We start from the raw sequence: 72,089 nt of genomic DNA, 5'->3' as shown, positions 1-72,089 counted from the left end.
CTCGATATGGGTTGTAGTCGATCGTTTGACGAAGGTAGCTCATTTCATTCCAGTGAAGACTACCTATACCCGTGCAAAGTTGGCAAAGATATACATGACCAGAATCTTATGTCTGCATGGAGTTCCAAGGAGCATTGTATCAGATAGAGGAACTCAATTTACCTCAAAGTTCTGGAATCAGTTGCATGAAACTTTGGGTACCAGACTGGAGTACAGTACAACTTTCCATCCACAGACAGATTGACAGACTGAGAGAGTTAATCAGATTTTGGAGGATATGCTGAGAGCTTGTGCGTTAGATTACGGATCTAGTTGGGACGAGAATTTGCCATATGCAGAGTTCTCTTACAACAACAGTTATCAATCCAGTTTGAAGATGGCCCCTTTCGAAGCCTTGTACGGAAGGAGGTGCAGGACCCCATTGTCTTGGGATGAAGTTGGAGGCCGCCAGTTATTTGGACCAGATCAGAATAAGGAGTCGGAACTGAAAGTAAAATTGATTCACGATAGGCTCAAGGTAGCCCAGTCCAGGCAGAAGAGCTACGCATATTCAAAACGCAAGGAGACAGTTTACAAAGTCGGAGACCGAGTTTATCTTCGAGTATCACCACTTCGAGGAGTTAAGTGCTTTGGAGTTAAGGGAAAGTTAGCGGCATGTTTTGTAGGCCCATACAAAGTTATGGAGCGTATGAGAGAAGTAGCCTATAAGTTGGAATTTCCCGAAGGATTGTCAGGAGTTCACAACGTATTCCACGTTTCCCAGTTGAAGAAGTGCCACGCAGAGATGGATGACATACCGCTGAGAGATACAGTGCCTCTGGAAGCGATTCAGTTGGACAGTGATTTGACCTATGAGGAGAAACCAGTTAAGATTCTAGAGTATGCTAGTCGAGTCACCCGCACCAAGGTTATCAAGTTTTGCAAAGTTCAGTGGAGCCACCACACGGAGGATGAAGCCACCTGGGAGCGAGAGGAAGAATTGCTGAAGGACCACCCTCACCTATTCTCTAGCCAACCCGAATCTCGAGGGCGAGATTCATCTTAAGGGGGGTAGGTTTGTAACATCCCAAATTTTCAATTTGGAATGTTATACACTAGATCATCATTGCATATCATATTTTATTGCATTTTGGTTGATCCTAGAAAATTCTACGCAACTCAAGGACCCTTGGAGAGAGTTGGGGATTTCGTTATTTTCATAATTGAGGTTTTCTCAAATTTTGAAAATAGGATCATTTGATTTTATTTATTTTATCTTCAATTACTTCTATTACAAAATATGAGAGAGGGAATAAAATGACGTTCCCAAAATAAAGAAATATTGAGGATTTAATAAAAAAATCAAATAAGATTTTATTTTGGTTTTATTTGCTATTTTATTTGAATTTAGGAAAAATGCGCGTTTTTCAAAATTGCATTTAGGCCCCAAATAAATGTTCATCCTATGCGGCTTGATTTTAGAAGCCAGGGAAAATTTATTTCGGAATTTTTGGAGTCCGTTTAGTATTCCTTTTGTTTTTTTCTGAGCGCGTCTCTGGGCCGTAACCGGCCAGGACTCCGCCTGGCCGGGCCTTTTTATAGCGCCGCCGAGGCCCGAGGCCAGCCCAGCCGCCCCGCCCCAAACCCTAACCCTAGAGCGCCGCCGCCGCCGCCGCACCGCCCCACCGCCGGACTGCCGCCGCCGGATCCGCCATCGCCGGAGGTAGCTTTTCTCGCCGCTAGTTTTTTTTAGAAAACCGATCGGTTTTCCGTCGGTTTGTTCGGTCTTTTTTAGTTTGTTTTTTTAAATAGATCAGTTTATCCAGTTTATTTAATTAGCGAGCGTTCGCCTGTTCGTTCGTTTTAACGAACTTCGTCGTTTTTCTTTTTCTCGGATTAAATCCGCGATTTTTCTGATCGCGATTCCTGATCCGATTTTCGTTTTAGTCTAACTTTTCGCTCGTTTATCGGAATCAGGCGATTCAAGCGCCTGGAGTTTCGTCTCGAAACCCTCTTTCCGTTTAACCAACTCAAACAAGTTTTTGCCACTGTAAAAATTTCCCTAGATCCAGAATAGTAAACGAAGCTTGTTTCTTTTGCCGTTTGTCTTTCGTTGTTTCGTTCGATTTGATTCTTTTTGCCAACCGGAGTTCTTAAGTTAAACTTTCTGGTTAGATATATTATTCGAGTTTTACCTTTGCATTAGTTTAGTACTTATTGTATGCTTGTTTGTTTGCGATAGAGTGCCCGGAGTGCGCCGCTTGCTACTTCGAATCGCTAGGTTTTGCGGATCATCAGCAAGGCAAGTAACACTTTGATCATACTTCCAACTACCCAGTTTTTATTGCATTAGATCAACCCTCACACATTGCATGATTAGGATCTAATTAAATTGTGGGTTTGGGAAGTAGTTGAGGTAGAACCTATTACCTGTTTATTATCAAACCTTTGGGAGTTACTTCTACATTTGCTTTATGCCATGCTATGCTAGTAGACGTGGATTGGGTGAGTGTATCCATGAAAGATGTGAGATTGTTAATTTAATGGTTTATCTAAGGTGGCAACTTAAACACACATCTGGGTGGATTGAGGCACCTGGGTATTCCAGCGATTGCCTGTTTTTCTTTTGGACCGCCACCTAGGCTCAAAGGGATCATGAGATTATTCATACTAGAAACTTCCGTGTGCAGCCACAAGCTACTATGGGCTCTAGCATAGTTGAGTAGGTTGTGCGAACTCTTACAGTGGTAGACTAGCATATGTAGGGGAAATTAGGTGTAACGGTGTACCCGATCGTAAGGTGCTAGCACTTTTGAAAGACTATGTCTCGGCCATCCGTTTCTCAAACACCATGTAGTGCGAGAAATCAAACGGAGGCGATCGAGTCTTGTGGGGAAAAGTGCGCAAACCTCTGCTGAGTGTATAAACTAATCATGGTTAGCCGTGTCCCCGGTTATGGACATCTTGAGTATCTAGTACCTGGATTATCATGTGAATCTCAACATGTTACTCTAAAATTAATTTTGTTGGGTTTTGTTTAATGATTATCAAGTAAACCGACTCCAAAACAGTTCTAATGGCAATTTTTCTCTGTTTTGGAATATTTAAGAAAATAGGAAACTAAGAAGCAGACCGGAAAGGACACGAGGCTTCCACGAGGGTGGAGGGCGCGCCCCCCTGCCTCGTGGGCACCTCGTGTGCTCTCCGGACTCCGTTTTCTTGCACGATACTTCTTTTGGTCGGTAAAACTTCATTATATAATCTCTCGAAGGTTTTGACCACCGTACCACACAAAAGTCCTCTGTCTTTGTTTCAAGTTGTTTCTGCTGCAGATTAGAGAAATATGTCATCCCAAGATTCGGAGGGAAAAAGCTATGTGGCTGATTACCTTGCAGATCATAAAGTCTATGGGGACTTGGAGCATTGTGGTTGGACCACAGAGGAAGAAGAAGACTATGAGCCTAAGGGAAAGGAGGAGACGAGCTCAGATGAAGATGAAGTCCCATGACCTTAACCTGTGGACATGCATGTGGAGCTCAAAAAGTCAAGCCTCCCCAATAGAGCAAAGAAACCTAAGATCGAATTTATCCCTTTTCGTCTCTTGCAGGAGAACAAACAAGAACTATGCAAAAAGGTACTAAGCCTTAAGCGGGAGATCGAGGACCTAAAGGAGCATAATTCTGTTCTCAAGCGCAAATTAAGGAAGAAGCGCACATCATCAACAACTCCTTCATCACCACCTCCGAGGAAGGAAACATAAACACATGGGTATGGGCACTCCCCTTAGCAACTGCCAAGCTTGGGGGAGTGCCCCGGTATCGTATCACCATCGCTTTTACCTTTACCGTTTTTCTTAGTTCGATCCTTTTGATAATATCTTGATCTAGTAGAATAAAGTTTTAGTATGATCTAGTTGTGAGTTTTGCTTTATGATCTTCCTATGTAATCGAGTCCGTGAGCTATATATAATAAAGATTAGTGTTGAGCCAAGGGCTTGATTATTTTGCTATGATTTTGAGGGAATAAAATAAAAAAGAGAAGAAATAAAAAGAAATAAAGAGATCATATGGATCTTATGGAGAGTAATGAGCTCACATATAAGGGTATGATGAATAAAAGTTCTTGAGAGTTGACAAACATAGTTTTGGTCATCGTTGCAATTAATAGGAAGTAATAAAGAAAGAGAAGTTCACATATAAATATACTATCTTAGACATATTTTATGATTGTGAGCACTCATTAAAGTATGACATGTTAAAGAGTTGACGTTGGACAAGGAAGACGACGTAATGGGTTATGTTTTCTTACATCTGAGATAATTATATTGTCATGGATCATCCAACATGTTGATCTTGCCTTTCCCTCTCATGCTAGCCAATTTCTTTGCACCAAGTAGAGATACTACTTGTGCTTCCAAATATCCCTAAACCGGTTTTTGCCATGGGAGTCCACTATATCTACCTATGGATTGAGTAAGATCCTTCAAGTAACTTGTCATCGGTGCAAGCAATAAAAATTGCTCTCTAAACATGTATGACTTATTAATGTGGAGAAAATAAGATTTATACGATCTTCTGATGTGGAAGAAATAAAAGCGATGGACTACATAATAAAGGTCCATATCGCAAGTGGCAATATAAAGTGACGTTCTTTTGCATTAAGATTTTGTGCATCCAACCATAAAAGCGCATGAAAACCTCTGGTTCCCTCTGCAAAGGGCCTATCTTTTACTTTTATCTTCTACCTTACATAAGAGTCATGGTGATCTTCACCTTTCCTTTTTACATTTTTTCCTTTGGCAAGCACAATGTGTTGGAAAGATCCAGATACATATGGCTAATTGGATGTGAGTCTGCATGAGCTATTATTGTTGACATTACCCTTGAGGTAAAACGTTGGGAGGCAAAACTATAAGCCCCTATCTTTCTCTGTGTCCGATTAAAACTCCATACCCATAAATATTGCGTGAGTGTTTGCAATTGTGAAAGACTAAATGATAGTTGAGTATGTGGACTTGCTGAAAAGCTCTTATATTGACTCTTTCCTATGTTATGATAAATTGCAATTGCCTCAATGAATGAGATTAGATTTTGTTAGCTTTCAATCAAGTTTATAATTCATACCTAAAATTGTGATTGAATTGTTACTTTAGCATAAGAGATCATATGACAATATATATATGTGTGTGTGTGTGTTGCTGTTCTAAGAATGATCATGATGCCCTCATGTCCGTATTTTATTTTTATCGACACCTCTATCTCTAAACATGTGGACATATTTTTCGATTTCGGCTTTCGCTTGAGGACAAGCGAGGCCTAAGCTTGGGGGAGTTGATACGTCCATTTTGCATCATGCTTATATATCGATATTTATTGCATTATGGGCGGTTATTACACATTATGTCACAATACTTATGCCTATTCTCTCTTATTTTACAAGGTTTACATGAAGAGGGAGAATGCCGGCAGCTGGGATTCTGGGCTGGAAAAGGAGAAAATATTAGAGACCTATTCTGCACAGCTCCAAAAGTCCTGAAACTTCATGGAAGTTATTTCCAGAATATATAAAAAATATTGAGCGAAGAAAGTACCAGAGGGGGGCCACACCCTGGCCCCTACCTCGTGGGTCCCCTGGTGGCCCTCCGATGCCTATCTTCTGCTATACGAGGTCTTTCATCGAGGAAAAAATTTGAAGCAAGCTTTGGGGAAGAAACGCCGCCGCCATGAGGAGAAAACTTGGAGGAACCAATCTAGGGCTTCGACAGAGCTGTTCTGTCAGGGAAACTTCCCTCCGGGAGGGGGAAATCATCACCATTGTCATAACCAACGATCCTCTCAACGGGAGGGGTCAATCTCCATCAACATCTTCACCAGCACCATCTCATCTCAAACCCTAGTTCATCTCTTGTATCCAATCTTTGTATCCAAACCTCAGATTGGTACCTGTGGGTTGCTAGTAGTGTTGATTACTCCTTGTAGTTGATTCTAGTTGGTTTACTTGGTGGAAGATCATATGTTCAGATCCATTATGCATATTAATACCCCTCTGATTATGAACATGAATATGCTTTGTGAGTAGTTACGTTTGTTCCTGAGGACATGGGAGAAGTCTTGCTATTAGTAGTCATGTGGATTTGGTATTCGTTCGATATTTTGATGAGATGTATGTTGTCATCCCTCTAGTGGTGTCATGTGAACGTCGACTACATGACACTTCACCATTGTTTGGGCCTAGTGGGAGGCATTGGGAAGTAATAAGTAGATGATGGGTGGCTAGAGTGACAGAAGCTTAAACCCTAGTTTATGCGTTGCTTCGTAAGGGGCTGATTTGGATCCATATGTTTCATGCTATGGTTAGGTTTACCTTAATACTTATGTTGTAATTGTGGATGCTTGCAATGGGGGTTAATCCTAAGTGGGATGCTTTTCCAAGCAAGGACAGCACCCAAGCACCGGTCCACCCACATATCAGATTATCAAAGTACCGAACGTGAATCATATGAAAGTGATGAAAACTAGCTTGACGATAATTCCCATGTGTCCTTGGGAGCGCTTTAATTCATATAAGAGTTTGTCCCAGCTTGTCCTTTGCTACAAAAAGGATTGGGCCATCTTGCTTCACCTTATTTACTTTTACTACTTGCTACTCGTTACAAATTACCTTATCACAAAACTATCTGTTACCGATAATTTCAGTGCTTGCAGAGAATACCTTACTGAAAACTGCTTATCATTTCCCTCTGCTCCTTGTTGGGTTCGACACTCTTACTTATCGAAAAGCTACGATAGATCACCTACACTTGTGGGTCATCAACAACCTTCTTCTTGTAGACGTTGTTGGGTCTCCAAGTGCAGAGGTTTGTAGGACAGTAGCAAATTTCCCTCAAGTGGATGACCTGAGGTTATCAATCCGTGGGAGGCATAGGATGAAGATGGTCCCTCTCAAACAACCCTGCAACCAAATAACAAAGAGTCTCTCGTGTCCCCAACACACCAAATACAATGGTAAATTGTATAGGTGCACTAGTTAGGCGAAGAGATGGTGATACAAGTGCAATATGGATGGTAGATATAGGTTTTTGTAATCTGAAAATATAAAAACAGCAAGGTACCTAATGATAAAAGTAAGCATAAACGGTATTGCAATGTGTTGAAACAAGGCCTGGGGTTCATACTTTCACTAGTGCAAGTTCTCTCAACAATAATAACATAATTGGATCATATAACTATCCCTTGATGTCTACTACACAACCTTCTTCTTGTAGACGTTGTTGGGCCTCCAAGTGCGGAGGTTTGTAGGACATTAGCAAACTTCCCTCAAGTGGATCACCTAAGGTTTATCAATCCATAGGAGGCATAGGATGAAGATGGTCTCTCTCAAGCAACCCTGCAACCAAATAACAAAGAGTCTCTTGTGTCCCAAACACACCCAATACAATGGTAATTTGTATAGGTGCACTAGTTCGGCGAAGAGATGGTGATACAAGTGGTATATGCATGGTAGATAAAGCTTTTTGTAATCTGAAAATATAAAAACAGCAAGGTAACTAATGATAAAAGTGAGCGTAAACGGTATTGCAATGATAGGAAACAAGGCCTAGGGTTCATACTTTCACTAGTGCAAGTTCTCTCAACAATAGTAACATAATTGGATCATATAACTATCCCTCAACATGCAACAAAGAGTCACTCCAAAGTCACTAATAGCGGAGAACAAACGAAGAGATTATGGTAGGGTACAAAACACCTCAAAGTTATTGTTTCCAATCAATCGTTGGGCTACCCTATAAGTGTCACAAACAGCCCTAGAGTCCGTACTAGAATAACACCTTAAGGCACAAATCAACAAAAACCCTAATGTCACCTAGATACTCCAATGTCACCTCAAGTATCTGTGGGCATGATTATACGATATGCATCACACAATCTCAGATTCATCTATTCAACCAACACATAGGACCTCAAAGAGTGCCCCAAAGTTTCTACCGGAGAATCACGACAAACATGTGTCAACCCCTATGCATAGGTTCATGGGCGGAACCCGCAAGTTGATCACCAAAACATACATCAAGTGAATCACGTGATATCCCATTGTCACCATAGATACGCACGGCAAGACATACATCAAGTGTTCTCAAATCATTAAAGACTCAATCTGATAAGATAACTTCAAAGGGAAAACTCAATCCATTACAAGAGAGTAGAGGGGGAGAAGAAACATAAGATCCAACTATAATAGCAAAGCTCGCGATACATCAAGATCGTGCCAAATAAAGAACAGAGAGTGAGAGAGAGAGAGAGAGATCAAACACATAGCTACTGGTACATACCCTCAGCCCCGAGGGAGAACTACTCCCTCCTCGTCATGGAGAGCGCCGGGATGATGAAGATGGCCACCGGAGAAGGAGTCCCCCTCCGGCAGGGTGCCGGAATGGGTCTAGATTGGTTTTTGGTGGCTACAGAGGCTTCTAGTGGTGAAACTCCCGATCTATTGTGCTCCCTGGTCGTTTTAGGGTATATGGACATATATAGGAGGAAGAAGTACGTCAGGGGAGCCACGAGGGGCCCACGAGGGTGGAGGGAGCGCCCAGGGGGTGGGCGCCCCCTACCTCGTAGCTTCCTCAAAGCTTCCTTGACGTGGACTCCAAGTCTCCCGGGTTGCTTTCCTTCCAAAAATAACTTCTCCAGAAGGTTTCATTCCGTTTCGACTCCGTTTGATATTCCTTTTCTTCGAAACACTAAAACAAGAGAAAAACAGGAACTGGCACTGGGCTCTGGGTCAATAGGTTAGTCCCAAAAATAATGTAGAAGTGTTTAATAAAGCCCATAAACATCCAAAACACATAATATAATAGCATGGAACAATAAAAAATTATAGATACGTTGGAGACGTATCAGCATCCGCAAGCTTAATTCCTGCTCGTCCTCGAGTAGGTAAATGATAAAAACAGAAATTTTTGATGTGGAATGCTACTTGGCATAATTTCAATGTAATTCTTCTTAATTCTGGTATGAATATTCAGATCCGAAAGATTCAAGATAAAAGTTTAATATTGACATAAAATAATAATAATTCAAGCATACTAACAAAGTAATCATGTCTTCTCAAAATAACATGGCCAAAGAAAGCTATCCCTACAAAATCATATAGTCTGGCTATGCTCCATCTTCACCACACAAAATGTTTAAATCATGCACAACCCCGATGACAAGCCAAGCAATTGTTTCATACTTTTGATGCTCTCAAACTTTTTCAATCTTCACGCAATACATGAGCGTGAGCCATGGACATAGCACTATAAAGTGGAATAGAATGGTGGTTGTGGAGAAGACAAAAAGGAGAAAGTCTTACATCAACGAGGCTAATCAATGAGCTATGGATATGCCCATTGATTGATGTTAATGCAAGGAGTAGGGATTGCCATGCAACGGATGCACTAGAGCTATAAATGTATGAAAGCTCAACAAAAGAAACTAAGTAGGTCTGCATCCAACTTGCTTGCTCACGAAGACCTAGGGCACTTGAGGAGGCCCATTGTTGGAATACACAATCCAAGTTCTATAATGAAAAATTCCCACTAATATATGAAAGTGAAAAAACAAGAGACTCTCTATCATGAGGATTATGGTGCTACTTTGAAGCACAAGTGTGGCAAAGGATAGTAGCATTGTCCCTTCTCTCTTTTTCTCTCATTTTTTGGACTTCTCTTTTTTATGGCCTTTCTCTTTTTTTGGGGGGGGCTTCTCTTTTTTTTATTCCTCACTTGGTACAATGCTCTAGAAAATGATGATCATCACACTTCTATTTATTTACAACTCAATGATTACAACTCGATACTAGAACAAAGTATGACTCTATATGAATGCCTCCGGCGGTGTACCGGGATTGCAATGAATCAAGAGTGACATGTATGAAAAATTATGAACGGTGGCTTTGCCACAAATACGATGTAAACTACATGATCATGCAAAGCAATATGACAATGATGATGTGTGTCATGATGAACAGAACGGTGAAAAGTTGCATGGCAATATATCTCGGAATGGCTATGGAAATGCCATAATAGGTAGGTATGGTGGCTGTTTTGAGGAAGATATAAGGAGGTTTATGTGTGAAAGAGCGTATCATATCACGGGGTTTGGATGCACCAGCGAAGGTTGCGCGGTACTAGAGAGGCTGGCATGGTGGAAGGGTGAGAGTGCGTATAATCCATGGACTCAACATTAGTCATAAAGAACTCACATACTTATTGCAAAAATCTATTAATTATCGAAACAAAGTACTACGCGCATGCTCCTAGGGGGATAGATTGGTAGGAAAAGACCATCGCTCGTCCCCGACCGCCACTCATAAGGAAGGCAATCAATAAATAAATCATGCTCCGACTTCATCACATAACGGTTCACCATACGTGCATGCTACGGGAATCACAAACTTCAACACAAGTATTTCTCAAATTCACAACTACTCAACTAGCATGACTCTAATATCACCATCTTCATATCTCAAATAAATCGTCAAGTATCAAACTTCTCATAGTATTCAATGCACTTTATATGAAAGTTTTTATTATATCCCTCTTGGATGCCCATCATATTAGGACTAGTTTCATAACGAAAGCAAACTACCATGCTGTTTAGGACTCTCAAAATAATATAAGTGAAGCATGAGAGTTCAACAATTTCTACAAAATAAATCCACCGCCGTGCTCTAAAAAGATATAAGTGAAGTACTAGAGCAACAATAAACTACTCCGAAAGATATAAGTGAAGCTCAATGAGTAGTCGAATAATTATGCAACTGTGTGAAGACTCTCTAACATTTAAGAATTTCAGATCTTGGTACTTTATTTAAATAGCAAGCAAAACAAAATAAAATAAAATGACGCTCCAAGAAAAACACATATCATGTGGTGAATAAAAATATAGCTCCAAGTAAAGTTACCGATGAGCAAAGACGAAGGAGGGGATGCCTTCCGGGGCATCCCCAATCTTAGGCTCTTGGTTGTCCTTGAATATTACCTTGGGGTGCCTTGAGCATCCCCAAGCTTAGGCTCTTGCCACTCCTTATTCCATAGTCCATCGAATCTTTACCCAAAACTTGAAAACTTCACAACACAAAACTTCACAGAAAACTCGTAAGCTCCGTTAGTATAAGAAAGAAAATCACCGTAATAAGGTACTGTAATGAACTCATTATAAATTCATATTGGTGTAACATCTACTGTATTCCAACTTCTCTATGGTTCATACCCTTCGATACTACTCATAGATTCATCAAAATAAGCAAACAACACATAGAAAACAAAATCTGTCAAAAATAGAACAGTCTGTCGTAATCTGTATCAAACTTATACTTATGGAACTCATAAAATTCTAAACTAAATTGGTGGATGAGGGAGTCCTGGATTAGGGGGTGTTCGGGTAGCCGGACTATACCTTCGGCCGGACTCCTGGACTATGAAGATACAAGATTGAAGACTTCGTCCTGTGTCCGGATGGGACTTTCCTTGGCGTGGAAGACAAGCTTGGCGATGCGGATATTCAAGATATCCTACCATTGTAACCGACTCTGTGTAACCCTAACCCTATCCGGTGTCTATATAAACCGGAGGGTTGTAGTCCGTAGGCAATCAACTCCATACACAACAATCATACCATAGGCTAGCTTCTAGGGTCTAGCCTCCTTGATCTCGTGGTAGATCTACTATTGTACTACCCATATCATCAATATTAATCAAGCAGGACGTAGGGTTTTACCTCCATCAAGAGGGCCCGAACCTGGGTAAAACATCGTGTTCCCTACCTCCTGTTACCATCCGGCCTAGACGCACAGTTTGGGACCCCCTACCCGAGATCCGCCGGTTTTGACACCGACATTGGTGCTTTCATTGAGAGTTCCTCTGTGTCGTCGCCTTTAGGCCCGATGGCTCCTTTGATCATCAACAACGATGCAGTCCAGGGTGAGACTTTGCTCCCCGGACAGATCTTCGTCTTCGGCGGCTTCGCTCTGCGGGCCAATTCGCTCGGCCACCTGGAGCGGATCGAAAGCTACGCCCCTGGCCATCAGGTCAGGTTTGGAAGCCTAAACTACACGGCTGACATCCACGGGGACTTGATCTTCGACGGATTCGAGCCACAGCCAAGCGCGCCGCACTGTCTCGATGGGCATGATATAGCTCTGCCGCCGAACAGCGCCTTGGAGGCCGCATACACATCGTTTTCGACCATTGACTCGGAGCTTACTACGCCGATCGAGGATCAGTGGTTGGACGCTGCCTCAGGGGCTGCAATCTCAGAGGCGATCGAGCCGAACGCTAGCCCCGCACTCTGCACTACCCGTGACTCCAAGGATCCGGACTCCTCCCCGGACTCTGAACCCCCCGCGCCCCTGCCAATCGAATCCGATTGGGCGCCGATAATGGAGTTCACCGCCACAGACATCTTTCAGCATTCGCCTTTTGGTGACATCCTGAATTCTCTTAAGTCTCTCTCTTTATCAGGAGAGCCCTGGCCGGACTACGGCCAGCGAGGGTGGAATATGGACGATGAGGAAATTCAAAGCCCACCCACCACCCACTTTGTAGCCACTGTCGACGATCTAACCGACATGCTTGACTTCAGCTCTGAAGACATCGACAGCATGGACGACGATGTAGGAGACGAACAGGAACCAGCACCTGTAGGGCGCTGGAAGGCCACCTCGTCATATGACATATATATGGTGGACACTCCAAAAGATGGAGATGGCGATGGAACAGTGGGGGATGATGCCCCTAAGAAACAGCCAAAGTGCCGGCGTCAGCGGCGCCGCTCTAAATCCCGCCAAAACAAAAATGGTGATTCCGGCACGGGAGATAATACTACCCCGGATAGCGCCGAAGAACACCCACCTCAGCAAGATTCGTCATAGGAAGATGGAGAAGCCAGCCCTCGTGAGAGAGCGGCAGACCGAGAGGTCGAGGATGATAACTATACGCCTCCCTCCAAACACGAGGCAAGCCTCGATGACGACGAATTCGTCATACCATCAGACCCCGCCGAACAAGAGCGTTTTAAACGCAGGCTTTTAGCCACGGCAAGCAGCCTCAAGAAAAAGCAGCAACAGCTTAGAGCTGCCCAAGATTTGCTAGCTGACAGATGGACTGAAGTCCTTGCGGCCGAAGAGTATAAGCTCGAACGCCCCTCCAAGAGTTACCCGAAGCGCAGGCCGCTACCCCGATCAAAGAAGGAAGCACCTACATCACCCGCGCATGACATGGCAGATCGGCCACCTCGTGGCCGCGACAGAGAGGCCTCTCGGCCCTCCACCCAAGCCATGCTCCGACGCCGCTCAACTAAGGCACGGGAAAATGCGCCCGACCTGCGAGACATACTGGAGGATAAGGCAAGACAAACAAGATCGATCTACGGATCGCGCAGGCGCCCTACTGCATGTGACAATGATCTTCACTCCGAATACAACAAATCCGGCCGGGCCGAACACAACAGACATAGCTCTTCCGAGCTGCGTCATGATATAGCCCAGTACAGAGGCGCCGCACACCCGCTATGCTTCACGAATGAAGTAATGGATCATAAAATCCCAGAGGGTTTCAAACCCGTAAACATCGAATCATACGATGGCACAACAGATCCAGCGGTATGGATCGAGGATTATTTCCTTCACATCCACATGGCACGCGGCGATGATCTACACGCCATCAAATACCTCCCGCTCAAACTTAAAGGACCGGCCCGGCATTGGCTTAACAGCTTGCCAGCAGACTCAATCGGTTCTTGGGAGGACCTGGAAGCCGCATTCCTCGACAACTTCCAGGGCACTTACGTGCGACCGCCGGATGCCGACGACTTAAGCCACATAATTCAGCAGCCAGAAGAATCGGCCAGACAATTCTGGACATGGTTCCTAACAAAGAAAAACCAGATAGTCGACTGTCCGGACGCAGAGGCCCTAGCAGCCTTCAATTATAACATCCGTGACGAGTGGCTTGCCCGACACCTGGGACAGGAAAAGCCGAAATCCATGGCAGCCCTCACGACACTCATGACCCGCTTTTGCGCGGGAGAAGACAGCTGGCTAGCTCACAGTAACAACTTATCAAAGAACCCTGGTAATTCGGATACCAAGGACAAAAGTGGAAGGACACGTCGGAATAAGCAAAAACGCCACGTTAACAGCGACAGCAATGAAGACACGGCAGTCAATGCCGGATTCAAAGGCTATAAATCCGATCAGTGAAAAAAGGCATTCAAAAAGAATACTCAGGGCCCGTCCAGTTTGGACCGAATACTCGATCGCTTGTGCCAGATACATGGCACCCCCGAAAGGCCAGCCAATCACACTAACAGGGATTGTTGGGTGTTCAAGCAGGCAGGCAAGTTAAGGGCCGAAAACAGAGACAAGGGGCTGCACAGCGACGACGAGGAGCCCAAGCCGCCGAACAACAATGGACAGAAGGGCTTTCCCCCACAAGTGCGGACGGTGAACATGATATACGCAACCCACATTCCCAAGCGGGAGCGGAAGCGTGCGCTACGGGACATATACGCGATGGAGCCAGTCGCCCCAAAGTTCAACCCATGGTCCTCCTGCCCGATCACTTTTGATCGAAGGGACCATCCCACTAGCATCCGTCATGGCGGCTTCGCCGCATTGGTTCTCGACCCAATCATGGACGGATTTCATCTCACAAGAGTCCTCATGGACGGCGGCAGTAGCCTGAACCTGCTTTATCAGGATATAGTGCGGAAAATGGGCATAGATCCCTCAAGGATTAAGCCCACAAGAACGACCTTTAAAGGCATTATACCAGGTGTAGAAGCCAACTGTACAGGCTCAGTAACACTTGATGTGGTCTTCGGATCCCCGGACAATTTCCGAAGCGAAGAGTTAATCTTCGATATAGTCCCGTTTCGCAGTGGCTATCACGCCCTGCTCGGACGAACCGCATTCACAAAATTCAATGTGGTGCCACACTACGCATATCTCAAGCTCAAGATGCCAGGACCTCGAGGAGTAATTACGGTCAACGGAAACACCGAACGCTCCCTCCGTACGGAGGAGCATACGGCGGCTCTCGCAGCGGAGGTACAAAGTAGCCTTCTCAGGCAATTCTCCAGTCCGGCCATTAAAAAGTCAGACACTGCCAAGCGCGCCTGGAGTAACCCACAGTAGGACCGCCTGGCACACTCTGAGCAAGCATAGCAATGCGGCCCCAACCCCAGCTGTCGCGACATAGCGAAACCAGTACCTCGCATACATAACTACGCCCTTGAAATACCATAGGCACAGGGGAAGGGGCAGAATAACAGAACACCCAAAATACGGCTTAAAACGTACTAGGGGCTGCCGGATTCTTTTTTAATTTTTTCTTACTTTCAAGACTCCATACTTCGGACGACCTGTTCGGCAATTCGACTGCCGCACAAAAGATGCAAGATCCAGGGAGGCAGACAAGCCATGCCGCATTATGGAACCCCCAGGTGGTCTCTATTACGAGCAGTATACCTGTTTTGAATACAATTCCACGGCCTGCTCCTGGCTAGGACATGTTAAATAGTCCAATATCTTTACCTTATAATACCACTTGTATCGTTCTGCTCTGACAACAGCCTTTATATAAACAATGCATAGCTTTTGTCTATTTTCTGCATTACTCTCTTTTATATATGTTCATTAATGACATGTTGCACCCGTACACTATGGTACGGCAAGTACGCCAGGGGCTTCAGTACCCTTTAATATGGTGTGAGAAGTCCGTACACTTTCACAAGTGCGGCACCCCGAACTTATAGCACTATATGCATCGGCTCCGAATCATGATTTGGGTCAATAGTTGGGTTTTCCCGGCTCCTATGTTTTGGTGCCTTACGTTCCTCTATATCGGCTAAGGTAGCACTAGGAGAACCACTGCGATTGTGCCCCGGTTGAGCTGGGTTAAGCACCTCAGTGGAGAAAGCTAAAACTGACTGTCATGATGAGGCGAGAGACCGGTCGCTATTCGAGAGGTTTTTCGAGTCCCTAAAGACTTATGCCGCTTTGAGCGAGGAGCCGGATTTGTCCGGCCAAGGCGTGGATAGCGCCCCGAACTCGGTCTTCCGAACTAGGGGCTTCACCGAAATTTAAAATTATAAAGTTCTATGGCTAAGTGAGAGTGTTCAAGCATTATAGTCTGATATCCTGGTTCGTTGTGCTGAGTGCCTCCCTCGAAGGACCCAACTTTGGGAAAAAGAGCGCTCAGGTTTATACCGAACACCCCAGCACTAGTGGCATGGGGGAAGAAGCCGACGACTGGCCATCTCTCAATTTTTTGATAAACGGCCGCACAGAAAATAATATTTTAAATTCAACAAGCATTGCTTAAGCGCCTATGAACAAGTTTTCAGTGCACAGGATAAAAACGAGCGAGTTTATTCAAAAATTACATCCTTGGTACATTCATCCGCCACAAGGCGAGCACCCGCAAGAACATCCTTGTAATAGTTCTCGGGCTTGAGATGCTCCTTCCCCGGCGGCGGCCCGTCCTTCACAAGCTTCTCACCGTCCAGCTTACCCTAGTGTACCTTTGCACGGGCAAGGGCACGACGGGCACCTTCGATGCAGACGGAGCACTTGATGACCTCGAGCCTTGGACGGGCCTCCACCAGCCGCCGCACCAGCCCGAAGTAGCTCCCAGGCAGGGCCTCTCCAGGCCACAGCCGAACTATGAAGCCCTTCATGGCCTGTTCGTCCGCCTTGTGGAGCTCGACCAGCTGTTTCAGCTGGTCGCTCAAGGGCACAGGGTGTCCGGCCTCAGCATACTGAGACCAGAACACCTTCTCCGTCGAGTTGCCCTCTTCCGCTCGCTAGAATGCGGCGGCGTCGGATACGCTGTGGGGAAGATCTGCGAATGCCCCTGGAGAACTCCGGATTCGGGTAAGTAACAAGTAGTTTACTTTTATATTTCTGCTTTGCATAAAGAATGCCTTACCCGCTGCTATCTTCTTCATCTCCTCCAACTCTTGGAGAGCCTTTTGGGCTTCGGCCTTGGCAGACTTGGCAGTCTCAAGGGCCGCCGCGAGCTCGGACACTTGGGTCTTTGACTCAAGCTCCAAACTCTCATGTTTTTTCATGAGAGCCTGAAGCTCTTGCTGCACCTCGCCGACCTGAGCCCCAAGTTTCTCTCGCTCGGTGCGCTCCGCGGCCGTTTTCTTTTCGGCCTCGGACAGTTCCTGCTTGAGGGTCGCCACCTCAGTCATGGCCCCTATAATAAGCAGTGCAATCCTGTTATTTTTTGCAATCACGCCTCTCTATAGGCACTTTTCTGTAAGGTATTTCCTACCTTCTTTTTCCTCGAGCTGCCGCTTGGCAAGGCCGAGCTCTTGCTCGGTTCACTTGAGGTCCTGTTTCAGGACACCCACCTCCGCAGTCAGTGCGGCCGTGGATAGCAGCGAAGCCTGCACACGCATATTGACTCTTTATTGTTAGACTCCTGCGAAATTTACTAGATCCTCTATTCGGCTTTTCTTTTCGAACGCCAAACAGAGCATCAGGGGCTATTGTCTATGCGGTACTATTTTTATATATTTTTACTTACCTCGAAGCCTGTTAGAAGGCTAGCGCAAGCTTTAGTCAGTCCGCTCTTGGCGGACTGAACCTTCTGGATCACTGTACTCATAATAGTACGGTGCCCCTCGTCGATGGAGGCGCCGTCAAGCACCTCCAGCAGATTGTCCGGCACCTCCGGTTGGACGGAGGCCGCCGGCTCAGAAGGCTTGCTCCTCTTGGAAGGAGTTCGCTTACCGCGGTCCGGAACTGTGGAAGATTCCGGCGTGGTGTCCGGCACAAAGCCGGACTTGGAGCCCTGGGGGGCCTTATCCCCTTCACTCCTGGAGTCCGGGAGGTTGCCTTGCGGCTCCTCCGGGACCACCTCCTCCTGCCCCGGAGCTTGTCGTGATGCCAGTTCGGCGTCGTCTGCAGTGCGGGGGGAGACAGCGGGCGGAACTGAGTTCACGTCCGATGAGTCCAGGGAGCCGCCCGATGATTCGTTGAATTTGGCCTGGGGCGGGCTGCATAATTACGTTCGACATTAGGGAAAGCTATGCAACAAAGGAACATCATGAGTTACTCTGATGTCTGAACTTACGATTTCGCCGGACGCTTGGCCCTGTTTGGCCACTCCTCTTCGCCCTTTTCGGCGTCGGGAGAGTAGTCCGGCGGAGGGGTCTTCCTTTTCCTAGACCCCTCGGCCTCCCCCGTTGGGGCGGCCTTCCTCTTCTCTCCTCCCTCCGCTGGGGGGGAGAGTTTTCTTCTTCCTCCTCCTCATTTTCACGGGAAGAGGGCGTCTCGGACTCGTCGGATGATGAGTCCGACACCACCATGTTACGGGCACTCCTTCGAGTCCCCGTGGTCTTCTTCTTCTTGGCCTTCTTCTCCGACACCACATAAGGCGCCGGAACCAGCAGCCTCACTAGTAGAGCTGGGGCTGGGTCTTCAGGCAGCGGAGCCGGACAGTTAATCGGTCCGGGTATCGCCCACCAAGCCTGTCAAAGGTAAGGGAGTTTAGATCCCGCATAGAGTCGAACTATGAAGAAAGCTTAACATCCTGTAAAAGGTGAAGATAGCTTACCTCGCTAGCGTGACGCTGCGATCTGTATCCGCGGTCCTCGGAAGCGGATGCGGGAGCCTCGGCGCCCTTGAATAGCACCTTCCAGGCATCTTCGTACATCGTGTCGAAGAGCCTGCTAAGGGTTTGGTGCTGCGCCGGGTTGAACTCCCACAGATTAAAGTCCCGTTGTTGACACGGGAGGATCCGGCGGACGAGCATAACCTGGACTACATTGACGAGCTTGATCGGCTTGTTCACCAGGGACTGGATGCATGTTTGTAATCCGGTCACCTCTTTTTCGTCACCCCAGGACAGGCCCGTCTCTTTCCAGGACATAAGCCGCGTGGGGGGTCCGGATCGGAACTCGGGGGCTGTGGTCCATTTCGGATCGCGTGGCTCGGTGATGTAAAACCACCCGGATTGCCACCCCTTTAGGGTCTCCACAAAAGAGCCCTCGAACCATAGGACGTTGGCCATCTTGCCCGCCATGGCGCCTCCGCACTCCGCCTGGCTGCCGCGCACCACCTTGGGCTTGACGTTGAAGGTCTTGAGCCAGAGGCCGAAATAGGGGCGGATGCGGAGGAAAGCCTCGCACACGACGATAAACGCCGAGATGTTGAGGACGAAGTTCAGGGCCAGATCGTGGAAATCCAGGCCATAGTAAAACATGAGCCCCCGGACAAATGGGTGGAGTGGAAAACCCAGTCCGCAGAGGAAGTGGGGAAGGAATACTACCCTCTCATGGGGCCTTGGGGTGGGGAGAAGCTGCCCCTCCTCGGGAAGCCGGTGCGCGATGTCTTTGGACAAGTATCCAGCCTTCCTTAGCTTTTTGACATGGCCCTCCATGACGGAGGAGACCATCCACTTGCCTCCCGCTCCGGACATTACTGGAGAAGGTTGAGGTGGGAAGTGCGGGCTTGGGCGCTGGAGCTCGAGTGCGCAGGAGATGGATAGGCAAAGGAGGAAGAAGGCGTAGGTAAAAATGTGGATCCTTATCCCCTTATATGGGCGGATGCGGTTGTGCGTCCCCACCTGCCTAGTAAAACTCGCTTGCCTCCCAAGCACCGTGATAAGTGGCGCGATTGGATTACCCACATCCGTATTGATGAGAATCCCGTAAAGGGGGTACACGATCTCTGCTTTGACAAGACGTGCCAAGGAAACCGCCTCGCAAAACATGCTGAGGTGGAAAAGCAAAAAACGATTCGAGTAAAGGACTTGGCTGTAGTGTGATGATGCACTGCGGAATACGTCAGCAGATTTGATTTGTGTTAATATTATTCTCTCTATGGCAATATGTGGAAGCTTATTTTGCAGAGCCGGACACTACTCTTGGTGTTTACAATCTTCTATGAAGGACTTGGAGGAGGAACCCGCCTTGCAATGCCGAAGACAATTTGCGTGCCAGACTCATCGTCATTGAAGCCTGGTTCAGGGGCTACTGAGGGAGTCCTGGATTAGGGGGTGTTCGGGTAGCCGGACTATACCTTCGGCCGGACTCCTGGATTATGAAGATACAAGATTGAAGACTTCGTCCTGTGTCCGGATGGGACTTTCCTTGGCGTGGAAGGCAAGCTTGGCGATGCGGATATTCAAGATCTCCTACCATTGTAACCGACTCTGTGTAACCCTAACCCTATCCGGTGTCTATATAAACCGGAGGGTTGTAGTCCGTAGGTAATCAACTCCATACACAACAATCATACCATAGGCTAGCTTCTAGGGTTTAGCCTCCTTGATCTCGTGGTAGATCTACTCTTGTACTACTCATATCATCAATATTAATCAAGCAGGACGTAGGGTTTTACCTCCATCAAGAGGGCCCGAACCTGGGTAAAACATCGTGTTCCCTGCCTCCTGTTACCATCCGGCCTAGACGCACAGTTCGGGACCCCCTACCCGAGATCCGCCGGTTTTGACACCGACAGTGGACCTAAGGAATTTATATATTAATCATCTGAAAAAAGAATTAACTAAATATCACTCTCCAATATAAAATGGCAGCAATTCTCGTGAGCGCTAAAGTTTCTGTTTTTTACAGCAAGATCAACAAGACTTTCCCCAAGTCTTCCCAACGGTTCTACTTGGCACAAACACTAATTAAGACATAAAACCACATCTAAACAGAGGCTATATGAATTATTTATTACTAAATAGGAGCAAAAAGCAAGGAACAAAAATAAAGTTGGGTTGCCTCCCAACAAGCGCTATCGTTTAACACCCCTAGCTAGGCATGATGATTTCAATGATGCTCACATAAAACATAGGAATTGAAACATAAAGAGAGCATCATGAAGAATATGACTAGCACATTTAAGTCTAACCCACTTCCTATGCATAGGGATTTTGTGAGCAAACAACTTATGGGAACAAGAATCAACTTGCATAGGAAGGTAAAAAAAGCATAACTTCAAAACTTTAAGCACATAGAGAGGAAACTTGATATTATTGCAATTCCTACAAGCATATAATCCTCCCTCATAATAATTTTCAGTAGCATCATGAATGAATTGAACAATATAACCAGCACCTAAAGCATTATTTTCATGATCTACAAGCATAGAAATTTTATTACTCTCCACATAAGCAAAATTCTTCTCATTCAGAATAGTGGGAGTATCATAAAAAACTCGAATACTATAAATTGTTTCCACATTAAAAGAGTAATGTTCAGAAAAGGGGTAACCATAATCATTACAAGTTTTATAAATATAATCACTACTTTTTATAGCATAAGTATCATCACAATAATCATCATAAGTAGGAGGCAAGCTATCATCATTATAAATTTGCATATCAAAACTTGGGGGACTAAAAATATCATCTTCATTAAATGTAGCATCCCCAAGCTTGGGACAAACATTAATTGCAGCAAATATATTCTCAAAAACATCATCTTCATCAAACATAACATCCCCAAGCTTGGGCCTTTTCATATCATAAGCATAATCACTCTCATCATTAATAGTATGGATAGCACCAATAGAATAGCAATTATCATATTCTTCCAAGCAAGTGCCAAAAAGATTTTCAAGATCATAAGAAGTATCATTATCTTCCACAATTATATTTTCATGAGGCACAATAGTAATAGGAGCAACATTATTTGGGGGAGATATCTTTTTACCTCTCTTCCTTTTTTTTTCTTCTTCTTCACCACATCATGTGTGGGTTCAATCCTCTTTTTGGAGCTCCTTATGAATGAGATTGGTTGAATAGGAGGCTCCTCCTCGTTACCTGATTCATCATAAGATATAATAGGAGGGTATTGGGAAGTCTCTTCCCTTTCATTATTATTGTCTTCATCTTCTATTTGTTTTCTTTTCTTTATCTAGTTGGCAATATAAGGATTTTCAATACAATTCACCGCACAAATACATATAAATTTCCTCTAGATCAAAGCCAAGAAGTTTATCACAGGAAAATACTGGAAGATAGTAAGTTATACGTTTCATTTCTTCGTAACCCATAAGCAAACTGAGTTCATTATGATGTGCAAGAGAAATCAAGTCATCACAATTTTTGGAAACGATTAGATCATGAAACAATTTGCATCGGATGGTTAAATGACCACGTTCATTACAAAGGTCACAAGTATGGCCAAGAAAATTTAAATTTTCAGCACAAACATCTAGCCTTTCTTGCAACAATTTAGTTTCTAAATGCTTATGCCTCTTTCAATATCTATCTTCCCTATTTGGTGTGTACTTGCAAACCCAATGCACTCCACAAAAATTGACATGTTTATAGGAGAAATTTTCATCATAACTAGTGCAATCATCATTAGTACTATGGATATTCAAGGAGTTCATACTAACAACATTGCAATCATGCTCATCATTCAAAGATTTAGTGCCAAACATTTTAATGCATTCTTCTTCCAACACTTTGGCACAATTTTCCTTTCCATCATACTCACGAAAGATATTAAAAAGATGAAGCGTATGAGGCAAACTCAATTCCATATTTTTTTGTACTTTTCTTTTATAAACTAAAATAGTGCTAAAACAAGAAACAAAAAGATTAGATTGCAAGATATAAAGATATACCTTCAGGCACTCACCTCCCCGGCAACGGCGCCAGAAAAGAGCTTGATGTCTACTACACAACCTTCTTCTTGTAGACGTTGTTGGGCCTACAAGTGCAGAGGTTTGTAGGACAGTAGAAAATTTCCCTCAAGTGGATGACCTAAGGTTTATCAATCTGTAGGAGGCGTAGGATGAAGATGGTCTCTCTCAAGCAACCCTGCAACCAAATAACAAAGAGTCTCTTGTGTCCCAAACACACCCAATACAATGGTAATTTGTATAGGTGCACTAGTTCGGCGAAGAGATGGTGATACAAGTGGTATATGGATGGTAGATGTAGGTTTTTGTAATCTGAAAATATAAAAACAGCAAGGTAACTAATGATAAAAGTGAGCGTAAACAGTATTGCAATGATAGGAAGCAAGGCCTAGGGTTCATACTTTCACTAGTGCAAGTTCTCTCAACAATAATAACATAATTGGATCATATAACTATCCCTCAACATGCAACAAAGAGTCACTCCAAAGTCACTAATAGCGGAGAACAAACGAAGAGATTATGGTAGGGTACGAAACCACCTCAAAGTTATTCTGTCCAATCAATCCGTTGGGCTATTCCTATAAGTGTCACAAACAGCCCTAGAGTTCGTACTAGAATAACACCTTAAGACACAAATCAACCAAAACCCTAATGTCACCTAGATACTCCAATGTCACCTCAAGTATCCGTGGGCATGATTATACGATATGCATCACACGATCTCAGATTCATCTATTCAACCAACACATAGGACCTCAAAGAGTGCCCCAAAGTTTCTACCGGAGAATCACGACGAAAACATGTGCCAACCCCTATGCATAGGTTCATGGGCGGAACCCGCAAGTTGATCACCAAAACATACATCAAGTGAATCACTTGATATCCCATTGTCACCACAGATACGCACGGCAAGACATACATCAAGTGTTCTCAAATCATTAAAGACTCAATCCGATAAGATAACTTCAAAGGGAAAACTCAATCCATTACAAGAGAGTAGAGGGGGAGAAGAAACATAATATCCAACTATAATAGCAAAGCTCGTGATACATCACGATCGTGCCAAATCAAGAACACGAGAGAGAGAGAGATCAAACACATAGCTATTGGTACGTACCCTCAGCCCCGAGGGAGAAGTACTCCCTCCTCGTCATGGAGAGAGCCGGGATGATGAAGATGGCCACCGGAGAAGGATTCCCCCTCCGGCAGGGTGCCGGAACAGGTCTAGATTGGTTTTTGGTGGCTACGGAGGCTTCTGGCAGCGGAACTCCCGATCTATTGTGCTCCCCGGTCGTTTTAGGGTATATGGAGATATATAGGAGGAAGAAGTACATCAGGGGAGCCACGAGGGGCCCACGAGGGTGGAGGGCGCGCCCAGGGGGTGGGCGCGCCCCCCTACCTCGTGGCTTCCTCGAAGCTTCCTTGACGTGGACTCTAAGTCTCCCGGGTTCCTTTCCTTCCAAAAATAACTTCTCTAGAAGGTTTCATTCCGTTTCAACTCCGTTTGATATTCCTTTTCTTCGAAACACTAAAACAAGGGAAAAAACAGGAACTGGCACTGGGCTCTGGGTCAATAGGTTAGTCCCAAAAATAATATAGAAGTGTTTAATAAATTCCATAAGCATCCTAAACACATGATATAATAGCATGGAACAATCAAAAATTATAGATACGTTGGAGACATATCATCCCTCAACATGCAACAAAGAGTCACTCCAAAGTCACTAATAGCGGAGAACAAATGAAGAGATTATTGTAGGGCATGAAACCACCTCAAAGTTATTCTTTCTGATCGATCTATTCAAGAGTCCGTAGTAAAATAATACGAAGCTATTCTTTCCGTTCGATCTATCCTAGAGTTCGTACTAGAATAACACCTTAAGACACAAATCAACCAAAACCCTAATGTCACCTAGATACTCCAATGTCACCTCAAGTATCCGTGGGTATGATTATACGATATGCATCACACAATCTCAGATTCATCTATTCAACAAACACAAAGAACTTCAAAGAGTGCCCCAAAGTTTCTACCAGAGAGTCAAGATGAAAATGTGTGCCAACCCCGATGCATAAGTTCACGAGGTCACGAAACTCGCAAGTTCATCACCAAAACATACGTCAAGTGGATCACGTGAATATCCCATTGTCACCACAGATAAGCACATGCAAGACATACATCAAGTGTTCTCAAATCCTTAAAGACTCAATCCAATAAGATAACTTCAAAGGGAAAACTCAATCCATTACAAGAGAGTAGAGGGGGAGAAACATCATAAGATCCAACTATAATAGCAAAGATCGCGATACATCAAGATCGTGCTGAATCTAGAACACGAGAGAGAGAGAGAGAGATCAAACACATAGCTACTTGTACATACCCTCAGCCCCGAGGGTGAACTACTCCCTCCTCGTCATGGAGAGCGCCGGGATGATGAAGATGGCCACCGGAGAGGGATCCCCCTCCGGCTGGGTGCTAGAACGGGTCTAGATTGGTTTTCGGTGGCTACAGAGGCTTGCAGCGGCGGAACTCCCGATCTAGGTTTCTTTTCGGGGGTTTCTGTATTTATAGGAATTTTTGGCGTCGGTCTCACGTCAGGGGGGTCTCCGAGTCGTCCACGAGGGTGGAGGGCGCCTCTTACCCCCTGGGCTCACCCTCCTATCTCGTGGACGGCTCAGGACTCTTCCGGACAACTATTTTACTCAGGGGCTTCTTTTGGTCCATAAAAAATATCAAAAATTGGCACGTAAATTGGATTCCATTTGGTACTCCTTTTTTGTAAAACTCAAAAACAAGGAAAAAACAGAAACTGGCACTAGGCTCTAGGTTAATAGGTTAGTCCCAAAAATCATATAAAATAACATATAAATGCATATAAAACATCATAGATGGATAATATAATAGCATGGAACAATCAAAAATTATAGATACATTGGAGACGTATCAGTCATCTACATATAATATCAGAAATGTTACAGAGCTCCCACTCACTTTCTTGTAAACACAGGCTTCTCCAAAAGTCTGTATAAAACCATATGCTTTGATCACACTATCAAAGCGTATATTCCAACTCTGAGAGGCTTGCACCAGTCCATAAATGGTTTGCTGGAGCTTGCACACTTTGTTAGCACCTTTTGGATCGACAAAACCTTCTGGTTGCATCATATACAACTCTTCTTTAAGATATCCATTAAGGAATGCAGTTTTGACATCCATTTGCCAAATTTCATAATCATAAAATGCGGCAATTGCTAACATGATTCGGACGGACTTAAGCATCGCTACAGGTGAGAAGGTCTCATCGTAGTCAACTCCTTGAACTTGTCAAAAACCTTTTGCAACAAGTCGAGCTTTGTAGACAGTAACATTACCGTCAGCGTCAGTCTTCTTCTTGAAGATCCATTTATTCTATATGGCCTACCGATCATCGCGCATGTCAACCAAAGTGCATACTTTGTTCTCATACATGGATCCCATCTTAGAATTTCATGGGCTCAAGCCATTTTGCGGAATCTGGGCTCATCATCGCTTCCTCATAGTTCGTAGGTTCGTCATGGTCAAGTAACATGACTTCTAGAACTGGATTACCATACCACTCTGGTGTGGATCTTACTCTGGTTGACCTATGAGGTTCGGTAGTAACTTGATCAGAAGTTTCATGATCATCATCATTAGCTTCCTCACTTACTGGTGTAGGAATCACTGGAACTGATTTCAGTGATGAACTACTTTCCATTAAGGGAGAAGGTATAATTACCTCGTCAAGTTCTACTTTCCTCCCACTCACTTCTTTCGAGAGAAACTCCTTCTCTAGAAAGGATCCATTCTTAGCAACGAATATCTTGCCTTCGGATCTTTAATAGAAGGTGTACCCAACAGTCTCCTTTGGGTATCCTATGAAGACACATTTCTCCGATTTGGGTTCGAGCTTATCAGGTTGAAGCTTCTTCACATAAGCATCACAGCCCCAAACTTTAAGAAATGACAACTTGGGTTTCTTGCCAAACCAAAGTTCATAAGGTGTCGTCTCAACGGATTTAGATGGTGCCCTATTTAACATGAATGCAGCCGTCTCTAAAGCATAACCCCAAAATGATAGCAGTAAATCAGTGTGAGACATCATAGATTGCACCATATCTAATAAAGTGTGGTTACGGCGTTCGAAAACACCATTATGTTGTGGTGTTCCAGGTGGCGTGAGTTGCGAAACTATTCCGCATTGTTTCAAATGCAGTCCAAACTCATAACTCGAATATTCACCTCCACGATTAGATCGCAGAAACTTGATTGTCTTGTTACAATGATTTTCCACTTCACTCTGAAATTCTTTGAACTTTTCAAATGTTTCAGACTTATGTTTCATTAAGTAGATATACCCATATCTGCTCAAATCATCTGTGAAGGTGAGAAAATAACGATATCCTTTGCGAGCTTCAATGTTCATTGGGCCACATACATCAGTATATATGATTTCCAATAACTCTGTTGCTCGCTCCATTGTTCCGGAGAACGGAGTTTTAGTCATCTTGCCCATGAGGCATGGTTCGCAAGCACCAAGTGATTCATAATCAAGTGATTCCAGAAGTCCATTAGAATGAAGTTTCTTCATGTGCTTTACACCAATATGACCTAAACGGTAGTGCCACAATTAAGTTGCACTATCATTATCAACTCTGCATCTTTTGGCTTCAATACTATGAACATGTGTATCACTACTAACAAGATTTAGTAAAAATAGACCACTCATCAAGGGTGCATGACCATAAAAGATATTACTCATATAAATAGAACAACCATTATTCTCTGATTTAAATGAATAACCGTCTCGCATCCAAGAAGATCCAGATATAATGTTTATGCTCAACGCTGGCACCAAATAACAATTATTTAGGTCAAAAAATAATCCCGAAGGTAGATGTAGAGGTAGCGTGCCGACGGCGATCACATCGACTTTGGAACCATTTCCCACACGCATCGTCACCTCGTCCTTAGCCAATCTTCGCTTAATCCGTAGTCCGTGTTTCAAGTTGCAAATGTTAGCAACTAAACCAGTATCAAATACCCAGGCACTACTGCGAGCATTAGTAAGTTACACATCAATAGCATGTATATCAAATATACCTTTCACTTTGCCATTCTTCTTCTCCGCCAAATACTTGGGGCGGTTCCGCTTCCAGTGACCAGTCCCTTTGCAGTAGAAACACTCGGTCTTAGGTTTAGGTACAGACTTGGGTTTCTTCACTTGAGCAGCAACTGGCTTGCTATTCTTCTTGAAGTTCCCCTTCTTCCCTTTACCCTTTTTCTTGAAACTGGTGGTCTTGTTGACCATCAACACTTGATGCTCCTCCTTGATTTCTACCTCCGCAACCTTTAGCATTGTGAAGAGCTTAGGAATCGTCCTATCCATCCCTTGCATATTATAGTTCATCACGAAACTCTTGTAGCTTGGTGGCAGTGATTGAAGAACTCTGTCAATGACACTATCATCATGAAGATTAACTCCCAGCTGAGTCAAGTGGTTATGGTACCTAGACATTCTGAGTATATGTTCACTGACATAACTATTCTCCTCCATTTTGCAGCTGTAGAACTTATTGGAGACTTCATATCTCTCAATCCGTGCATTTGCTTGAAATATTAACTTCAACTCCTGGAACATCTCATATGCTCCATGACGTTTAAAACGTCATTGAAGTCCCGGTTCTAAGCCATAAAGCATGGCACACTGAACTATCGAGTAGTCATCAGCTTTGCTCTGCCAGGTGTTCACAACATCTGGCATTGCTCCTGCAGCGGGTTTGTCACCTAACGGTGCGTCCAGGACGTAATTCTTCTGTGCAATAATGAGGATAATCCTCAAGTTACGGACCCAATCCATGTAGTTGCTACCATCATCTTTCAACTTAGCTTTCTCTAGGAACGCATTAACATTCAACGGAACAACAGCACAGGCCATCTATCTACAACAATATAGACATGCAAAATACTATCAGGTACTAAGTTCATGATAAATTAAAGTTCAATTAATCAAATTAATTAAGAACTCCCACTTAGATAGACATCTCTCTAATCTTCTAAGTGATCACGTGATCCATATCAACTAAACCATGTCCAATCATCACGTGAGATGGACTAGTTTTCAATGGTGAACATCACTATGTTGATCATATCTACTATATGATTCACGCTCGACCTTTCAGTCTCAGTGTTCTGAGGCCATATCTGCATATGCTAGGCTCGTCAAGTTTAACCTGAGTATTCTACGTGTGCAAAACTGGCTTGCACCCGTTGTATGTGAACGTAGAGCTTATCACACCCGATCATCACGTGGTGTCCCGGCACGACGAACTGTAGCAACGCTGCATACTCAGGGAGAACACTTATACCTTGAAATTTAGTGAGATATCATCTTATAATGCTACCGCTGAACTAAGAAAAATAAGATGCATAAAGGATAAACATCACATGCAATCAATATAAGTGATATGATATGTCCATCATCATCTTGTGCCTTTGATCTCCATCTCCAAAGCACCGTCACGATCACCATCGTCACTGGCTTGACACCTTGATCTCCATCGAAGCATCGTTGTCGTCTCGCCAACTATTGCTTCTACGACTATCGCTACCGCTTACTGATAAAGTAAAGCAATTACATGGTGATTGCATTTCATACAATAAAGCAACAACCATATGGCTCCTGCCAGTTGCCGATAACTGTGTTACAAAACATGATCATCTCATACAATATAATTTAGCATCATGTCTTGACCATATCACATCACTACATGCCCTGCAAAAACAAGTTAGACGTCCTCTACTTTGTTGTTGCAAGTTTTACGTGGCTGCTACGGGCTGAGCAAGAACCGTTCTTACCTACGCATCAAAAACCACAACATAGTATAGTGATTGCTTTTTGATCTTCAGAAAGAACCCTGTTCATTGAATCCGATTCAATTAAAATTGGAGAAACTAACACCCACCAGCCACCTATGTGCGAAGCACGTCGATAGAACCAGTCTCGCGTAAGCGTACGCGTAATGTTGGCCTGGGCCGCTTCATCCAACAATACCGTCGAATCAAGAAACAACTAGTGACGGCAAACAATATGTATATACCCATGCCCACAACTCCTTTGTGTTCTACTCCTGCATATAACATCTATGCATAAACCTGGCTCGGATGCCACTGTTGGGGAACACAGTAATTTCAAAAAAATTCCTACACACACGCAAGATCATGGTGATGCATAGCAACGAGAGGGGAGAGTGTTGTCCACATACCCTCGTACACCGTAAGCGGAAGCGTTATGACAACGCAGTTGATGTAGTCATACCTCTTCACGATCGACCACTCCTAGTACCGAAAGTACGACACCTCCGTGATCTACACACGTTCGGCTCGGTGACGTCCCATGAACTCACGATCCAGCAGAGTGTCGAGGGAGAGCTTCGTCAGCACGATGGCGTGATGACGGTGATGATGATGCTACTGGAACAGGGCTTCGCCTAAGCACTGCTATGATATAACCGAGGTGGATTATGGTGGACGGGGGCACCGCACACGGCTAAGGGGTCAATGATCAACTTGTGTGTCCTAGGGTGCCCCCTGATCCCGTATATAAATGAGCAAGGGGGAGGCCGGCCAGCCTTGGGGATCGCCAAGGAGGGGGAGGAGTCCTCCTCCTAGTAGGAGTAGGACTCCCCCTTTCCTAGTCCAACTAGGACGAGGGAGGCGGAAGGAAGGACAGGGAGAGAGGGAGGGAAAGAGCGGGCGCCCCCCTCCTTGTCCAATTCGGACTCCCAAGGGGGGGCGGCCAGCCCTATGGCCCCTCCTCTCTCTCTCTCACAAGGCTCATGTTGGCCCATTAGTTCCCCCGGGGGTTCTGATAACCCCCCGACACTCCGATAATTATCCAGTGATATTCGGAACTCATCCGCCGTCCGAATATAGTCATCCAATATATCAATATTTATGTATCGGCCATTTCGAGACTCCTCGTCATGTCAGTGACCACATCCGGGACTCTGAACTACCTTCGGTACATCAAAACACATAAACTCATAATACCGACCATCACCGAACGTTAAGCGTGCGGACCCTACGGGTTCGAGAACTATGTAGACATGACCGAGACACGTCTCCGGTCAATAACCAATAGCGGAACCTGGATGTTCATATTGGCTCTCTTCTACGAAGATATTTATCGGTCAAACCGCATAACGATATCCGTTGTTCCCTTTGTCATCGGTGTGTTACTTGCCCAAGATTCGATCGTCAGTATCTCAATACCTAGTTCAATCTTGTTAATGGCAAGTCTCTTTAATCGTTCTATAATGCATCATCGCGTAACTAACTCATTAGTCACATTGCTTGCAAAGCTTATATTGATGTGCATTACCGAGAGGGCCCAGAGATACCTCTCCGAGAATCGGAGTGACAAATCCTAATCTCGGTCTATGCCAACTCAACAAACACCATCGGAGACACCTGCAGAGCACCGTTATAATCACCCAGTTACGTTGTGACAGTTGGTAGCACACAAAGTGTTCCTCCGGTATTCGGGAGTTGCATGATCTCATAGTCATAGGAACATGTATAAGTTATGGAGAAAGCAATAGCAACAAACTAAATGATCATCGTGCTAAGCACAGATGGGTCAAGTCAATCACATCATTCTCCAATGATGTGATCCCGTTAATCAAATGACAATTCATGTCTATGGTTAGGAAGCATAACCATCATTGATTCAACGAGCTAGTCAAGTAGAGGCATACTAGTGACATTCTGTTTGTCTATGTATTCACACATGTACTAAGTTTCCGGTTAATAAAATTCTAGCATGAATAATAAACATTTATCATGATATATGGAAATGTAAATAACAACTTTATTATTGCCTCTAGGGCATATTTCCTTCAGTTTAGCCAATGCAAATGGGAGGCATGTAGATTCGAGAAGCGATTTATAGCCTGCATGATATCAACCTTAATGATGTTCCAGAAGGATTTGAAGAAGGCACCGGTAAATCCATCTGGCCCTGGGGCCTTATCACTTGGCATGGAAAAAACTGTAGCCTTGACCTCCTCCTTAGAGATGGCATCATCCAATCCATGTTGGTCACAATCAGGAGTAGGAATAATGCCCCAGTTGATATCCGTTTTGCGCGAGGCTCTCTTTTTGGCAATGTTCTTGAAGTGACGGTGGATAATATCTTCTTTTTGCTTGTGTTCAGTGACCCAACCACCATTGTGCTTGAGGCGATGGATGCATTTTTTTGCTTACGATGGTTCATCAACAAGTGGAAGTAATGGGTGTTAGCATATCCTTCTTTCAGATTAGTTATTCTCGAGTTTTGCCTCTTTCTTGATCTCTCTAGTACAACCCATCCAATGATCTTCCTCTTTAGACTTCTCCGGATGTCAGCTTCATCATGGGAGAGTTCTCTATACTCATGAGCCAAATCGAGAAGCAAAATTACCTCCAGGGCCATGTGTAACTGTATCTTTGCGTTTGAAAAAAGTGACTTGCTCCAAGAGTGCAGCCTACTCGCAGTAGTCCTTAGCTTATGAAAGAGCCTTTGATAGGACTCCACATGAATGGATTCTTCATTCCAAGCATCAGCGACAACCTTTTTGAATCTAGGCATCTTTGTCCAGTAATTCTCGAAGAGGAATGTTTTGGGTCTCCTTGGCCATCATCATTAGCAAGCAATAATGGACAGTGGTTAGAGCGCTAGGATGATAAAGCGTGTAAAATATAGGAGCTGAACTCGACATCTCAATCGTTGGATTAGAGCGTTCATTGCTCCAAGTGAATTTTCGGTTCTGTAGATGAATTTCCTTTAGCCTACAATTCGCCATAGTATTACGGAACCTCAGAAGGCAACTGCGATCAACTTTAGCACGTTTTTTGTCTCTGGCATGATTAATTTGATTAAAGTCTCCATTGACCAGCCATTTTGTTCTATCGACCGGTTTTTGGGAGGTGAGCTCTAGAAAGAAGTCATCTTTGTGGATGCTAGGCCCATAGACCGATTTAAGGCCAGAGGCCAACAATGCTGATTCCTGATTACAATTCTTATGTTTACACCTTGCAGCCCAGCCCTTCATATCAACGATTATATATAACCCGATACACTGCTCAGTTCTTTCCGAAGATTTGCCACTCTTTTTTTCCACCTTGCTACATGCAGTCTTAGTTTCTTTTCTTGTGATGCACTAATGCAGATGACAGAATCGCCGTTTTTGCCACGTGAGAGGCTTTTTAAGCAGCAACAATATTTCCAGAGCTTGGGCAGGCACACTCACCAGAAAGGGCGTTACGATGCGATCACCTCCGTCGGCATCCCCCTCGCGCTCGCGGCATCGAGCCTATTCATGATTATAAGTTTGGAGCTTTGTCTGTTCATGATCATGATTGTAACTCCCCTGCAAAAAAGAAGAAGTCGTGATTGTAACTATTTTTATGTTCTTGTTACCGTTTAGCCAGGGACCTGTATCTTGTTGTGCGAACAGGGTCGTGGTGTCTACAACATGTCTCATGGAATCGAGAAGAAGCAGTGACCGTTGGTGGCTTTGTTGTTGGCTCAGTAATTTAACATGGGAGCGGTTCTTTGAAAGGATTTTTCTGTTCAAAGGTTATGAGCCTGTGACGTCTTTTTTAGTTGCACAAATAATGCTATGAAAGTTCCATCTGTGGGTACATTTCAAGTTCTCCTTTCGTTGGTTTTTGTGGGCACCTGGTATCAGCGAACCAATGCTGAATTGACAGCAACAATGTTCAACTATTGGCAATGTTGCCATGTGTTCTCTTTTAATCAGCGGTATACTCATATAAGTCTTTCAAGCGATCATGGTGTATTCTATGTTTGAATTTTGATCTGTATGCAAGCCACTTCATGCACATATATTTCAAGCTGAAGCCCTGTGGACATGTGGGGGCCAGCATGCGTAATAGCATAATACATATCAAAATATATTTTATTACAGTTTTGCTAAAACACATCTAGATGTGTGCCATAAGTATTGCACATCTAAGTCATATGTCATTGATCTTACGTTGAGATCCGTGTAAATATTTTCTTTCTCTTTTTTTCTTTTCTTTTTATGCTTGATTCACTCACTTAGATCTATAATAACTAGAGCACATCTACATGTGCCCTAGACACACCCTATTACAACTAGTACAATAGAGTCCCATCAACAATTACAACATACAACGATAACATTAGTAACTAGATCTAGAGCTCCTTGTCATCGTCTTCATCTTTGTCGTCGTCGTCATACTCAACGAAGGTCTATCCCGTGGCTTCATACCGCCGAAGGATGTCCTCCTTGCAGTCCCGCGACGCCTGCAGGGACTTGAAGAGGGCGACAGCAGAACGGCGGTAAGCCTCGCAGAACTCAGGATCGAGGGTGGTCAAGCTGTCGATAAGCTCGTGATCGACCGGGCGGATGGGCTTGCGAAGCGGGAGCGCCATGAGCGAGTCGATGCACTTCTGTCTGACAAGCTCCATCTTCTTCCCGTTCTTGAAGACGATCACTCTCCCCTTGTCGCTGGCTCTAGCCTCCGGCGTCTTCTCGGCTTCCGTCACCATAGCCTTCGGTTCCGCGAGATCTGACTTGCTATAGTCCATCGTCTTATCGTCTCCTTGATCCACCTTCCTTCACCTCTCTCCGAGCTATCAATGGATCCTGGATGTGGATGCGTGGCGGTGGCTGTTGGATTGTGGTGGACATAGAGCGGGGGTGGGGTTATTTATTGCCTCTCATCCCGGTCCCGGTACTGAGTCGGCCAGGAATCCCCAGGTGCGTTCTGTGCCTCCGGTCCGGCTCGGGAGTCCGGAGTGCATAGGCCCGGTGATAACCGGCCCTGGACCCTGACCTCTGCCGTTGTAGATGGGCCAACTGGGCCTACCGCCATACCCCTCCAAGAAATATTTGTAATATTATAGGTGAAAAAATACAGGAAGCGCATGATTGAGGCTCTATTTTTTTAGCATCAGTACAGACACAAGCGCTCATATACACGTGCATACACTCACCCCTATGAACGCACACACGCACACCCTACCCCTATGAGCACCTCCGAGAGACTGAGCCGGCATATCATCTTGAGATTTACAAAGTCACCGTAGGCGCTTCGTCGTCGACAGGAACGTCTCCTCCCACTGAAAGCGCATCCCCGAAAATCCTGAAATAAATTCAGGAATAATGCGAGCACCAGGATTTGAACCCTGGTGGGTTGGGGATACCACTATCCACCTAACCAACTCAACCACAGGTTAAGGCTCTGTTTGGAAGCAATGTTTTTGTAAAACCTCAGTATTTGGATACTACAGTTTTTCATATCGATGACAATGAATACTATAGTTTAAGAAAACAACAAGTTTTCTAAGTATTGTGGAAACAATAGCATGTTTGGCAATCAAAGTATGCAACGTTATAATAGGCCACCGCTAAGACAAGGCCTTTGTTGTGTTTCTTAGTTTTTTAAAAAAGGGGTCCTAACCTCTTTTTTTAATACTGCAAAAATACTATATTTTTTGGATATTGTAGTTTATAATACTACAATTTTAACTAGAGCCAAACATCTCAAAGTATTTAAAACCAAGTATTCTAAAATATTGTAGTATTCTTGAAATACTTTAAAAATACGTTGCAACCAAACACAGCCTGAGATGTCACATATCGTGAAATCCTGTGGGATGCCAAAACACAGGAATCTTGCAATGAGTATCAATGGATAGTGCACAGGGAAAAAAACACAGGAGCTTTAGAGGATCCAGAAGAGAGAATAGCGAGATAGTGTGTGAAGATGCATTGGGCTTCTCAAAAGAAAAATTAAGAGGTTTGAGCTCATGTCCATATACCTATGGAATGAGGGGCATAGGAAAGAATTCCATAGCAATTTAGGAACTCCAATCCTATGATTCAAAGGTCTTCCTTAGGATTCAAATCCAAAATTCCACAAAAGTCCTCCAATCCAAAGAGGGCCTTAACTGCTTATACTTCGAGTGGTAGTGTACACCAATAAAATTGCTCAAACCGACAAAATGTTTTCCTGGTTTAGACTTTAGATAGGTTCTAGAAGGTCCTAAACAGGTCATTCGGTTTCCTTTCTTTCGTATTGCTTATCTACTATTTACTTATTATTATGGGTTTTGTTTTTTGTTTTATTATTTCTATTTTTCTCATTATTATTTTTATGGTTTTATTTTTCTTTTTTATGTTGGTTTTTCTTTTCTTTTAAGAAAGTACATATTTTTAACCAAAAAATACAACTAAATTTTAAAAATGTCCATGAAAGATTAGAAAAATGTTACGCTTTTTAAAAAATGTTCGCCATTTCAAATATAGTTCAAGATTTGTTTTTGTAAAAAGTGCCCATGGTTTTTTAATATGTGCAAACGAGAAAAACCTGAAAGAAAAGAAAACCACACTAGAAACCAGGGACGCTCTGTAACAAATGCTTGCGCTGAGAAGGTGAAAGTACTCAGATGTCGCCTAAAGGGGTGAATGGGCGTTTTATAAACTTTTACGGATCCAGCATTATCCTAATGTGAAAATAAACTAGGCGGATACTTTTTAAGCATAAATCCTAATATATAAGCCCAACTAAGTGCATCAACAACTTATACTAAACAAGATATGCACTTAAGGAAACTAAGAATCACAAGTAGGCAATACAAGTTTACAGAGATATGAAAATGAATGATAGAAGCAAGCACAAGTAAGCAATACAAGCTTACGCAAGTTACATCACAAGATATGACAACTAATGATATAAGCTGGCAATTTATATTAGGCAGAGGGAATGCTTCTTTTATTACTCTTCATGGCAGGTAACTCTGAGGTGACTTGCTTTTTTTTATTCCGATCATATAGTATCAGATGGCCTCTCAAGAAGCCATTAGCTATTATGAGGTGTTGAAGATAGCAAGGTAATTAGTTAAAATAACTGCAGGTGATGATTAAGCAATAACATATGCTATGAACTAACTTAGTGAAATCCATTTATTTTTGGATACTTAGTTAATCCGTGTTTTTCTCCTTAATCTTTACACCTTTACATTTTCAAATCTGCTTGACAAGTAAGGAAAAAATATTATAGGTTAAACAATGTGTTCAAGTGTTCATCACTACAGATTGACCTAGGAAGTGAAGATTGAACTATATCAAGGGGCATAGCGTGGATATCTTAGCTCTCAGTTCTGGATCACCATGCCACTGCATTCTAGTATAAATCAAATTTTGTTTAGTTGTTCCCCTGGTGATCTTGTTTGTTGTGGTTGGTGCTTCAGGTTTATTCCTCCTGCCCTCTTTCACCAGATTTTCCCAATATGGTTGTTTCACACAGCCAAGATGTGTAAAGCTACAGGAGGGTGCGATTGGCTATGTTGATGTGCTTGTTTTTCCCTATATGCAGGTTTGCCCTAATTTATTTGATCTATTATTTCATTGCATTTTGCAGGTCCAGGTTTAAATATAACATGTTCTGCCCTATAATAATGCTACTCTGTCTACTCTAGGATCACGCTAATTAGTTGATGAATAGATAAATTCATACATCTAACATGTCATCTGCTGCTTGATATTGTTGCTAGTACGTTTAAACGTACAACTGACATGATAATGTGTTCTGCCATGCCCTTTTCAGTGCAGTACACAGAGGACAACCTGAAGAAATATATCCACCAAGATGATGATACCTTCCCAATCAAGCTTGGAGACAGCACTGTGGGCTGCGATCATGGTTTCGCAACCACACGAACATCCAGGAAAGCTATGTATAGGTTTTCGGCACATGACTTTGTTTTCGTTCCATGGCAAATTAAGAGTATGTTGGGCCAACAAAAAAGTAAATTAAGAGGCGGAGGCAAGTGAGAGTGGATGGGTGTGTTCCCGCAAAAAAAAGAGAGTATGGGTGTGAATTAGACGTTCTCCGTTGGAATGTAGTATAGCTCACTTGAACCGAACATACCATTGGTCTAGCTTAGTATCTCTGGTACCAAATGACACTGAATAGTCTGAACTGAATACTTAGTTCACTAGAACGGGCCTAGTTCTTCCCTTGGTTAAAATTTTGGATGATAGAGAGAACGGTGCTAGTTCATCTCTGATACGAGCAGAGTACTAAACTTCGAAGCAAGCTAGTGAACCGAGCACACAATAAAGCAGCAATTAGAACACATACTCCAGATCAAACTATATCCAGAAACCGTAGGCAATCATATCCACAAACAGAAGTAACATAATCCACTTTTTTGTTGAAAATAACCATGCTGATAAATCTACAGAACATATCTTCTAATCAGTTCCACATTCGCATGAAGACTTGAACTCATGAGCCAAAAAGTTCTTGAGATTGACAGCATGCTCCTGCACTCTATCCTGGAGTATGAACATATGATACACTCATTAAGCTCAGTTAAGCAAAAAAAGAGCATAAATGCAACTTCTTTGCACAAGCGTCAGTTCTCAAGTTAATAAATCTAGTTTTGAATGATTGTAGGGCTTAAAATTTGAAGGAAGCTGTCATTCATCATCAACATATATAGGTTGGCAGATTGCAGCCGCTTTACCAAACCAGACCCTTGGCACCACATCAGGAAAAATGAAACTCGGGGAAGAGTGAATAGCGTTGCTTTTATCTTAGGAATGTGAGAAAAAGGAAAAAAATACATTGCGTACTACATGTGCTGGCATCCATAGGAGCATGTCAGATTCACTCTTTGGCTACTACATGTGTGAAATAAATAAGATTCTGAATCCAGTGTGTGGAACTTTCCAATGGAAAGCCATACATTTATGAGCAGCATCAACACTTCAACAATCATATCACATAATAATGGAAGGATTGCCCTGATGCACATCTATAAAAATATTTAAAATGGAAAGTGTCACAAATCAATTGAAAATGAAGATGTCATGATATTTGCTCTCCTATGTGTTACAGAAAATGGAACTATATTTCGACGAATACCAACAACAGAAAATCTGGATGTCTCATCGGTAACTGAACTTAGAAACCGTACAACGTTATCATCACACAATGATCTCATCAGATACCCTAGCAGAACTCTGACAGATAAATTAATTAATAGGACTAGCACGTATGATGTAAACTTCCAATTGTTAAAGGAAATACAATAAAATTAATCATAGCACATCCACATAAACAAGCATGTATATACTACATATTCATAAAACCTCTATTTTTCACCAAGTTGTGCATATATATAAGATGGTATTTGATACATTGGTACAAATTAATATCCAGATTCAGTCAAGCATACACACATAGCCATCGGCTAGCAAGAAGAAATAGAGTTGAAGGCAAAGCCAACATCACTTACGTGGAGGCAACTGAGTGCCAAGTTTAGCCACTTCCTTCTTCAACCACAAACCACGGAGTCTTGATTCATATCATAGAAAAAACTCTCGACTTGATGCATCCTTCAAAACATCGGAGGCAAGGACCTTGATCTTGTCGGATACATCATCCATGCCATGCAACACCTCCTTGCACCTTGAGATTGAGTATTGTTGTCCTTGATTTGACGCTTTGTGTTCCATGGTTTCTTCAGTGCTTGGTATCGATGTGGTTCCCTTATATTTCTTCTTGGGTCTTCCACCTTTTGATCCACCATTTCCACTCCCTGATTTGGCATGATCTTCACTTTTTTGCTCGAAGGAAAGTACTGGGGCCTCGTCATCATCATTGTCAGTAACAGGATTTGTAACCGAGGGCGTGTTCTTCACAGAGGTAGTTGCCCTCCTGAACGATAATGGGGCCTTGACATCATCATTGTCAAACAAAGTAGGATTCGCAACCGAGGGCTGGTCCTACGCAGAGGTACTTGCCCTCTCGAAGGATAACAAGGGCCCATGTTCTTCACCAACACTCCTGAAGGATAATGGGGCATAAATATCAGGATTCACAAATGAGCGCCTGTTCTTGACAGAGGTAATTGCCCTCTTGAAGGATAACCCGAGCCCATGTTCTTCACCATCCCTCCTAAAGGATAATGGGGCATTGTCACCAATGTTGCTGAAAATATCATGATTCACAAATGAGCGTTTGTTCTTCAGTACAGAGGTACTTGCCCTCTTGAAGGATAACAAGGGCCCATGTTCTTCGCCAGCCCTCCTGACAGATAATGGGGCATCGTCACCAATATTGCCGAAAATACAAGGATTCACAATGGAAGGTATGTCTTTCACAGTACTGACAATCGTATTTACCCTTTCGAAGGATAATGGGGCCTTGCCTTCATCATCATCACTGTCCAAAAAAGCAATTGCCACCTGGGAGGTTTCTTCTGCAGATCGGGAAGTAGACATACCTGCGAGTTCAGCTCGGCCGTGTGAGCAAATAGCAGGTGAAACACTCTACTAATTCAGAACAAACGTATGAGGGGTGACCGCTAAAACGTGACCAAATTAGGGTTTGCGTCGTCTTGGTGAATCAAAACAGCGGCTACGCATAGGGATAATCCTTTCGGCCGCAATCACAGCCCGTTTTGCTAGAGAGAGAGGGAGAGAGAGACGCACCTAGGTGCCGGGACAAGTCCGCTCTCAGCCCCGGAGCCGAGTAGAGCTGGGCGTCGCGTATCACGTGTCACGCTCGCCCTTCGGCAACACGGCGGCGGGCAGGGGTGGAGAGGGGAGCTAGGGCTCATCGCTGATCTGTCTGGTCTGCTTCTGGACCGAGACGGTTCATATTTCGGTGGGCGCACGAGCGCTACTCGGCACCGGTCGACCGGCCAGAGCGCTGGAACTGTCCCCTCCGGAACCATCAGCGCATCTTGTTAAAAGTGATCTAAACGCTCTTATATTATTTTACGGAGGGAGTACTATAACTGTGTGTCTCTCATTTAAAAAATGTGTCTCGGGAAGAATGATTAGCAACAACAATTTTTTAAACTCCGACAATGATTTAGTGTAAAGAGTGTTTACGACATAGTGACTTCGTCAATCTCAAGATGATGTCTTGGCTCAGTCTCTCGGAAGTACTCATATGGGTAGGATGTGCATGTGTGCTTTCATAGAGGTGAGTGTATGTGCATATATATGAGCATCTGTGTCTATACTGTGTTAAAAATAAAAAGAGGGAAGGGAGGGTTTGTGCGCTATCAACCTCGACATGCATAAAGCTTATGATAGGGTTGAGGCCTCCTTTGGTTCATAAGATAAAAATGTTATAGGAATAGGAAAATCAGAGGAAGTGAGATGACATGCATTTCAATTCCTATAGAGAAAGAGATGTCATTTGATGTATAGGATAGGATTCCATTGAGTCTTAGCTAATGTTTTTCCCCTCCAAAACGCAAAGGATTGATTCCTATCCTACATAGGAATAGGAATCCATTCCTACAAACCAAAGTGCTTCAAAGGAAATTTTCCTTTGCAAATTCTATCCTATAGAAATCCTATGAAATTCCTACAAACCAAAGGAGAGAGTGGTCTTTTTTGAAGGATATTATGCTAAACTGAGTTTCCTGATATTGGCTAAATTATACAATGTGTATCCATTATTGAATACCGGACTCGGTCTAATACGAAAGAAAGTGAGAGTTTCAAGCATGTGAGGTTTATGACTGGGAAATACCTTATCTACTTATTTGTTTCTAGTATGTATGGAGCATCCGCCTACTCTATTGATGCACGAAATATTCGTGTGTGCAGATGCCCCACAATCACCAATCTTCTCTTCGCTAATGATTCATGAGGGCTAATATGCACAATGCTAACACTTTGAAGTCAAATTTGGATTTCTATTGTGTCGCTTTCGGGCAGATGGTTTAGGGTGTGTTTGGTTGCAAAGTATTCTCAAGAATACTACAATTTATTTAAAAACTATGGTTTTAAATACTTTCAGGTGTTTGGCTCTAATAAAAAATTGTAGTATTATCTATACTCCTATATAGTGTACTAGTAGCACTTCATATAAGCTGTTGGATCTTTCTAATCGAACGGCTCATATTTAGTGGCTTGTGATAGAGAACTACATGGCCACATTGACACCGTTGGATATGTTAATCTGATGGCCCATATTGCAAAGATTCATTATGGGCCCCATCCCACTATTGCCTGTCACTCTCGCATGAAATTTGTACCGTGCACGTGATTCTTCATTCGCTATCCAGAAATTTCTGGTGAACTCCCGTGAAAAATATGCACTAGGCATAGAGTAGTACTAGCAAAGGTACTAGCTAGCAAATAGGTGTGACGCCCCCGATTCAATCGTACACTAATCATACACGCAAACGAATATGATCAAGATCAGGGACTCATGGGAAGATATCACAACACAACTCTACAAATAAAAATAAGTCATACAAGCATCATATTACAAGCCAGGGGCCTCGAGGGCTTGAATAAAAGAGCTCGATCATAGACGAGTCAGCGGAAGCAACAATATCTGAGTACAGACATAAGTTAAACAAGTTTGCCTTAAGAAGGCTAGCACAAACTGGGATACAGATCGAAAGAGGCGCAGGCCTCCTGCCTGGGATCCTCCTAAACTACTCTTGGTCGTCGTCAGCGGGCTGCACGTAGTAGTAGGCACCTCCTGAGTAGTAGTAGCCATCATCGACAGTGGCGTCTGGCTCCTGTACTCCAACGTTTGGTCGCAGCAATCGGGTATAGGAAGGGGGAAAAGGGGGAGCAAGGCAACCGTGAGTACTCATCCAAAGTACTCGCAAGCAAAGAGCTACACTACATATGTATGCATTGGTATCAAATGGCAAAAGGGGTAACATATGTGGACTGAACTGCAGAATGCCGGAATAAGAGGGGGATAGCTAGTAATATCGAACACTATGCTTCTGGCCACCTCCATCTTACAACATGTAGAAGAGAGTAGATGGTAAGTTCACCAAGTAGCATCGCATAGCATAATCCTACCCGGCGATCCTCTCCTCGTCGCCCTGTTAGAGAGCGACCACCAGGTTGTATCTGGCACTTGAAAGGGTGTGTTTTATTAAGTATCCGGTTCTAGTTGTCATAAGGTCAAGGTACAACTCCAAGTCGTCCTGTTACCGAAGATCACGGCTATTCGAATAGATTAACTTCCCTGTAGGGGTGCACCACATTTCCCAACACGCTCGATCCCCTTTGTCCGGACACACTTTTCTGGGTCATCCCCAGCCTCGGAAGATCAACACGTCGTAGCCCTACCTAGGCACAACAGAGAGGTCAGCACGCCGGTCTAAATCCTATGGCATTGGGGTCTGGGCCCATCGCCCATTGCACACCTGCACGTTGCGTACGCAGCCGGAAGCAGACCTAGCCCCCTTAATACAAGAGCGAGCTTATGGTCCAATGCGGCACGTGCCGCTCAGTCGCTGATGTCACGAAGGCTTCGACTGATACCACGACGTCGAGTGCCCATAACTGTTCCCGCGTAGTTGGTTAGTGCGTATAGGCCAGTGGCCAGACCCAGATCAAATACCCAAAACTCGTTAAGCGTGTTATTTTGAAATAACCACGGACGCCGACCAGGGCTAGGCCCACCTCTCTCCTTGGTGGTCTTAACCTACCCTGTTGCTCCGCCACAAAGATCCACTCAGCGGGCCGTCGGGACAAACATCCTTTCGGACCCAATCCGTGAATCACTCGCGGGTACTCTTCGAGCCGACCCGTCTTTAGTCACCACAAGTATCATATATTATGTATATAAGTATATACCCGTGATCACCTCCCGAGTGATCACGACCCGATAGTATAGCATGGCAGACGGACAAGAATGTAGGGCCACTGATGGTAAACTAGCATCCTATACTAAGCATTTAGGATTGCAGGTAAGGTATCATCAGTTGTAGCAACAATGATAGGCTATGCATCAGAGTAGGATTATCGGAAAGCAGTAACATGCTACACTACTCTAATGCAAGCAGTATAGAGAAGAGTAGGCGATATCTGGTGATCAAGGGGGGGGGGTTGCCTGGTTGCTCTGGCAAGAGAGAGGGGTCGTCAACACCGTAGTCGTACTGGGTAGCAGCGGCGTCGGTCTCGGTGTCTAGCGAGAGAAGAGGGGGAAGAAACAATAAATATCAAGCAAACAGATGCATAGCGATGCATGACATGACAAGTATCGGTGCTAGGGGTACCCTAACGCGGTATGAGGTGGTACCGGTGAAGGGGGGAAACATCCGGGAAAATATCCCCGGTGTTTCGCGTTTTCAAACAGATGAACTGGACGGGGAAAGTTGCGTGTTCGCTATGCTCGGGATGCATGGCGGACGAACGGGCTGCGTATCCGGATTTGCCTCGTCGTTTTGAGAAACTTTCATGTACAAAGTTTTTCCATCCGAGCTACGGTTTATTTTATATTAATTTTAAAAGATTTAAATCATTTTTAGGTTTATTTAATTATTTAAATCAAAATTATCCAGAATAGTGTTTGCTGACATCATCATGACATCAGCAGTTGACCTGGTCAACCTGACGTGTGGGTCCCACATGTCATTGACTGTTTTGTTAATTAACAGTAGTTAATTAGGTTAATTAGTCATTAGGTTAACTAATTATAATTAGTTAATTTAAACATAATCAATTAAGTTATTTATTTAGTTAGTTAATTTATTATTATTATTATTTATTAATTAATTATTTTAATTCTTTTCTTTTTCTTTTTTTATTAAATCGTTCTCAGGGGCTAGGCCCTGTTTGTCATAGGTACAGGGGGCGGGCCTAGTTGTCTGTGGCCCCCTGGCCTTAGCGGTTACGGGTGAGCAATGGGGCGGGGCGCCCGAACGGGCGCGAGCCCGAGGGGTGCTGGGCGCACACGGCGCACGCCGGCGCCGGCGGTCAGGGCAAGGGAAGGCGGGGCTCCGGCGAGCCACTGGAGCGGCGGCTGCAGCTTGCAGGCGCAAGTGGACGGCATCGAGCACAGGCGGGTGTGTGGAGGCGCGGGTGCACATGCGCAGCGAGCGAACGGTGTGGGCAGAGCGGGCTCAGCGGTGGGCACGCACGCCGGAGCCCGATGGGGCGGTGTGCGCGGCGAGAGGAGGAGGGGCGCAGGGTGGTGCGCGTGCGTGTGTGCGCGGTGGCCAGGCGAGGCGAGCGACGGACAGGGCCGCGGCGGAGGAGGTAGCAGCGGCAGAGGAGCGGGGGGTGCGGCCCAGGCGTGGCGTGCGGCACGGGTGCGGGCGCCCAACAGGGGCGAGCCCTGAGCGCGGCGTCGCCCGAGCGGGAGCGAGGCGACTGCAGGGCGTGGCCGGAGAACGGCGTCAGGGGCAGCGGTGGCGGACGCCGGTGGAGCCGCGAGCAGGGGCATGTGGGAAGGCGGGCGCACGTGCGCGTGGCCGCGGCCAGGGATGGAGGAGGGCGGCGGCTGCGCGGTGGCGCGGGCAGAGCCGCGCCGGAGCAGCATCGAGCAGGGGGGAGAGGAGAGGCTCGGGGCGTGCTCACGAGGCCGGTAGGGGAGCGGCAGCGGGGCGCGGGGTGGAGGTCGGAGACGATGCGACGAAGAGGGGTAGTCCGGCGAGGAGGAGGTGCCGGCGAGGTTGTCGTGCGGCGAGGGCGAGGACGAGGCGGTGGTGTCGGCAGTCTCCTCCCTCGATCTCGATCCAGTCGGGGGAGAGGATGGGAGATATTTTTGAAGAGTAGGGGGAGTGTCGGTGGGTAGTGGGGGGAGTGGGGGGAGGTTATGAGGGCGGGGTGGGCCGGCCTGTTAGGTTGTGGCCCAGTTGGGCCGGCCTGCTAGCTGGGCCACTCGGCCCGGGGGGTTTCTGTTTTCCTCTTTTTTTAGTTTTGGTTTTTCTATTTTTTGTATTTTCTTTTCTTTATTTATTTACATTTCTATTTTACTTCATTTTAATGTATTTAAGCAATTTCTAAAAAGGTGTTTGCTGCACTATAATTACCTATGCCATTTTTGGCACGCTTCGAACATTTTTTTTTTAATTTTTGAAAACTTTTATTATTTAACTTTATTTTGAATTTGAATTGGAATCGGTTTCGAACTAATGATAGATTAGCAACAGTAACCGTGGTGACATGGCACCAGTTGCGTGGAATTACTGTAGCTTGATTACCCGGGTATTACAAAACTCCTCCACTACAAGAAATCTCATCCCGAGATTTAGGAGGTAGAAGGAAACAGTGCGGGGTATTCATCACGCAGGCGATCCTCGCATTCCCAAGTGGCTTCATCTTCATAATGGTGCGACCATTGGACCTTGAGGAACTTGATCGCCTTCTGACGTGTGCGGCGTTCAGCTTGGTCAAGAATGCGGACCGGATACTCTTTATAGGAGAGGTCCTGTTGCAATTCGAGCACTTCATGATCCACTGCTCGGATTGGGTCCTTGAAGCAACGGCGGAGCTGTGACACGTGGAACACATCGTGAACCTGAGAAAGGTTCGGCGAAAGCTCCAGTTGATATGCTACTTTTCCACGCCTTTCGAGAATAGTGAAGGGACCGATATAGCAAGGAGCTAGCTTGCCCTTGATTCCGAAGCGGTGAGCACCCTTCATTGGTGTAACTCGAAGATAAGCCTTTTCGCCAGGTTGATAGACCATGTCTTTGTGATGACGGTCATACTGACTCTTCTGACGTGACTAAGCAGTCTTGAGATTCTCGCGAATAATGCGGACTTGTTCTTCGGCCTGTTGGATAATATCCAGACCGAAGAGTGGACGTTCCCCAGTTTCTGACTAGTTCAGAGGGGTCCGACACTTTCGTCCATATAACACTTCGAAGGGGGACATATTCAGACTAGCTTGATAGCTATTATTATAAGAGAACTCGGCATATGGAAGAGATTCCTCCCATTTCTTGCCGAAGGAAATTACACAAGCTCGAAGCATGTCTTCGAGAACTTGGTTGACACGTTCAACTTGACCTTGCGACTGAGGATGAAACGTAGTACCGAATGACAAATGAGTTCCCATAGCTTCTTGGAAACTTGCCCAAAATCTTGAAGTAAACAAGCTGCCATGGTCCGAACTGATAACCAATGGAATACCGTGAAGTGAAACAATTCTGGACATGTAGAGAGTTGCAAGCTGACTTGCAGTGATTGTTTCTTTGACCGCCAGAAAATGTGCAACTTTAGAAAGCTGGTCAATGACGACAAGAATAGCATCATTACCTTTCTGCGATTTGGGAAATCCAGTGACGAAATCCATTTCAACATGGTCCCATTTCCATTCAGGAATAGAGATAGGTTGCAGAGTTCCAGCAGGCCTTTGATGTTCAGCTTTGATACGACGGCAAACGTCACACTCAGCAACATATCGAGCAATGTCTTGCTTCATATTAGACCACCAGAATCTTTGACGAATATCCTGGTACATCTTTGTACTACCAGGATGGATGGACAAATGCGTATCATGAGCTTCTTTCATGACCTTTTTAGTCTTATCCAGGTTTTTCCTCGAACATGGCACCACTAGGCGGCCTTTGAAGTACAAGGCACCATCTTCGGCGATAGTGAAGAATGAGGGCTTTCCTTCTGCTAGATGGCGTTTAATCTTATGGACTTCAGAGTCATAACCTTGAATAGTCTTTATACCATCTACGAGATCTGGTACGACAGCCAGGGTATTTAGAGAACCCTTAGTAATAACACGGAGATTCATCTTTTGGAACTCTGGGGAGGGGGAGCGAGTGCACCAGGGGGAACGATATGAAGGTTTAGCCTTTTGAATTCTTCAACAAGCGAGGGCTGAACTTTGTGAACCTGGAGGTGGTTGCAGTAAGACTTGCGGCTCAAGGCATCAGCCATTACATTAGCCTTGCCTAGGGTATAGGATATACCCACGTCAAAATCTGCAACAGTCTCCATCCATCTCTGTTGACGGAGGTTCAGGTCTGGCTGAATAAACAGATACTTCAGACTTTGATGTTCGGTGAAGATCTCCCAACGATTACCGAGAACGTAATGTCGCCACTACTTCAAAGCATGAATGACAGCAGCAAGCTCGAGGTCGTGAACTAGGTCATTTTCTTCGCGAGGGCGCAGTTGACGAGAGGCATAAGCAATCACTCTGCGCTCTTGCATTAGGACATAGCCTAACCCTTAACGGGAAGCATCACAGTAAATGACGAAGTCCTTCTTAGTATCCGGTGGAGCAAGCACTGGGCAGAAGTCAACTTGTCTTTGAGCGCCTAGAAACTTTCCTAAAACTTGTCTGTCCATTCGAACTTGACACCCTTATGCAACAGATTAGTCAGAGGCCTAGCGATCTGGAGAAGTTCTCGACAAATCGATGGCAATAGCTGGCGAGACCGAGAAAACTTCGGACTTGCTTGACATTCTTCGGAGGAGTCCAATCTATAATAGCCTGAACTCGTTCAGGGTGACGGCAATACCATCCTTGGAGATGACATGCCCAAGATAGGTTACTTCAGGGAGCCAGAATTCACACTTGGAATACTTAGCATAGAGTTGATGCTCTCGAAGCTTTTCCAGCACAAGACGAAGATGTTCAACATGTTCTTCCTTGTTCTTGGAAAATACAAGGATATCATCTAGATAAACCACGACGAACTTGTCGAGGTAATCCATGAATATGTAGTTCATCGGGCGAGAGAAGGTGGCTGGAGCATTCGTTAAGCCGAATGACATGACGGTGTACTCGTATGATCCATACCGAGTCACAAAGGCAGTTTTTGGGATATCCTCTTCACGAACACGGATCTGGTGGTAACCCAACCTCAAGTCGAGTTTGGGGAACACTGATGAACCAGCCAGTTGATCATAAAGATCATTGATCCGAGGAAGAGGGTATTTATTCTGAATGGTAGCTTGGTTCATAGGACGGTAGTCTTGGACTAATCGGTTCGTCCCATCCTTCTTCTTAACAAAGAGAGAAGGTGCTCCCCAAGGAGAGCAACTAGGGCGAATGAAACCTTTGACAAGAGATTTGTCTATTTCCTCCTTAAGCTCAATGAGTTCATGCGGCGGCATCTTGTAGGGTCGTTTGTCTATAGGAGTGGTGCCTGGTTTCAAGTCGATGATGAATTCGACAGCTCTTGCAGGGGGAATCCTTGGAAGTTCTTCCGGAAAGACGTCTTGGAATTCACAAACGACGGGGATGTTTTCAATGCCCTCGAGTGGTGCAGCGTTCAACGCATTCAAGGCATAAAGTCGTGCCTCGGCATTCTGAACTAGATGAGCCTGGTAAGTAACTATTTCGTCGGAAGGATGTAGCAGATGGACGGTCTTAGTGGCACAAACTATAGAAGCAGTATGCGCTTTCAACCAATCCATCCCCAGAACAAGGTCAATGTTAGACGACTTCAGGATAATGGGAGAGGCATAGAATTCCAGCCCTTCGATTTCCACGGGGACGTCGATGCCAACCAGTGAGGTTTGACATTGCCCCACGGGGGGTTTTACCAATACCGAAGTGTTCATCTCCTCACATTTAACGTCATGCTTGTATGCAAAATCTTCTGACATGAATGAATGTGATGCTCCTGAATAGAATAAAACAGATGCAGGTACTGAATTTATGAGGAGTGTACCCATCACGGTAGCAGGCTGGTCTTGAGCTTCATTGAGATCAATGTGGTTGGCATAAACACGACCATAAGACATGGCATTGTTGTTGCGAGGCTGGTTGCTTCCACGGCCAGCTGCAGGGAGGGCCAGTTGATTCTGATTCTGATTGCAATCTCTAGCACGGTGACCTGGTTGACCACACTTGTAGCAGAGACCATTATTGGGAGTGGGAATAGGAGCTTGGGGTGGTGGAGCTACAAGCCTTGGCTGCCTGGTTGGTGGGGGAGGCAGACGCGGTGCAGCATAGGACTGCCTTGGAGCAGGTGCAGTTGGCTGGTACATGCTGTTGGGAATCCATATCCTATGGTTCTGCGTGGACGGGCCCGAAGATGAACCCGTGTCATGGTTGCGCCTGTGAGAGCTCTGGTGTTCCTGCAGACCAGTTTCAACATTGATGGCCGTGTTCACCAAGGTGGCGAAATCAGCAAAGTCATGCACTAGAAATGCGAGCTTGATGTCAGCTTGAAGGCCATCACGGAACTTCTCCTATCTGCGTGTATCAGTTGCAATGTCTTGTTTAGCCTAGCGGGACAAATCCAGAAACTCCCACTGATAATCTTCCACAGTTTTGTTGCCTTGGAGGAGGCTGCGGAACTCACGCTTCTTACGGTCCATGACTCCCTGAGGAATGAAGCGAGCACGGAAAGCAGCTTGGAAGTCTAGCCAGGTGATGATTATTCCAACCGGCAGAGTACGCTTGTGACTGTCCCACCATTAAGCAGCGGGTCCCTTCAAGAAGAAGGAAGCAAAGGTGACATAGCTGGCAGGGGCTACATCAGCAGACTCCATCTCATAGGTGATGTCACGGAGCCAGTCATCAGCATCCAGGGGCTGAGTTGAGCTGCGGTACACAGTTGGGTTGAGACGCATGAAATCCTGCAGAGTCACTTGTGTTGGCTGCTGGTTCATATTGGGGCGAGGAAACTGAGCCATAATATTCTCCATAAACTGGCGATTCAGCTCAAACTATTGCATCATCCCAGCCATGTACTCAGGCGGGGTGGGGGAGGGTCACCACGACCACGACCACCTGGTCTAACCATCCTGCTAATACATAACAGGGGTGGTTCAGCATTGAGAATTTGCAAGGGCAAAAATCATTCGTGATGAAACATGCATAATGAAAGGAACACGATAGATACTACATAGTAGTTGGCATATCTTACAAAAGAGATCATGCATAGAGCTCGGTACACAGAGTTTAGTACATAGGCTAAGAACATCATAGGCAGCACGCAGGCTCGCGGCGAATGCATCTAACACTAACAAGCAAGCCTACATTAGTCCCAGGAGGAATTGTGGAGGTAGGTGTAGTCGGACAGCTGGTAGTGACGCGAAGGGAAGTCCTCCACATGAGTAGCCTGGGGTCCACGGGTACTCTGGTGCGGAACCCAACGCGCAGGTGGCAGGAGAGGACCAAGTGCGGGAGAGTAGCCTCCCACATCCGGCCAGCCGACACCCTAGGGCATCACGGTCCTGACAGGGTAGATCACGGAATGCGACAGATCACCAGATCGGACAGAGGGGTGCAACGGTGTCAGAGCACGGTACAGGTGCTGACGGGTGGTGTAAAACTCGTGGCGAAGAGCTCGGTTAGCTCTATTCAGCCCATCAGCATGCAGAACCAGGTTCTGATGGTAGAAAGGCTCTCGGGTGATAGTGGAGTAGGCAGCAGTGTAGTATCCCTCCGCACCAACATCGCATGCGATAGCAATGTGCCTGAAGGGGGAGGTGTCCAACTCCCGATACTCTCCATGAAGATGTGTCAGAGCAGCATAAGCAGCATCGTGGACCGCCATGTCAATAGTCACTCCAACACCATGAGAAGTGTGCAACACGGTAGTGGAGTCATACTCCCGAGAGTAGAGGTGGACGATGGCACGGTACTGCTCCTAGTTAAAGTCCTAGTACTCCTCGTAGACAGTGTACTCAGGGTGCCAGCGATAACCCAGATAGGTCATCACTTCAACCAACACAGCAGGTGATCCTGAGGCACCAATGGCCGTCGTGTGGCGCACGACCTGTCTCGTGGGTTCCATCTGAAAACAAAGATGTTTCAAAGGAGTCAAATGACAGTGTGGATAGTGTTCAATATACTACTCTAAAGAATAGCTAGGGCTTATCCAACTTTGGGGTGAACGTGGTCACGGGATCCTAATGTTAGAGTTAGTAAAATCATTTAACCCGAGTAGAAGAGAGTTCAAAGTCCCAGAGTAAGGATCGATGAGTAAAAGATCCTAATACCACCCAGATGGCGACGTGGACCCGTAAAAGGCACACATCCATGTTAGTAAAAAGTTTTGTAATGTCTAGACTCGACTTCGCCCAAGGAGTGTGGAAGGGGGATTCCTACAGGCAGTCGGCTCTGATACCAACTTGTGACGCCCCCGATTCAATCGTACACTAATCATACACGCAAACGTGTACGATCAAGACCAGGGACTCACGGGAAGATATCACAGCACAACTCTACAAATAAAAATAAGTCATACAAGCATCATATTACAAGCCAGGGGCCTCGAGGGCTCGAATACAAGAGCTCGATCATAGACGAGTCAGCGGAAGCAACAATATCTGAGTACAAACATAAGTTAAACAAGTTTGCCTTAAGAAGGCTAGCACAAACTGGGATACAGATCGAAAGAGGCGCAGGCCTCCTGCCTGGGATCCTCCTAAACTACTCCTGGTCGCCGTTAGCGGGCTGCACGTAGTAGTAGGTACCTCCCGAGTAGTAGTAGTCGTCATCGATAGTGGCATCTAGCTCCAGGACTCCAACGTCTGGTCGCAGCAATCGGGTATAGGAAGGGGGGAAAAGGGGGAGCAAGGCAACTGTGAGTACTCATCCAAAGTACTCGCAAGCAAAGACCTACACTACATATGTATGCATTGGTATCAAATGGCAAAAGGGGTAACATATGTGCACTGAGCTACAGAATGCCGGAATAAGAGGGGGATAGCTAGTCCTATCAAAGACTACGCTTCTGGCCACCTCCATCTTGCAGCATGTAGAAGAGAGTAGATGGTAAGTTCACCGAGTAGCATCACATAGCATAATCCTACCCGGCGATCCTCTCCTCGTCGCCCTGTTAGAGAGCGACCACCGGGTTGTATCTGGAACTTGAAAGGGTGTGTTTTATTAAGTATCCGGTTCTAGTTGTCATAAGGTCAAGGTACAACTCCAAGTCGTCCTGTTACCGAAGATCACGGCTATTCGAATAGATTAACTTCCCTGCAGGGGTGCACCACATTTCCCAACACGCTCGATCCCCTTTGTCCGGACACACTTTTCTGGGTCATGCCCGGCCTCGGAAGATCAACACGTCGCAGCCCTACCTAGGCACAACAGAGAGGTCAGCACGCCGGTCTAAATCCTATGGCGTTGGGGTCTGGGCCCATCGCCCATTGCACACCTGCACGTTGCGTACGTAGCCGGAAGCAGACCTAGCCCCCTTAATACAAGCGCGAGCTTACGGTCCAATGCGGCGCGTGCCGCTCAGTCGCTGACGTCACGAAGGCTTCGACTGATACCACGACGTCGAGTGCCCATAACTGTTCCCGCGTAGTTGGTTAGTGCGTATAGGCTAGTGGCCAGACTCAGATCAAATACCCAGAACTCGTTAAGCGTGTTATTTTGAAATAACCACGGACGCCGACCAGGGCTAGGCCCACCTCTCTCCTAGGTGGTCTCAACCTACCCTGTCGCTCCGCCACAAAGATCCACTCAGAGGGCCGTTGGGACAAACGTCCTTTCGGACCCAATCCATGAATCACTCGCGGGTACTCTTCGAGCCGACCCGTCTCTAGTCACCACAAGTATCATATATTATGTATATAAGTATATACCCGTGATCACCTCCCGAGTGATGAAGGCCCGATAGTATAGCATGGCAGATGGAAAATAATGTAGGGCCACTGATGGTAAACTAGCATCCTATACTAAGCATTTAGGATTGCAGGTAAGGTATCAACAGTTGTAGCAACAATGACAGGTATGCATCAGAGTAGGATTAATGGAAAGCAGTAACATGCTACACTGTTCTAATGCAAGCAGTATAGAGAAGAGTAGGCGATATTTGGTGATCAAGGGGGGGGGGGCTTGCCTGGTTGCTCTAGCAAAAGAGAGGGGTCGTCAACACCGTAGTCATACTGGGTAGCAGCGGCATCATTCTCGGTGTCTAGCGAGAGAAGAGGGGGAAGAAACAATAAATATCAAGCAAACAGATGCATAGCGATGCATGACATGACAAGTATCGGTGCTAGGGGTGCCCTAACGGGGTATGAGGTGGTACCGGTGAAGGGGGGAAACATCCGGGAAAATATCCCCAGTGTTTCGCGTTTTCGGACAGATGAACCGGAGGGGGAAAGTTGCGTGTTCGCTATGCTCAGGATGCGTGGCAGACGAACGGGCTGCATATCCGGATTCGCCTCGTTGTTGTGAGAAACTTTCATGTACAAAGTTTTTCCATCCGAGCTACGGTTTATTTTATATTAATTTTAAAAGATTTAAATCATTTTTAGGATTTATTTAATTATTTAAATCAACATTATCCTAAATAGTGTTTGTTGACATCATCATGACGTTAGCAGTTGACCTGGTCAACTTGATGCGTGGGTCCCACATGTCATTGACTGTTTTGTTAATTAACAGTAGTTAATTAGGTTAATTAGTCATTAGGTTAACTAATCATAATTAGTTAATTCAAACAATATTAATTAAGTTAATTATTTAGTTAATTATCATTATTATTATTATTTATTTATTTCAATTCTTTTTAATTTTTTTATTAAATCGTTCTCAAAGGCTGGGCCCCGTTTGTCATAGGTACAGGGGGCGGGCCCAGTTGTCTATGGCCCCTATCCTTAGCGGTTACGGGTGAGCAACGGGGCGGGGCGCTTGAACGGGCGCGAGCCCGAGGGGTGCTGGGCGCGCATGGCGCACGCCGGCGTCGGCGGCCAGGGCAAGGGAAGGCGGGGCTCCGGCGAGCCACCGGAGTGGCGGCGGCTGCAGCTTGCAGGCGCAAGTGGGCGGTAGCGAGCATAGGCGGGCGCGTGGAGGCGCGGGTGCACAGGTGTGGCGAGCGAACAACGTGGGCAGAGCGGGCTTAGCGGCGGGCGCGCATGCCGGAGCCCGGTGGGGCGGTGAGCATGGCGAGAGGAGGAGGGGCGCGGGGTGGTGCGCGTGCGCGCGGTGGCCAGGCGAGGCGAGCGGCGGACAGGGCCGCGGCGGAGGAGGTAGCAACGACAGAGGAGCGGGTTGGGGGCAGGCGCAGCGTGTGGCATGGGTGCGGGCGCCCAACAGGGGCGAGCCCCGAGCGCGGCGTCACCCGAGCGGGAGCGAGGCGACTGCTGGGCGCGGCCGGAGAACGGCGTCAGGGCAGCGGTCGCGGACGCTGGTGGAGCCGCGAGCAGGGGCGTGTGGGGAGGCGTGCACATGTGCGCGTGGCCGCGGCCAGGGATGGAGGAGGGCGGCGGCTACGTGGGCACAGCTGTGCCGGAGCAGCAGCGAGCAGGGGGAAGAGGAGAGGCTCGGGGCGTGCTCACGGGGCCTGTAGGGGAGTGGCAGCGGGGCTCGGGGTGGAGGTCGGAGACGATGCGGCGAAGAGGGGCAGTCCGGCGAGGAGGAGGCGCCGGCGAGGTCGTCGTGCGGCGAGGGCGAGGATGAGGCGGTGGCGTCGGCGGTCTCTTCCCTCGATCCCAATCCAGTCAGGGGAGAGGGGGGAGATATTTTTGGAGAGTGGGGGGGAGTGTCGGTGGGTAGTGGGGGAGTGGGGGGAGGTTATGGCGGCGGGGTAGGCCGGCCTGCTAGCTGGGCCTCTCGGCCCGGGGGGTTTCTGTTTTCCTTTTTTTAGTTTTGGTTTTTCTATTTTTTGTATTTTTCTTTTCTTTGTTTATTTACATTTCTGCTTTACTTCATTTTAATGTATTTGAGCAATTTTTAAAAAGGTGTTTGCTGCACTATAATTACCTATGCCATTTTTGGCACGTTCCGAACATTTTTGTTTTGTTTTTTTTGAAAACTTTTATTATTTAACTTTATTTTGAATTTGAATTGGAATCGTTTCAAACTAACGATAGATTAGCAACAGTAATCGTGGTGATGTGGCACCACTTGCGTGGAATTACTCTAGCTTGATTACCCGGGTGTTACAATAGGCATCATAATCACGATGAGAGAGTGCGAAAAAGCATGCAATGGTGCAGGATAGTATGTGTTACGGTCGAATAGATTTTACTTTCTCTCATATTATTTTTAGAAATAGTACTACCCTTTTTTTTCTTTTGTTTACCAATAATTTTTGTGGACAATTCTGATAAACCAAAAAAGACATAATCAATGCTTGAATAGTTATTTTATTCTTCTTTTTGAGTTGAATAATTAATTTTTTCGTAATGATAAATACCTTGCAACTTAGTACTCTTTCCATTGCCCAGTTTAGAACATATTAAATTTATATATGTTTGAGGATTTCAAAATATGTAAAAGCAAGATTACACACATATTAAAGTGTTTATGTCATTATGATTAATACTGTTAATTTGTGTACGTGACTCTACTCATCGTAGTTTAAATTATATAGATGTGTGTCGGGAGAAAACAACCCCTTCTCATGTGTATCGGTCATACTTGAAAAAAATAACCGAATAAATGCTCACAATATAATTATATTGAATACAATTAATTGCCATAGGCCACCCCTGGACAGGGATTAGGTGACTTGTCCACAACGAGTCACGCCGTAACTTGCGGGCACCCATCCGTTTGATCAGAAATGGACAGCCCAGATCAAGTCATGTAGCAACAAAGACTATTCACGTTTTACTGTCCACGGGGTGCTATAGACTGGATATTGTAGACGTCTACTATAGCTGTCTCACTGTTTACGTCTAATACGTCCGTTCACCCCACCCCACCCCAACATGCGGCATTTCACAATAATCCTATAATTATACACGTGCACCGCACGTGCCATTTACTAGTAAACTATAGTATCCATGGAACTGTAGTTATTTTGTAGTATTAAAAAAAGAGGTTGGGACCTCTTTTCTAAAAATTGAGAAGCGCAACAAAGGTCCTTGTGTAGTGTTGGCCTATTGCAACACTGTATACCTTTGATTGCCAAACATACCACTGTTTCCACAATACTTAAAAAGATTGTCAATTTTATAAACTACCGTATTCATTATCATTGGTATAAACAACCGTAGTATCAAAATACTGAGCTTTGAATAAGGCATTGCTTCCATACAAAGCCTTAGTATATTTTTAGTCCAATACAAGCATCGAGGTTAGAGAACAAATATGTACCACTTTGAATATCTTGACCATGGCCCTTGGTGACACATACTTAATGTTGGGTTGGATAATTTGATTGATCATATTATTGAAAATCAACGGTAGGAAGGAAAAAATTATTTGTTGGAGGGAAGGAAATTCTTCTTAAGTATGTTGTTCAAGCTATCCCCACCTATGCTATGTCAATCTTTAAAATTTTCTAAAAATGATGTTAACGGGCAGGCCCACTAGTGTCCTCAAAATCTTGTGGGCCTTTAGCTGGGCCGGCACATTATGGTCTGCAAAATCTTGTGGGCCTTTAGCTGGGACGACCCATTATGGTCTGCAAAATCTTGTGGGCCTTTAGTTGGGCCAGCCCATTTAATCTTTATGGGCCGGTCCACGGGTCAACATATCATAGGCACATCTCGCCCATTGGATGAGTGACACATGTGCCAATGCAAAGCTGACACGTGGTTCTATCAGTCAATGAGAATTTCACACATGGAAAATCGGCATTGGTCGTGGATGTTAGCGGGTTACCGGATCCAAAACCAGACCCGATAGCTTAACCGTGACCCGTTATGGTGGATGCCATGTGTCGGTCACCCTTGACGAAAGCACGTCCATGACGTGACATTTATTGTCATGGAAGTGGACACTTCCGTGATGATAATTTTGGTAATGTCATGGAACACTTCTACGACAGTACATGTATGACTATCTTGATTCTGTGATAAAATCGTCATGGATGTACATGCATGACAGAAAACGTGACCTACTGTGACAAAAACGTATCATCATGGAAGTGTAATTTTTGTAGTGTATGTGCCAAAAGTGGACATTTGAACAAGATTAGTGAAGGAAATATGCCCTAGAGGCAATAATAAATTTGTTATTTATATTTCCTTATATCATGATAAATGTTTATTATTCATGCTAGAGTTGTATTAACCGGAAACTTATTACATGTGTGAATACATAGACAAACAGAGTGTCACTAGTATGCCTCTACTTGACTAGCTGGTTAATCAAAGATGGTTAAGTTTCCTATCCATGGACAAAGAGTTGTCATTTGATTAATGGGATCACATCATTAGAGAATGATGTGATTGACTTGACCCATCCGTTAGCTTAGCACGATGATCGTTTAGTTTGTTCCTATTGCTTTCTCCATAACTTGTAGATGTTCCTATGACTATGAGATCATGCAACTCCCGAATACCAGAGGAACACTTAGTGTGCTATCAAACGTCACAACGTAACAGGGTGACTATAAAGATGCTCTACAGGTGTCTCCGATGGTGCTTGTTGAGTTGGCATAGATCGAGATTAGGATTTGTCACTCCGAATATCGGAGAGGTATCTCTGGGCCCTCTCGGCAATGCACATCACTATAAGCCTTGCAAGCAATGTGACTAATGAGTTAGTTACGGGATGATACATTACAGAACGAGTAAAGAGACTTGCCGGTAACGAGATTGAACTAGCTATGACGATACCGACGATCGAATCTCGGGCAAGTAACATACCGATGACAAAGGGAACAACGTATGTTGTTATGCGGTTTGACAGATAAAGATCTTCGTGGAATAGGTAGGAACCAATATGAGCATCCAGGTTCCGCTATTGGTTATTGACCGAAGATGAGTCTCGGTCATGTCTACATAGTTCCCGAACCCGTAGGGTCCGCATGCTTAACGTTCGGTGACGATCGGTATTATGAGTTTATGTGTTTTGATGAACCGAAGGTTGTTCGGAGTCCTGGATGTGATCACGGGCATGACGAGGAGTCTCAAAATGGCCGAGACATAAAGATCAATATATTGGAAGCCTATGTTTGGACATCGGAATGGTTCCGAGTGAGTTCGGGCATATACCGGAGTACCGGGGGGGTTACCGGAACCCCCGAGGAGTATATGGGCCCTAATGGGCTTTAGTGGAGAGAGAGAGAGGCAGCCAGGGCAGGCCGCGCGCCCGCCTTGACGGAGTCCAGAACTAAGGGGTCCTCGGGTGTCCGGCCTGTTAGCCATGGGCCGTACTGATGGCATGTGAAGATACGAAGACCGAAGACTACACCCGTGTCCGGATGGGACTCTCCTTGGCGTGGAAGGCAAGATTGGCGACCAAATATGTAGATTCCTTTCTTTGTAACCGACCTTGTGTAACCCTAGATCCTCCTGGTGTCTATATAAACCGGAGGACTTGGTCCGGAGGAGAGATACATTACCATAGCCATATAAGCTAGACCTCTAGGGTTTAGCCATTACGATCTCGTGGTAGATCAACTCTTGTAATACTCATATTCATCAAGATCAATCAAGCAGGACGTCGGGTATTACCTCCATAGAGAGGGCCAAAACCTGGGTAAAACATTGTGTCCCTTGTCTCCTGTTACCATCGACCTTAGACGCACAGTTTGAGAACCCCTACCCGAGATCCGCTGGTTTTGACACCGACATTGGTGCCTTCATTGAGAGTTCCACTATGCTGTCATCAAGAGGTTTGATGGCTCCTTCAACCATCTACAATGATGCTGCCCAAGGGGGAGTCTTCCTCCCCGAACAGATCTTCGTGTTCGGCGGCTTCGCTCTACGGGCCAACTCGCTTGGCCATCTGGAGCAGATTGAAAGCTGCACCCCTGGTCATCAGGTCAGATTTGGGAGCTTGAACTAGGTTGCGGACATCCGTGGGGACTTGATCTTCGCTGGATTCGAGACCGCAGCTACCACTCCTGGCCACCCCGAGGGACATGACCTAAATCTGTCATCGGACTGCATCCAGGAGACAGCTCCCATAACCGCTCTGGCCTCAGATCCGGAGCAGACTGCGCCATCCAAAGACGGGAAGCTCAACCCCACCACGGAGGCCATAGATTCCCCGACATTGGAGTCGCACATAGACTTGATCTCACATGATACCTGTGCCACCGGAACTCCGGACTCGTCTCCTGCCGTAAGTTCCAAACCATGTGAGCCCACAGACGCCGAACTTGATCGTTTATCGATCTTTGAATTCAGCGCCGCAGACATCTTCCAACACTCATCTTAGGGCGACATGCTAAACTCATTGAAAAACCTGTCCTTGGTGGGGGACTCATAGTCGAACTATGTTCGGTTCGAACTAGGGGCTGATGATGGAGAATCTTGCTTCCCACCCGCCACCCACTCCATAGCCACTGTCGAGGACTTAACCTACATGCTCGATTACGGCTCCGAAGACTTCGACAGTATAGACGACCATGCCGAAGAAGAGCACGGCCGAAACCCGCCACTCACCGGACGCGGGACGGTCACTTCTTCATACGTCGTATACATGGTGGATACACCTAAAGAAACTAACGACGATGATAAAGAAGATCCAGTTGAGGATAAACCTCCTGAGACACAGTCCAGACGCCGGCGTCAGCGTGCAAAAGACAGTAATACCGGCACCGGAGAAAACAACACCCAGACGATGCCGAAGACAATGAAGCCCCTGTTGGGGCAACATCCGAACAGGATGAACTGGAAGACGTGCACGATAGCCCGCACAAACATGCCATACACGAAGACTCGGAGGACAGTAATTATCTTCCGCTCTCCAAGGATGAGGAGAGCCTAGGAGACGAGGATTTTGTCGTTCCTGAGGAACCTCTTGAGCAGGAGCGCTTTAAACGCTGGCTATTAGCCACGGCGAGGATCCTGAAAAAGAAACAGCAGCAGCTTCAAGCTGACCAAGACCTGCTCATGGATAGATGGATAGACATCCTAGTGGCCGAAGAATACGATCCCAAGCACACAACCAAGGGTTCCCCGAAGCACAGATTACTACCTTAGTTCAATGAGGAGGCGCCAGCACTTGTACCACGTGGTCGGGACAATGCGGCTAACCGAGCACTATCCAGTCGGGATAAAGCAGCAGCTCAAGCCAAACAACAGCCCGCCTCACCCCAAAGAAAAAACAGAGACAAAAAAACTCGGGGTCATACATACGACCCTCGGCAGAACCTGTACGATAGAGCACGACACAACAGGTCCATCTACAGATCGCGAGGACGTGCCTCGACACGGGACATCGGCTACCTATTCGGACGGGACAAGTCTAGTTATGCCCGGGCCGAAAATTGCAAACGGACTCCATCTAAGCTACGTTGCGACGTGGCCCAATATAGAGGCGCCGCACACCCACTCTGCTTCACTGACGAAGTAATGAAGCATGAATTCCCATAGGGGTTAAGACCCATGAATATTGAATCATATGATGGAAGAACCGATCCCGCGGTATGGTTCGAGGATTTTCTTCTCCATATTCACATGGCTCGCGGAGACGGCCTTCATGCCATCAAATACATCCCATTAAAACTCAGAGGACCAACAAGGTACTGGTTAAACAGTCTGCCTGAAAACTCTATCGGCAGCTGGGAGGATCTGGAAGACGCTTCCCGCGACAACTTCCAAGGTACATATGTCCAGCCACCAGACGCCGATGACTTAAGTCACATCATCCAAAAGTCGGGAGAGTTAGCCAGAAAGCTCTGGACTAGGTTCTTAGTTAAAAAGAACCAAATCGTAGACTGTCCGGACGCGGAAGCCCTAGCGGCCTTTAAACACAATGTCCGGGATGAGTGGCTCGCCCACCACCTCGGTCAGGAAAAACCAAAATCCATGTCAGCCCTTACCGCTCTGATGACCCGCTTTTGCGCGGGAGAAGACAGCTGGCTCGCTCGTAGAAGCAACAGTGCCAGCGAACCGGGCACTTCCGAAGTTCGAGACGGCAACGGGAAACCACCACGCAATAAGCACAAACATGGCAATAGTAATGAGGGAGCGCACGACATAGTGGTCAACTCCAGATTCAGGGGCCCCAAACCCGGTCAACGGAAGAAGCCATTCAAGGCAAACAGGGACGGACTATCCAATCTAATAAGATATTGGATAGGCCCTGCCAGATTCATGGCCACCCCAATAAACCAGCTAACCACACCAACAGAAGCTGTTGGGTCTTCAAACAGGCCGGCAAGTTAAATGCCGAATACAAGGGGAAGAAGCCGCCCGACGACGGTGACGATGACGAAACTCGCCAACCAAACACCGGGGATCAGAAGCAGTTTCCCCCGAAAGTAAAGACAGTGAACATGGTACACATGGCACCGTCCCCTATAGGGGAACGCATGGAGCGCTCTCTCCATCCAGAGGATCACACTATGGCTATCTCAGCTGAACTAGACAGCGGGGGCATTACACTGCATACCTCGTCGGCCATTAAGCCACCGGTCTGCATTCAACATGACCGTTCAAATCCCATACAGGACTAGCATTTTGGCTTCCGCCGTCCGCCTCGTTGATACGTCTCCAACGTATCTATAATTTTTGATTGCTCCATGCTATATTATCTACTGTTTTGGACTATATTGGGCTTTATTTTCCACTTTTATATTATTTTTGGGACTAACCTATTAATCGGAGGCCCAGCCCAGAATTGCTGTTTTTTTGCCTATTTCAGTATTTCGGAGAAATAGAATATCAAACGGAGTCCAAACGCAATAAAACCTTCGGGAACGTGATTTTCTCACCGAACGTGATCCAGGAGACTTGGACCCTACCCCAAGGAGTCAAAGAGGCGGCCACGAGGATGGGGGGTGCGCCCCCCTAGGGGGCGCCCCCTGCCTCGTGGGCCCCTCGGTGCTCCACCGACATACTCCTTCCTCCTATATATACCTACGTACCCCCAAACGATCAGAAGAGGAGCCAAAAACCTAATTCCACCGCTGCAACTTTCTGTATCCACGAGATCCCATCTTGGGGCCTATTCCGGAGCTCCGCCGGAGAGGGCCGTCATCACGGAGGGCTTCTACATCATCATAGCCTCTCCGATGAAGTGTGAGTAGTTTACCTCAGACCTTTGGGTCCATAGTTAGTAGCTAGATGGCTTCTTCTCTCTTTTTGGATCTCAATACAAAGTTCTCCCCCTCTCTTGTGGAGATCTATTCGATGTAATCTTCTTTTTGCTGTTTGTTTGTTGAGATCGATGAATTGAGGGTTTATGATCAAGTCTATCTATGAATAATATTTGAATCTTCTCTGAATTCTTGTATGTATGATTGGTTATCTTTGCAAGTCTCTTCGAATTATCCATTTGGTTTGGCCAACTAGATTGGTAGTTCTTGCCATGGGAGAAGTGCTTAGCTTTGGGTTCGATCTTGCGGTGTCCTTTCCCAGTGACAGAAGGGGCAGCAAGGCACGTATTGCATCGTTGCCATCGAGGATAACAAGATGGGGTTTATTTCATATTGCATGAATTTATCTCTCTACATCATGTCATCTTGCTTAAAGCGTTACTCTGTTTTTAACTTAATACTCTAGATGCATGCTGGATAGCGGTCGATGAGTGGAGTAATAGTAGTAGATGCAGAATCGTTTCGGTCTACTTGTCACGGACGTGATGCCTATATACATGATCATGCCTAGATGTTCTCATAACTATGCTCAATTCTATCAATTGCTCAACAGTAATTTGTTCACCCACCGTAGAATACTTATGCTCTTGAGAGAAGCCACTAGTGAAACCTATGGCCCCCGGGTCTATTCTCATCATATTAATCTCCATCACTTTAATCTTGCTTTGGTTTTTACTTTGCCTTTTACTTTTCACTTTGCATCTCTATACCAAAAATGCCAAAAATATTATATCTATCAGATCTCACTCTCGTAAGTGACCGTGAAGGGATTGACAACCCCTAATCGTGTTGGTTGCGAGTAGCTATCGTTTTGTGCTGGTACGAGGGACTTGAGCTTGGCCTCCTACTGGATTGATACCTTGGTTCTCAAAAACTGAGGGAAATACTTACGCTACTCTGCTGCATCATCTCTTCCTCTTTGGGGAAATCCAACGCAAGCTCAAGAGGTAGCAAGAAGAATTTCTGGCACCGTTGCCGGGGAGTCTATGCAAAAAGTCAACATACCAAGTACCCATCATAATCCCTATCTCTCGCATTACATTATTTGCCATTTGCCTCTCATTTTCCTCTCCCCCACTTCACCCTTGCCGTTTTATTCGCTCTCTCTCTATCTATCCTCCCTCTCTATTTGCCTCTTTTTGCCCGTTTGCTCTTGTTTGCTCGTGTGTTGGATTGCTTGTTTGTCGCGATGGCTCAAGATACTACCAAATTGTGTGACTTCACCAATACCGATAATAATGATTTCCTTAGCACTCCGATTTCTCCTCTTGCCGATAGTGAATCTTGTGAAATCAATACTGCTTTGTTGAATCTTGTTATGAAAGATCAATTCGCCGGCCTTCCTAGTGAAGATGCCGCTACTCATCTGAATAGCTTCGTTGATTTATGTGATATGCAAAAGAAAAAAGATGTCGATAATGATGTCGTTAAATTGAAGTTATTTCCATTTTTTCTTAGAGATCGTGCTAAAGCTTGGTTTTCCTCTTTGCCTAAAAATAGTATTGATTCTTGGAACAAGTGCAAAGATGCTTTTATCTCTAAGTATTTCCCTCCCGCTAAGATCATCTCTCTTAGAAACAATATTATGAACTTTAAGCAACTTGATCATGAACATGTTGCACAAGCTTGGGAGAGAATGAAATTAATGATACGTAATTGCCCTACTCATGGTTTGAATTTGTGGATGATTATACAAAAATTTTATGCCGGATTGAATTTTGCTTCTAGAAATCTTTTAGATTCGGCCGCAGGAGGCACTTTTATGGAAATCACTTTAGGAGATGCTACTAAACTCCTAGATAATATTATGGTTAATTATTCTAAATGGCATTGAGGGAGTCCTGGATTAGGGGGTCTCTGGATAGCCGGACTATCTCCATTGGCCGGACTGTTGGACTATGAAGATACAAGATTGAAGACTTCGTCTCGTATCCGGATGGGACTCTACTTGGCGTGGAAGGCAAGCTAGGCAATACGGATATGGATATTTTCTCCTTTGTAACCGACCTTGTGTAACCCTAACCCTCTCCGGTGTCTATATAAACCGGAGGGTTTTAGTCCGTAGGACAACAACCATAACATACAATCATACCATAGGCTAGCTTCTAGGGTTTAGCCTCTCTGATCTCGTGGTAGATCTACTCTTGTACTACCCATATCATCAATATCAATCAAGCAGGACGTAGGGTTTTACCTCCATCAAGAGGGCCCGAACCTGGGTAAAACATTGTGTCCCCTGCCACCTGTTACCATCCAGCCTAGACGCAGAGTTAGGGACCCCCTACCCGAGATCCGCCGGTTTTGACACCGACATTGGTGCTTTCATTGAGAGTTCCTCTGTGTCGTCGCTGTTAGGCTTGATGGCTCCTACTATCATCGATAGTGATGCGGTCCAGGGCGAGACTTTTCTCCCAGACAGATCTTCATATTTGGCGGCTTTGCAGTGCGGGCTAATTCGCTTGGCCATCTGGAGCAGATTGAAAGCTACGCCCCTGGCCATCAGGTCAGATTTGGAAGTTTGAACTACACGGCCGACATCCGCGGAGACTTGATCTTCGACGGATTCAAGCCACAACCGGGCACGCCGCACTGTCACGATGGGTATGACCTAGCTCTGCCACCGAACAGTACCCCAGAGGTCGCGCCCGCATCAGCTCCGACCCTTAGCTCGGAGCCAACTGCGCCAATCGAGGACATGTGGCTAGACACCGCCTCAGGGGCTGCAGTCTCAACGGCGATCGAGCTGAACACCAGCCTAATGCTCGGCGAAGCCCGTGACTCCAAGGTGTCGGACTCTTTTCTGGACTCCGAACCGCCCGCGCCCCTGCCAATCGAATCCGATTGGGCGCCGATCATGGAATTCACTGCCGCAGATATCTTTTAGCACCCGCCCTTCGTCGACATTCTGAATTCACTAAGGGCTCTCTCTTTGTCAGGAGAGCCCTGGCCGGACTATGGCCAACAGGATTGGGATGCGGACGATGAAGAAATTCGACACCCACCCACCACCCACTTCGTAGCCACTGTCGATGATTTAACCGACATGCTTGACTTCGACTCCGAAGACATCGACAGTATGGACGATGATGTAGGAGATGAACATGAACCAGCGCCTATAGGGCACTGGAAAGCCACCTCATCATATGACGTATACATGGTGGACAGACCAAAAGAAGACGACGACGAGGAACGGAAGGACGCAACGAAGGCTTGTCCCCTCGAGAAGCAGTCAAAGCGGCAGCGTAAGCGCCGCCTCAAATCCCGCCTCGGCAAAAATAACGATCATACAGACCCAGCGTTGGAGCAGGGCGAACCACTGTCGGACCACGGCAATACGGAGAATCAAACCAAACAAACCAATTCTGTCAAAGATAATAGTCCGGATGACATAATGTCGGACATGCACCCGGAGCAGCAGAATGCCCATCAAAGGCTTGTTGCCACCGCGAGGAGTCTGAAAAGCAGAAGCAAAGGCTCAAGGCTGCGCAGGACACACTCCAAATTAGATGGAGTAAAGTACTCAACACAGCAACAAAGTGTGGTGGTAATCGCCCCACCAAGAGCTGCCCGAAGCGGAAGTTGCTACCTGAATTCGATGAGGAGGCCCTAGATCCCCCACAACCAAAAATCAACATGGCCACCTGGCCGGATAGACGACCTCACGACCAACATGGAGCAGCAAACAACTCCACTCGCAAGCCAATAAGCGATCCACATGAGGGCTCGCACCAAAAGGATGGCGCAACCAGATCCATCTATGGACCACGCAAGCACGCCCCAGCATATGATGTAACACAACAAATATCCGAACAACGCGGTACACCCAGATATAGGGGTGCCGCACACCCCCTATGTTTCACCGATAAGGTGCTGGACCATGAATTTCCAGAGGGATTCAAACCCGTAAACATAGAAGCATACGACGGAACAACAGACCCTGGGGTCTGGATTGAGGACTACATCCTCCATATCCATATGGCTCGAGGAGATGATCTCCACGCCATCAAGTACTTACCACTCAAGCTCAAAGAGCCAGCTCGGCACTGGCTTAAAAGCCTCCCCGAAAACTCCATTGGAAGCTGGGAAGAGCTCGAAAACGCTTTTCGGGCAAATTTTCAAGGGACTTATGTCCGACCCCCAGATGCGGACAATTTGAGCCATATAGCTCAATAGCCCGGAGAGTCAGCCCGAAAGCTTTGGAACAAGTTTCTTACTAAGAAAAACCAAATAGTCGACTGCCTGGACGCCGAAGCCTTGGCAGCTTTTAAGCATAGCGTCCGCGACGAATGGCTTGCCAGACACCTCGGCCAAGAAAAGCCGAGAACAATGGCAGCATTAACAAGCCTCATGACCCGCTTTTGCGTGGGTGAGGACAGCTGGCTAGCCAGATGCAGCACTAGCGACCCATTCACATCCGAAGTTAGAGATGAAAATGGGAAATCACGACGCAGCAAAAATAATAAACGTCGGAATAAAGAAGACAGCCCGAAGAGCATGGCGGTACACGCCGGATTCCGAAGCTCTCGGCCAGGTCAGCAAAAGCCGCCCTCTAAAGGCGCCAGAGATGAACAATCCAGCCTGAACAAAATTCTGGACCAAGTATGTCAGACCCATAGTACCCCTGGAAAACCCGCTAATCATACCCACAGAGAATGTTGGGTCTTCAAGCAGTCCGGCAAGCTCAACGCCATACACAAGGGGGAGGATACACCAAGCGAAGATGAGGATGAGCTTCTCAAGCAAGACACTGTGGAACAAAAGAAGTTTCCATCAGAAGTCAAAACAGTCAACGTATTACACGTGATCAAGGGAAGCAAAGCGGCCCTCCCAGATAAATATGCCCAAGGGCCTATCACCGCGAAACCCTGCCACTGGTCATCTCAAACGGTCACTTTCGACCATCGTGATTACTTAGCAAGTATCCGGTGGGCAGGATGGGCTCCCCTGGTATTAGACCCAATAATTGATGGATACCACTTTGCACGAGTCCTGATGGACGGTGGTAGCTGTTTAATCCTGATATACCAGGATACAATCCGCGAAATGGGAATAGACCCAATGAAAATTTTCCATAGCAACACTACCTTTAAAGGAGTAATGCCAGGTCCAGGGGCTCACTGCGCGAGCTCCCTGCTACTAAAGGTTATATTCGGCTTCCCCGATAACTTCCATAGCGAACACTTAACCTTCCACATTGCTCCGTTCCAGTGCGGTTACCAAGCACTACTTGGACGCGAAGCTTTTGCTCGCTTTAATGCAATACCGCATTACGCTTCCCTCACGCTCAAGATGCCCGGTCCACATGGCATCATTACAGTAAACAGAAGTATTAAGTGATCTTTGCGCGCCGAAGAGAATGTGACTGCCTTGGCAGCCGCACACTAAAAACGACCTCACCAGCTAAAGCATTTGATAGGTCGTCAAGACCACGGACGTGTTTAGACGAGTCCGGCGCTGCTATATGTAATTTGCACCGGATTGATGGTCACACCCCTATTACAAATACAAGGGGCTCAACACACGCAGAGAAGTGGCAATTTCTACTCATTTCTAGTTATACATGGTTTCTTTCAAAAACCAACTTTTTGCACGACAACTTTTTCACCTAAGTTCTTCTCTTCTACAGATGACAATCGTGCTACACCCGTCCAGGATACGGCACAACGGAGACACAGGCGCATACGTGCAGCAGGGACCCGTTCCAAGGATTCTTTTTATATTAAGACCCTGCGTAAACCTTTTTTACTGTCTCTTGTTGATACACATCCACCGAATTCTCAGCACAATTGAGAAGGATGCTGATGTCTTGGCATGTGGCCACGTCAGAATAATGCACGTACCTGGACACAAGGGGATTCTTACAAAGGGCACTATTTAGGCCCGGTTTATACCATAAAGACCGAATACCTTAGGGAGTGTTCGACGTCGCGAGTTTGGCCTTATATACATCAGCTCCGAATCATTGTCTTTGGTCAAATGTTGGGTTTGCCCGGCTCCTGTGTTTTGGTGGCTTACGTTCCGCTTTATCGGCTAAGGCAGCACCAGGAGAACTACTGCGATTGTGCCCTGGTTCATCCGGACGAGCACCTCAGTAGAGAAAGCTGAAAACTGACTGTCATGATATAGCGTGAGACTGGTCAACCACTCGATGACCTATCGGAATGTTAGAATTCCTCCGCCTTAACGAAGGGTCGTTTCCCGGCCAGGCATGTACGCACCCCGAGATCGGGAGAGTGCGGAGCCACCAGGGGCTATCTAGTAGCCCCATTGTCAAACTCCTATGGCTAAGTGAAAGTGTTAAAGCATTATAGTCTGGTTGCCTTGTTCGCTACGCTATCACCTCCTTAATAGGACCAAGACATTGGGTTAAGTGTGAACACGCGTTTTTCGCGAGCACCTCCGCATTATATGCGTGGGGGTTGAAGCCGACGACTGCAATCTTTCAGGTTATACACATGTACACATAAACGGCCGCACAGGAGGCATCATACTACTTTCAGGCAAAAGTATGAACATAGCCTTATAAAATTTCATAAAAACATTGTGTTTACAATGAGAATACATATCACTCAAACATAATATTCTTCGAGCATTGGGCCTCTATCAAACCAGCACCCTCGAGAACCTCCTCGAAATAGTGCTCGGCAGCCACTCGGCCTATGGCTGAACCCTGCGCCACAACAGTGGTAGCGTCCATCTCCGCCCAGTATGCTTTAACACAGGCAAGGGCCATCCGCAAGCCTTCTATGCACGCCGACCTCTTCATCGCATTAATGCGCGGCACCGCACCAAGGAACCGCTGCACTAAACTGAAATAGCTGTTCGGCTTTGGCTTTTTCAGCCATAGCTGATCCACGACAAACCTCATGGCGAGTCCGGACAACCTATTTAGTTCGGCCCATTCGCCTAGCCAATTAGTCAATGGAAGCGGACGCTCTGGAACATTGAATTGCGACCAGAACAGCTTGTCCACTTCACGATCTGTTTGACCTTGGAAGTATTTGGCCGCATCGGCAGCGCTCGCCGCCAAGTCCATATACGCATCTGCTAAACTCCACAGCCGATCCAGAGGGGCATACCGTGGATCTCCAAACTTCCTCCGTAGCATGAAGGGCTTCCCAGCCGCAATATCCCCGGCTTCCCGCAGCTCCTCCTTCTTCGCTCTCATAGCAGAGCGGGTGTCTTTGTCCGCCATCGTGGCCTTCTCAAGGTCCGTCGCCTTCGCTCGGTTTTGTTTTTCAAGGAACCGGCAACGGTCGGTAGTGTCTTTTAATTCTATGGCCATCTTGGCCATCTTCTCTTGGCTCTCGCAATGTGCGGCCTTCTCGGCTTTCAACTCTTCGACCGCATTCAAAGCAGTCGCATTACTAATCCTCGCTTGTTCCTTGGCTCGGGCAAGTTCTGTCTGCAAGGTTTCCACGGTGGCAGCTCCATCTGCAGTCACAACATATTAAAGATACTGGCATCATGCTCATCTTACTATGTGGCGTTCACTAGATAATAACACTTACCCTGTGTAGCGACCCGACCCGAATGGATCAAGTCTCTGTGCTTAAGTGTCATCCCTGGATCGGTATGCTGACATACACAGTACTCGAGGATTTATAACAGAGGTAAATCACATGTATAAGTAACGTAACTACTATTACCTCAATCCAAATAGCAGAAGTAACAAGGTTGTGGATTCCCATCAACACCAACGGCATAGTTGAGTGTAGAAATCGTAACCCTAACGTATCACTTACTCGTCGTAAGATAATCCTGCAACATGAGACGTTGCAGCCACAAAGGGTCAGTACATTGAATGTACTGGCAAATTCACACCATAGAGAACGATGAATAAAGGCTATCACTACATGCATATTTGGCTGGTGGAAAAGCTCTATGGTTATAGTTTTGCGTAAAGCCAATTTTTCCCTACTGCAAAGAAATAAATTTTATTTAACTATCATGGTGGTTGTTGAAAATTGAGAATGGTTGACAGCATTCTCAATCCCAATTAAGTAACATCATTAAACCCAACAATATTCATTTAAAGTAATGTGATGAGATCAACAGGATAATCCAAGAACTAGATACTCAAGATGTCCATAACCGGTTTGCGCACTTTTCCCCACAAGACTTGATCGCCTCCATTTGGTTTCTCGCACTACATGGTGTTTGAGAAGACGGATGACCGAGACAGTCTTTCAGAAGCGTTTGCACCTTACGATGGGTAGACCGTACCACCTACAACCCCCACATCTGCTAGTCTACCACTGTAAGAGTTCACACGACTTAATCAACTATGCTAGAGCCCATAATAGCTTGTGGCTGCACACGGAAGTTCTAGTATGAATAATCTCATGATCCCTTTGAGCATGGGTGGCGGTCCAAAAGAAAACAGGCAATCCTGGTCTACCCAGGTGCCTAGACAGGCAATCCTAGAATAACCAGGTGCCTCAATCCACCCAGATGTGTGTTTAAGTTGCCACCTTAAGTAAACCATTAATTAACAATCTCACATCTGTCATGAATACTCTCAAAAACCCAATCCACGTCTACGAGCATAGTATGGCAATGTAAGCATAACGTAATAGTAACTCCCAAGGTTTGAATGCAGGGCAATAGGTTCCTACCTCATCAACTACTTCCCAATACCCACAATTTAATTAGATCCTAATCATGCAATGTTTGAGGTTTGATCTAATGCAATAAAAACTGGGTATGAAGGAGGTATGATCAAAGTGTGAACTTGCCTGCAATGTTGATGAAGATGATTCGCACTCAAAAATCTTGATAGCTCTACTCGTCACACTCCGGTCAATCTATCGTAAGCAAGCAATAGTAACCACACATAAGCAATCACTCAAAAGATCAGAAAGAACGAAGAAGACGATTCGGAAAACATCAAACCAAGAAAATAATTCTTGCAACATAAAACAATTTCTAACAGTACCAAAATTATGTGAATTTGGCCTTATCAGAAAGTTTAGGTCAAGAGCTTCGATTTGCAAAAAGAATCAACTCAAACGGAGCTAGGAAACTCAAGTTATGATCAAACTAAGTTTGAATTCAAATATGATCTAATTCAAATTTTAAACCTTTCTAAAAACATGTTTAAGTTGTTTTACTGGATAAAGGAGATCATAACGAAGACGTGGGCATTGGTTTCGCTGGATTTGGACAAACGAGTAAAAAGTTGTAGAGGTTTGAAGCAGAGGGACTAATCTGTAAAAGAAAATACTACCAAGAGGTCCCTGTCTAAAACTAACAGAAAAGGAAAAAAGCTAAAAAGTGAACGTTCACTTTCTAAACCTATCCAGCGAACGCTCTCAAAAAAAATACCTAACTAAAAAAACCCGGCTAAACCGGGGAAAACCGGATCGGGATTTGTGCGGGTTTTATCGGTTCGCCAAATAAAACCGGCGGCGGCGATGAACGGACTCCGGCGAGGCAGCGCGGCTCCGGCGAGGTGCGGGCGACGGTGGCTGCGCGGGGCGGCGCTAGGCGACGTTGCGGCGGCGAGCAGCGAGGCGGGGCGGCGGACAAGGCGGCGGAGTGGCTCGCTTGCGGCGGCGACGACTGGAGCAGGCAGCGGCGGTGGTTCTCGGCGTGGTGCGGCGGCGCGATGCGAGAGGAGGAGAGGGGAGGCGGCGGCGGTTTTATAGGGAAGGGCGAGGCAATGGCGTGGGCGAGGGGCAAGGAGGAGGCCGGGGCGACCACGGCGGCCATGGC

At 45.8% G+C, this 72,089-nt stretch overlaps 1 protein-coding gene and 1 pseudogene across 1 annotated transcript; one reads left to right on the top strand and one right to left on the bottom strand.

Moving 5' to 3' along the window:
- The first annotated feature begins 32,859 nt into the window (after nt 1-32,859).
- On the top strand, nt 32,860-33,201 carry LOC125526769 (uncharacterized). Its single transcript, XM_048692526.1, has 2 exons — nt 32,860-33,021; nt 33,154-33,201. The coding sequence occupies exons 1-2, from the start codon at nt 32,860-32,862 to the stop codon at nt 33,199-33,201; spliced, it is 210 nt and encodes a 69-aa protein (XP_048548483.1).
- A 5,865-nt stretch (nt 33,202-39,066) lies between these two features.
- LOC147964370 (uncharacterized) lies at nt 39,067-39,984 on the bottom strand (annotated as a pseudogene).
- Nucleotides 39,985-72,089: the final 32,105 nt, after the last annotated feature.

The sequence above is a fragment of the Triticum urartu genome, chromosome 6A (genome assembly GCF_056163025.1).
Source record: "Triticum urartu cultivar PI428250 chromosome 6A, HENAU_Tu73, whole genome shotgun sequence".
Lineage (NCBI taxonomy): Eukaryota > Viridiplantae > Streptophyta > Magnoliopsida > Poales > Poaceae > Triticum > Triticum urartu.
This window is presented reverse-complemented; position numbering and strand designations above follow the sequence as displayed.

Bases quoted from the DNA above. Each gene is read 5' to 3' on its own strand.
- LOC125526769 (XM_048692526.1), top strand. From the start codon at position 32,860: ATGCAGATGACAGAATCGCCGTTTTTGCCACGTGAGAGGCTTTTTAAG. The intron at 33,022-33,153 runs ATAAGTTTGGAG...TTGTGCGAACAG, and splicing joins CATCGAGCCTATTCATGATT to GGTCGTGGTGTCTACAACAT.